This window comes from Phycodurus eques, chromosome 6 (genome assembly GCF_024500275.1).
Source record: "Phycodurus eques isolate BA_2022a chromosome 6, UOR_Pequ_1.1, whole genome shotgun sequence".
In the NCBI taxonomy this organism is placed as follows: Eukaryota; Metazoa; Chordata; class Actinopteri; order Syngnathiformes; family Syngnathidae; genus Phycodurus; species Phycodurus eques.
Genome location: NC_084530.1, coordinates 28,483,317 through 28,554,542, shown reverse-complemented (window position 1 = coordinate 28,554,542; position 71,226 = coordinate 28,483,317). Strand labels below are relative to the sequence as shown.

Sequence of the window (71,226 nt, the reverse complement as noted above, 5' to 3'; positions counted from 1 at the left end):
ATCTATTATGCTGTTTCAGATTTATTGCTTTAGGAGGCAGACTGCGCGGCGCGCCACGCGCCAATACGCGACACGACGCTGTGATCTCTCCGCGTCTGCCCCTCTTTATGCCTGTCTGCTTTCATCCTTTCAAAATTAAACGAGCAAACACCACTCGCTCCTCTTGCCACTTTTTTCTCCCCCCAAAGTTGATTTTCTTTTATTGAGATCTGACTTGAGATCTTCATCCTCGTTTATTTAGCGTGCCGTATGACAGCAGATAGGAGGAAGAGAGCGCCATCGTTTTTCTGGCAGCGTGCTCGACACTTGCATCCATCTGTCCTTGAGTTTTGCACACCTCCTTGTTGTACCTTTTCCAGTATATCAACATCCTATTTAAAGACAAAAGTATTATTAACCCAATACGAGGCGCTTGTGTGGAAGCGATTGCTGATTGATGCCGTCTAAAGTATTTGCCGTCAATTCAAGTCAACTATCACGCCCTATCACAAATTAGCGACCTTATTCTGCTCATTGTAACATTGGCATGGCATTCAGGACATTCACGTAGACACTAATATATATTTTTAAATAATGGATTATTATGGATGGATGGTGATTATTTTCCCCCCATTAGTCAATTTAGTCAAAATCGCACTTGGAAACTCACAAGTTCAGCCCAATTCCTTACAATACTTTTACTTTTCATTTGACCAAATAAGCTCAGCCGTCATGAAATTTTGTATTTTTATTTTATTTTTTTCCATTAGATGCATGTTATTTTGGGACGTCCCACACCCTGCTCTACAAACTACAGCCTGTGTAATAAGCAGTTATCGTAAATGACACCAAAACCACTCTAAAATGGTTTTTGGATAAAATATGTCATTTTGATCATGTATATTCTGTTTTCACGATTATGTTGAACATTTTGCATGTATCCCTGAAATTGCTGTCCCCCCTTTCATTATGGAGTAACTGCAAGCTTAAGAAACTTTCAGTGGCATGGTTGCCAGGATTGGCTGAAACGGTGTAAAAATATTTGCACTTATGTTTCATCATTTTCATCATGTGTGTGTAGTTGGATGTCGACAAGCTTAACACGTCCACTTTGTCATTGTGAAATATCAATAGATATAAAAAAAAAAATACAAAATAAAGCGAACCCCAGCATATCCGTGATTCAGTTCAAATAAATGCCAGTTTAATAAGTCTTAATAAAGTCGTAAGAAACGTATAAATGATCAACCTTTGAAGCCATAAGGATTCCCTTACTGTGAGTGATGGTTGGACTCGCATGTCGCTAAACAGCCAACCACCTCCGCAATAATAAACATGAATAAACGAAGACCTCGGAGCATTTTCGTCTTGGGAAAGGCACAGGCCGGTTGGTGCATGTTAATCGGCTTGTCATTTTTACAGCATCTTAGTAACTGTGGCCCACTGTTTATAATATCATTATCATTCATTATTTGGGAGCTGTTGGCGATGCTTGAGGCCAGTTTGAGTCCTCAGCGCCGCATTTCAAACCGTTCTTTTCGTCATTATTAGGAAACATTGCTCGCGTACGCCAAACGCCGCTCCCAAAATGGCGGCGCACCATGCCCGGCCTCCATTTTGTTCCATCGCCGGAATGGAGTTTGGATCCGGCGTCGGACTTTTTGGACCGGCGTCTGCATTTGAAAATACCCCACTCTACGTGCCCCCGCTGTTACCATGCTTCCCTCGCCGTCTTATTGGTCGCCCAGATTGTCGGCCGCCAATTGGTGGGCGCCCCGTCACTTTGGGACCCCTCCCTCTTTGTTTTGCTTCTGGGGGGGCGGCACCCTGTGACCAGGAAATGGGGAGCAGGAGGAGGGGGTGTAGGATGGGGGTATATTGCATGGGCGCTGGCGATATCACCTCCACCAAATCCAGCACCAAACCAGAGACAAACATTGAGATTAACACTTTGCTCACAACCTCCAACTGCTTGCCCAATGATTAAAACCAAAAAAACAAACAAAAAAGATATTATGCGTAATGGGAAGGGGGGGAAAAAACAAAAAAAAACAAAAAAAGACTGAAACAAAATGGCCCAAATGAATATTCATGACTTGTCCCCTCCCTTCCTGCCCCCGCCTTCTCCTCCTGCTGCTCCTCACTTCCTCGCCCCTCCATTGGGTGGCAACACTTGGTCGGGCACATGGTGAGACAGCTGTTGCAGGGCAACGCGGGCATCTGCGGTGCTAAGCGGAGGAGACGACATCATGTGGGCGCACGAGTGTGTGTTGGGGGAGGGGCTTCAGACTGCATCGAGGATGGCTTTGCTACCTTCTACCTCATCCGACCTCTGTGTGCATCTGCATGCATAAACTCGAAAGGGTCCTAAACAGTTCCAGAGTTGGATCTGTGAACTGAGGAGTTTCAATTTTTTGCACCCGTGCCCCAGTTTACCAAATCCAATCCGATACGTCATATAAACATGTATAAAAGTTTTAACATAGTATGCAGATTCTCTTTTTTTTTGTTGCTAAATTTAATGTATAATGACTCGAAGCAACTGCGCAGCGTGAATGCTCGCCTCTGCTCATCTACAAACGACATTATTGAGGGTAATGTTTTTTTTTTGTTTTTTTTTTGTTTTTTAAATGTGTCATAATTGTTAACCTGTCACTTTTCCAACTCTTTGACGATGCCATTTCATTGAGCTATTCAGCCATATTGTATATTTTATGAGGCTTTGCAGACTTACTGTAGTTAGTAGTAACTTTCGGTTTGGCGTAACCGTCGGCCGTGTAAGCAAAATGTTTCCACATCTCACTCGGTGCCTTATTTTTCTTAAGCAGCTGCGGTCGAGGACGAAAGCTTGTGGCAATTTTTTTTCTCCCTCTGATCTTGACGCTTTTTTGGGAAGAGCACCGCGGCTGTCTGCAAACGCGCAGACTGCTGCTTTGCCTGAAGCCGGCTCTGTGACTGTCACTCTTAAAATACCGGTACGAAATAAAATCTGAAACGTTACATCATGTAATGAAAAAAAAATGAAGCTATTGATGTTCCATTTGGAAATAACTTTGCACCCCAGAATTATTTTCTCGCTTGGTGAAAGAAAAATGATCGTTTCCAGCTGATACCGATGAGCTGAAAATCAGATGATCAGATCAGGACAATTCTACATAGAAAAGAGTCAAATGTAGCAAACACCTTTAAGTGCCTTTGCCTATAATTTTTATATTGCCATTATTACTATATTCTTCTGTCTTATCAGTTACCAAACAATGGGGGGAGGGAGGGTTGGAGAACACACCCACCAAAAAAAAAAAAAAAAAAAAAAAAAAAAAAAAAAAAAAAAAAAAAAAAAGTATTTTGCAGCTGTCTTTGTTTGGATTCGAGAATTTTTTTTTTTGTACTTTAAAATGACTTCTTTTCCCCCGTTAGAAACTGAGGTCAATTACCAAATAGTTAAACTGTGTAAAATTGTAACTCTTTACTATTGGAGCAGTAGCAGGCCCGTTGGTTCTGTACATTTAGAGAGGAGATCCGAAAAGTTTTTAATTGGTTAAGTGGCCTTTTTCTGTTCAAGAAACACTGCTAGAGGCTTTAGAGTGAATTTCTTCAATATTCACCCATGAGTAAAAATCAGCCCCCCGCCCCGCCAGGCTATGACGCCATAACGACAACATAAGGATGGCGTGTCCCAATCGGTCGGCGCCTTCAACACCCAAACGCTTTCTCACACACCTTAATTCATTCACACACTCCTCCACCCTCTGCATTTGCGGGCATTTTCCCAGGCTTATTATCCCGCGCCAGGTGACCCAGCCCCCCGCTCCCATCCATCTCCTCCCCTCCATCCCGTGCCATTTCTGTCCCCCCTCAAAGCGCCAGCACAGCCCCACCTCGTGGTGCCAAGGTGGGCAGCCTCTGCCTTGGCTTTGCCGAGGCCTTCTGGTGCCCCAGATAGCTGTGACAGCGTGTGTACGTGTACGCGCGTGTGTTTGCGAAGGCCGGTCCAGCTCGTAGCAGACCGAGCCAGCCCTTTAAACTGTGTCGAGGCTCCAGATGCTCGCCGAGACTTGGATTAACACGGGCGTTTGTATGCAGACACACACGCGCAAACACACACGCTTCATCCGTATATTGTGTCACGGCTCGTGTTGTCCTGCCGTGTTCCGTCTGAAAGTGTGAAAGCGAGGGTGAAGAAACGCATGGAGGAGTGAGAAGAAGCTTCCATTTACCATTCATGTTATGACATTATCACAATTCTGGATCAGAAATGTAAGGGATGGAACAAAGGTTTGCACAGAATCAACGGCAGTGATGCCAGTGGGCTGCCTCAGAGGACGAATTTGGACTACAACTACAAGGAAGAGGACCTAGGAGACACACACACACACACACACAAAATGGACGTGCACAAGGCTTTAGCATCATGCCACCACCCTGAGGGCATGAGGGGCATGAATATCCAGCAAGACACACACACTGCTGGTGACATCACTGTGATTGGCTGCACGCAATGACAAAAGCACTCAAAATGCAAAGACCTCACTCGACCGAGGCCAAACTATTGTAAAAAAGTTTTAGCATTGCGTCATTTATCTATCGACCTCTTGTGTTTGTTGACTTGCAGGATTACAAAACAAAACGCTTGAGCACAAACCTTCACCTAGGCCAAATTGTCAACAAAAGTAGGAAGCACCAATTAAGGTATGCGGCTAGGCCCGTGCCTCACCCGCTCCACAATGTTTAGAGCGAGTACTTTTTTGCAATCCAGCAAAACAAAAAAAGAAGCAAAAAAACCAAACGGTTCTGTCTCTTTAACAAGCACTTCAGTGCAGATTGTTGCCAAGACAATTGTTAGCAAAAGAAGAAGAAAAAAAAAATAATCTGGACTCCGGATCTTATCTGGCTCAGCACCAAAACGGAATTGAATTGAAGTTCATCCTTGTCAACAAAAAGGTGAGTGTAAAGTTTTTGTTTTTCAATCAGGTTAACAAACGTACAGATGCACCACAACACAGACCTCCGCTAAACAGTTAAAATATTTTAGGTTTTTTTGGGGGGGGGATAAATCTCAGTTTATTTAATTGTATATCTTTTGGTTTGCATGCATGATCCCGTTAAAAAAAATAAAACATAAAATATTTACAATTCGAGCTTGATCGAGGTTGCTGGAGGTCTGAGCTCGAGTGACTTGAGCTCAAACCTCCCCCAAAGCCAAACTGTTCAGATGAAATACTGCAGCTGCACACAAATCCAGATCCACATTTAAAACGTATTTTTCTTCAGTTAGTAGCGAGCAAGTCGTTTTTGCATAATCCTGTGCACAAACAAACAGATAAACAATCGCACTCAGTAGAACGCAAACCTCCCCCAAGGCCAAACACCTGTGTGGTGTCGGGCAGGGGTTCGCAGTCACCGGGCCGCGGTGCATTTGGTACCATGCCGCGCACAATGATGGACTTTTTCCGCCATTTATATCATTTTGAAAAATGACTGCTTGTGTCCACATGTCCACTTTTTTCCACCCATTGAATTGCAAATGGGTTGAATCCGTGATTATTCAATCAAACAAACCGCATAAACAAGAGCACTGAGCAGACCGTCGACCTCTGCCGAGGCCAAACACCTGTGTCCGGCAGGTGGCGTTTCTGCACAGATAAATGATACATTAAAAATTCCTGGATCTGATTTCTGGATCCGCATGAAATCCCTCTACGCCACAGGTGTCAAACTCAAGGCCCGGGGGCCAGATCCGGCCCGTCACATGATTTCATTTCGTAAATAACTGAGCTATTGCAAGCATTTGTGTGTTACCAAATATGAACAATAGTTGAAAAACTCATTACCCTTGATTTCTGATTCCAAAACTAGTTTATAAATTCCGGGTGTAATAATATGATGAGGTGATTTGGCTGGAAGGCAGTTACAGCCGAACAGGACAAAAAGGTGGTGATTAAAGATTTTGATGCTTTCCCAGTCATAACGGCCCTTTGAGGGAAACCGTAACTACAATGTGGTCCGCGACAAAAATGAGTTTGACACCCCTGCTCTACACCGTGTTGTGGTGTTACACATGGCTTTGCAGTTCGGCTTGTAAGAAACCAAACATGCAGTCAGGCGGGCGGGCGAGCGAGCAGATAGAAGAGTTGGCGGAGAGAATAAATAACTAAAACCACATTGATAAAAACATTTATTCCTTCCTGGGGGCTTGGCGGAGGTAATAGGACGTGAATGATAACGCTGGGAGTCCCCCTGCAAACTAGCAAAGGCAACAGACTGCTAATTACAAGCATGCAAGCATGTGTCCAAGTGTGTGAAAGAGAGAATGAAAGTCTTCTCATGCTCTCTCTGCCTCGCTTTCTTGCTGGGAGTACTTGCGGTGCCAGTTATGGAGTGTTTGCCATAGCAGGGAGCTAGCTTGGCACGGTGCCCTTATATAGGCGAATTAAAAAGCACTAGACGGGCCCTTTTGTGGCACAGTGCGCCCGCTTTAATCTCCCCACGCCTCGGTAGGCACCCACAACACCAGGAGTGGGCACGGTGCCCACATGACCCCAGGCAATATGGAAATTGCCACCAAAAATCCCAACTAAGCGCCGAGGCCTGTCCCAGGCCCACAGTGTACACGGGCACGAGGGCGCCACCTCAGGATGAGACCAAGTACAGCGCCCCAATCTCTCTGTATGATGAGCTCTCTATCTTTAAGAACATAATACATGATCAAGTTATCGGAAACATGAAAGCAACTACTCCTCCCGGTGCCCGCGTTTGAGCAGGTGCATCTCGATAAATCAGAATGTCATGGAAAAGTTCATTTATTTCAGTAGTTCAATTCAAAACGTGAAAGTCATTATAGAGATTCATGAAACGCACGGGAGAAGTGTTCAAAAGGCCAAATACGAACTAATTTCCATACAAAATAATTTTGGATCGTTTCTTTTGCAATATTCTAATTTCTTGAGATCAAGAATTTTGGGCTGTTAGATGTAAACTATAATCCCCATAATTATAAATACTTTGTGTGGTCAAGCTATATAATCTGTGAGTGTCACTTTTTGAATTAAACTACTGAAATCAATTCTGTTTTCCTTGACATTCTAATTTATTGAGATGCCCCTGTAAAAGTGGACTATAATTAAGTAAACGTTGGCATACCGACATTAGCCATAGTTGCTACGTTGATAGCGTGACTTATTTGTAATAGAACGTCACAATAACATTTGAAGTTTTATTTTTTGGAATATACAATCAATTAAAAATCAAAAAGAGGTGATATACGTGCGTGTCGAGTAGAAATGCTAATTGTGTGATGCTCTGAATCCCCTCAGTTGCCTGAGGTCCCATTCGCTCTGCATCTGTTTGCTGTTCCGCTGTGGTTTCAGAAAAGCTCCTGAAGACCAAGGTAACGGGTCAGCGCAAGGCTACGAGGGGGTGGATAGGTGTGGGGGGGGGGGGGCATCATTAGCAACCTTTCTGCTCAACATGTATGTTTGATGTTTTCATTGAGTGTACAGTCCATCAAATAAAACTTCAAACAGATACATGTAGTGTTATAGTAACACTATTTCAAATAGGTTGCTGCTACCAACGTAACAGCTGTGGCTAGCTAACGCTGGTTTGTTGACAGTGCTAATGCTAGCTTAGTATTGCTCGCGCTGCCATTTCGTTGAAGCTGGACAGCGTTCTCGGTGACCGTTTATCACAACTGCGCAGGAAAAACTGCAAACTCCGACTTTAGAAGTTCTGTTTTTAAAACCGGTACGGTTTCCAATCCATCAATCCACCCGTCTCTTATGCCGCTTGTCCTTTTTGGGTCGCGGATACGCTGGAGCCTCTCATCGCAGGATTATAGCATTGCTAATGGCATCGTCTAACTGCAGCTGAAGACTTTTGTACGTTACTGCGAGTCTGTGATCACTATAGAAGATTTTAACTGAAAGCCGTGCATGATTTTGGCAGGCAATCGAGCTCGTCCGAAGTTGCTGTGTTGCTCTCTTTGAAGTGGAGGTGAGCGGAATGGCTGTCATGAGGTCATCCATCAGCGCTAATGAAACTGGCAGAGCCTGACACTGTCTCACTGGGCAGCACCACTGGCGCCGCAAGCTAACTGAAGCAGAAATGGAGTCATTTCATGACGTGGCGAGTTGAAACCCGCAGGTAGCGTACACCGTCTATATTAGTGAGGGGCATTTGACTTGTGTGCAGGCTTGCGCGAGCTGCCCGAGAAGCGAAGAGATGTTGGCACGTCACTTTCAGATGCACAGTGCTAAGCGCAATGTGTTTGGGGGAACTTTTTTGTTGTTGTTTCTTTTTTTTTTTTTTAAATTCACTGAAGGCACCATTAGCAAGCTGGTTCCCAATGTTCCTTCCTTCAAACAAAGACGCAATTTCGGCGGCGAGACAGGACGCACTCCCAATCGCTCTGCCTTTCCCCAGTTTCCCTCCCCTTTCTCTCTCCTTGTCCACTTGTCTCCCCATCGGTTTCACTTAATAAGCTTCAAAGGTTTCTGGGCAACTTAAAAAAAAAAAAAAAAAAAAAAAAGTTACCATGGCATTTTTTTTGGCACGGGACATCTTCCGCCTTTCTGAGGATGTGGGGTTGCCATGACATCAGCGGGCATCCTATAAAGCATACAATGTGTGTGTGTGTGGGTGGGCATCTTGTGCCAACCTCAGCTAAACGCTTAGACAGTGGTAGCACACCCACCCACAAGTAGCAACACCAGTGAGGAGTTCCATGTTGTTGTCCAACCAACAACACACTCAGCAGGATTTGGTTGCTGTCAATCTGATGTAATATTGGCAACTCTGACAAATATGTGAATTTTTACATTCCTGAAAACTCCTATGCTGCACGTTGGAGTCAGAGTATGTGACTGTAAAGTAAGAGCATTACGATTCAAGCAATTAAAAAGGATTATACCGCACTCTTCAAATAAACAGAATGGCAAACAAAAGGGTTTGTGCAATAACATTGTGTTTGCTTGACTTGAATCAAAGTGCTATAGCTTTAAATTTAAAACAATGTTTTCTCACTGGCATCTTTCTGTATATGCGTGTGCATGTCAGTCACTCAGCAGTACAAAGGTGAGGCGGAATAATTAAGCAGCAATTACTGTACTATAATAAGACTTTTAGGTAACTACAAAGGACAATGCTGTTTTGTTTTGTACAGAATGTGACAACTAACTGCACCATAGACTGCACACTTTTTTTTTTTTGGGTGGGGGGAATTTTTACATTTATTTTGTACACGTATACAATATTCTTATTTATTATCTTTTATATTTATTCCGTTCAAAGTTGCTTACTGGTCTGCAACACAAAATATATACAGCTGAGTGCAAGTTGAATTTCCCCTTCATTGATTATAATAATATGTATTATATGACAATTAATATTGTTTTATCATGCATGCGTCTTAACATTTTAATCGATTGAATTTATATACTAGACATCCTGCAGAAAAAAAAACAATGACTGTTAAACTTATTTATTTTAATTATTTATTTTTCTGTGATGTTGATCCTGCAAATCAGACTCATTTGTTCATGTTTCCCTGAAATTAACAAGTCAAACACCGACTTTTATACTGCCATTCAAATATCAAAAATTCTAATAACTATACATCACTTCATGACGTTAATAATGAGATAACCATGTTCAAATAATTTGAAGGGAGGAAAAAAAAGATAGATCCATCTTTTTGTGCTTTGCAATCAGCCAATGCAGTGGACACAGCGGCCTCTAGTGGCAATGGGTGATATTGGAAACATTCTCAGGGCACAGTGAGCTGAATGAATAAAGTTTGTATGCCCATTTTTTTTATATTGATATATTTATTTAACTGTTTAGTACGGAAGCGTATTGCATTCACTTGGATTGAATCCTGTTTTTCTGAGCAAATGTTTTGAGGGCTTTGTTTTTCTGAATATTTCTCTCAGTTTTTATGACTCCTAATTTTTCTCAGTTTTTCTGTCTAATTTTCCGCCCCTGTTTTATGACTATTTACCCTCCTGTTTTTCTGAGTAATTTCTTTCCTGTTTTTTTGAGTAATTCCCCCACCCCTGTTTTTCTGACAAAAACTTTTCTAAAGACTAATAACAATACCATTGATGTGACTCAAAGACAGGAGTATCTCCCAGTGTCTTAACCCCGTATCAAAATAAAACTTGATCAATCTAAATAAACCGGTTGCTTACTACGGAGATTAGTCAGAAAACCAGAAAAAAAATACTCAGAAAAACCAAAAACAATATTCAAAAAAATCAAAGCCCTCAAAAAAATGACTCAGAAAAACAGGTTTTTTGTTTTTTGTTTTGTTTTTTTAACCCAAATGAATGCAATACGCTTCCGTAAATTTAGGCTCAAAGTCATCCTTGTGTAAAACGAAAGAGAGGATATATGCTCATAATGCGCGTTTCAATATCACTAAAGCACATTATTTGTGATAGTAATTTACATTTCCATGAAATAATGAAGAAACGATCGTGTAGGTGTCACGGCGGCAGCGTTCACTGACCATCGAGTGGACTCTTTCTGAGGCCACGTGACCTTTCCGAGCTCGCAGGCAGGAATGCAGATCATCGTGGACTTTGCCAAAATGTGCCTCAGTGGCCAAAACACAAGCCGCCGTCCAGTGTGGCTTTACGGAATCAGCCAGCACGACACACACACACACACAAAATCATCTCCCTCGTATTAGTCACCCAGGGATGCAAATGAGTTAACCAGCGTGCCAAATTTTGGACAAACTTTTTGAGCATTATTTCCTCAACAATGGGAAGTGTTATGCTTTAAGTGATCGGCCCCAAAGTGTCAGAGATAATGTGTATTTCTCAATTCGTATATAAACTGAGCCCATATCATTTGCCTCCTTGGGCTTGAGAGCACATACAGTAAGTTTAATGGTTCTTATTATTACCCAATCTGACTGCTGGGAGCCTGCACAATAAAGATTGCTGCTTTTGTGTTCATTTGTTGATACTTGCCCGAGGAACTTTACCACTACACGAGCCAAGAGCACAAGGGGGGGGGGGGGGGGGGGGGGGGGACAACAACAACTTTCCTTTCTAGCCCCTTCACAGCCATGAAAGTAGACTTATTATGTTAATGATGGCAGCATTCCCAATGTGGAATTAGGATTTGGAGCTCCAATAACGTTCCTGAATCCCAAAGATGGCAACATTGCTTTTAGCGGACGCCGGTCACACACTTGTGTGTTCTCACTTGAGCAACCCAAGCCAAGGAATTTGTCATTATTAAGAAAGGGGGTGGGAGTGTCACTGTTTTTGTGAGGAAAGTCATGTTTACAATAGAAAAGCAAGGTGGTAGAATTTATATGTAGTCTAGCTCGTACTAACCCTAAACTAATGCTGTAGTAAAATCATACAGTAAATATCTGGATTAAAACAACGTTTCACAATACAGTCAGGTCTCAATCATAAGATCAGCAACAGCGTCCAATACTTAAAATAGTTGTCGGATTAATTGATTTGCTACAACATTTCACTGTTGCACGTACTGTAGTTGTAAGTGTTTACAAAGACTTCTGAAATGTGTTTATTATTAGTTTGGATTTACACGCTTTTTAGGGATGGGCATAGTAATTGATTAATCAACTGGTAAGAATTATGTGGATTCTGTGGAATGGGTTGTTCATTTATCACCTCTTAAACCGGTGGAGGCGGAAACGAGTGCAGTGCTCTGTTCCAACCAGCAGAGGCACTGTTGAACGAGTTTGCTGTCTAAAGAAGGAAAATAAGGACAAGACGAAGGATTTCCCAATCATATTTTTTTTTGCACCAGAGTCTGAAGCACTTGTTTTAAAGTATCTGCCAATACCGAGTCCCGATCCGATGCCTTGGCAATCCATGAAGATCAACAAAAGAGCACACGTCCAAATTTAGACGACAGCACATTCCAACTTGTGAACCAAATTTGTGTTAACTGTACGTCGCCACCCTAGAACGCGACTAAGTCCTAAGATGAAGACCCACTGTATTTTGAATGACAATAAATATTTGACATAAAATGCCATAACTTAATCTAATATTAATAAAGAAATCCAATTTTTGGAGCATGTTGAAATCTCAAGTCCTGCTAGTACCACTTACAACCCCAATTCCAATTAAGTTGGGATGTTGTGTTATCCATCCATCCATTTTCTGAGCTGCTTCTCGTCACTAGGGTCGCGGGGGTGCTGGAGCCTATCCCAGCTATCATCGGGCAGGAGGCGGGGTACATCCTGAACTGGTTGCCAGCCAATCGCGGGGCACATACAAACAAACAACCAGTCGCACTCACATTCACACCTGCGGGCAATTTAGAGTCGTCAATTAACCTACTATGCACGGTTCTTTGGGACGTGGGCGGAAACCCGAGAAAACCCACGCAGGCACGGGGAGAACATGCAAACTCCACACAGGCGAGGGCGGGGATTGAATCCCTGTCCTCAGAACTGTGAGGCAGACGCTCTAACCAGTCATCCACCATGCCGCACATTTCAAATTGTTTTTGGAAATTGTGGATGTTGTGTGCTCCGGGCCAAAGAGGAAAAGAAACATCCGGACTGTTATGGACGCAAAGTTCAAAAGCAGGCATCTGTGATGCTATGGGGCTGTGTTAGTGCCAATGGCATGGGTAACTTACACATCTGTGAAGGCACCATTAATGCTTACAGGTTTTGGAGAAACAAATGCTGCCATCCAAGCAACATCTTTTTCATGGCCGCCACTGCTTATTTCAGCAAGACAATGCCAAACCACATTCTGCACGTGTTAAAACAGCGTGGCTTCGTAGTAAAAGAGTGCGGGTACTAGACTGGCCTGCCTGCAGTCCAGACCTGTCTCCCATTGAAATTGTGTGCCGCATTATGTATGAAGTGTAAAATACGACAACGGAGACTCCGGACTGTTGAACAGCTGAAGCTGTACATCGAGCAAGAATGGGAAAGAATTCCACCGACAAAGCTTCAACAAGTAGTGCCCTCAGTTCCCAAACGTTTATTGAATGTTGTTAAAAGAAAAGGTGATGGAACTATTGGAACGTGTTAATGATTATTTGCTAAAAAAATGTTTTATTAGTTTGAACATTAAATATCTTGTCTTGGTAGTGTATTTCAATTAAATATAGGTCAAACATAATTTGCAAATCATTGTATTCTGTTTTTATTTATGTTTAACACAACGTCTCAACTTCATTGGAATTGGGGTTCTATAATTTGGATGTGAACCAATTAAAAGTGTGTTCTGCTCACAAAAAAACAACAAAAAAAAACAAACAAACAAAAAAAACAATGGATGGACATCTTGCAGGGTTTCGGGTTTGAGATTTCTTAACAGCCACGATCTTGAGAATCGTCACATCCATACCTGAGCTGTTGAGCTCCCACTAGGTTATCTATTTAACCCATCGCAACCCTCCCCTTTGTACATTGTGTTCGTCACTATTAGCAGCGTGGCCTCTGTGCCCCTCGTGTTGTCTTAGTGAAACAATGGAGTGCAAATCTCCCAATCTCCTTAATGTTCTCTAATCTAATGAGAGCAGCGGGGATATTAAGCAGATTGCGGAGCATTTACGGTCTAGCAGTGGAGACGCAGCCACGAGCTACTTCAGCACTTCTGGGCTCTCCTAAACCACCCCCCGTTCCATTAAAAAAAGAAAAATCTAATTTTACCATTATTCTTTTCCCCCACTCTGATCCTATCGGCCTGCTTGCGTAGATTATGATTTGGCATGAGGAGGAGAAGTAATTAAATCATGCTGCTGCTGCAAGGATGCTCGCTGCTGAGATTGGGAGGAGGACGCGCATGTGTGTGGTTGTATTAGATTGTGAAAGAGAAGAAAATGGCGCGGTAACAAGCCAAGTTAATAAAGGGAAACAATTAGGACATAAAAACCTTGATTTGGCCCAAAGATTTTAATGCTCGTCGATGTTAATGGAATCCCATTGACTATCTGTTTCAAACACGCACACACACACACACACACACACACTATCGTGGCCTCCCTCAGGCTCTCCTGACAGGTGTGGCTCCCACACACAGACACACATAGATAAACATTCAAAACACACACACACACAAACTAGGCCCTACGGGGTATTCTCGCTATCCTGTGACTGCACAATGAACACTTTGTACGCCTCTCCAGTCGCGGCCCTTTACCATCAACCCCCCCCCCTCCAGCTTCCAGCACATCCCCGCCTTTAAATGGGAGATTATGCAAATGAGCTCGCAACCACCGCTGTTCCCCCAGCACACACACACACACACACACACACACACACACACGGATATGCGCATTGAGCAAAATCTATAGTCTGTCTATGGTAGTCAACGCATGAATGTACGTGTTCACACAGACGGAAGTGGCCTTAATAGGCGGTCGACACACCAGGTGTCTCCCATCAGTAAATTCATTTAGGTCTTTCATTCAGTTTCATTCTCAATAAGCACTTTTGTAAAGTAAAGCAAATGGGGTCATATGCACCAATAACTATTGCTCCATTTTCCCCCACTTTAAGTATTCAAGTAAAGGCGTAGCCATGGAAAGTTTCCAAGCTAGACAAATATTCTGAACCATGGTTGTAAAATCATTTGACATTTCACACATTTCAATTCTTAAGATCATTTTAGTGATGATATGCAGTGGAGCCCGAAGAGCTCAAAGAGCATTACACGTCAACTCGCTGATAAAATATAACGCAAATGTCATGCAAGAATCCAGAACAAAAACACACAAACAGTGGCATAGCTTCGTGGGTCGAAAGCACCTGTGCCAAATAATGCTGGCCACTAACCAGTTCACTTGGAGCAACAGTCTCTTCAACTGGACCAGTACATACATACATACATACATATATATATATATATATATATATATATATAAAAATAAAACCGAGCATCGTCTTCATGTTTTTGACAAGTTACTCTAAAAAAGGGTTATATCTGAGTGAAACTCAACAAGTGGGGAGAAAAAAAAAAAAAAGAATTTTTGAACATTGATTAAAAAAAACATATCCGTCACAACTGCGACGTAATGGAGTTATCAAGTATCTGTACTTTGTATCGGCGAGTACGCAAAAGTAAGTACTTGTATTCGTACTCGGTCTGAAAAAAAAAAAAAAAGCGGCATCGGTGCATCCCTAATAATAATGAACAATTTATTACTAACCAACAAACTGTTGGGGAAAAACAACGGCAAATGTGTTGGCCTATGGTGACATGGATGGTTCTCGGCAAGCACGACCAAACCTCAACTCCAGTGTCACCTCTATCAAATAGGAAAGTTTTACGCCGCCTCTTTAGAGAGGATGAAATGTCTTCTGTCTTTTGGACTTAAAACAGATGATAGTCCCAAGGGAGAGCGGCCTGATAGCAAAATGTTCTATCTGCTTCCTATTCCACGAGTGAGTGGAGACTCTGGAAACAAAAATAAACCTGAAGTCTTTGGTGCACACTGTTCGACTGTTCTAATGAGATACTACTACTGTAGATACTAAGCGATATGGTAGTGCCGAAGCGTGTTTGTAGTTTGTGCAGTATCTGAATGCGGTGCAACCCTGATGAAAACGTTCATTCCTTTAGAGTTTGTCACTGACAGAAATATCTATGTAAAAGGATCAATCAACTGAATAAACTGTCTGGTAACTCATCTATGTAAATGTGACGCAATGTACATCAGTTAACGCTTTACACTTTTGTAAACGGTATTAAAAAGCGACTGCCCTATCAAGTTTTCCTCCCCACTTCCCTATACACTACCTGTCCATCACGTATCATCAAAAAGTGTTCTTTTTTTAATTTGTGTGTGTTCTTTTTTTAATTTCAGTTTCATTATACATTTTTATGACATTGAGGAGGTGATGACGCATTTTTACTAACGCTAACGTTCACGGCTCGCCGCGAGCACCCAACGACCAGCTGGCTAGCTCCTATCGTGATTGCCACTTGTCGTTTGATTGATTTTACATTTTACAGCGGTTACTTTTTAGTCAAGCTTCTTAGACGTGCGACCATTAATGTTAAAACAAAACTTGAAGTGCGGCACATCAGCATCAACTTTTGTGACACTCTCGTATTGTATTGAATTGCCAAGCACAAATAAACAACATCACAATGCTTTACTGTTAAGGAATGCAAGTGAATAAATATAATTTGACATCTTAATCATCTCAATCAACATTCTTTTCCCCATTCAAACTGTTTTTGTTGTGAACATTCAAAAATAATATTTTCGCATCACAAACATCATCTGGGATAACGAGCATCGTCATACCTGTGTATTACTCATTACAGAAACATAAACAATGATTTTGGTTGCTGTTCATTTAGGTGGCGTAAACTTTACATTGGGTGGCGGTCTAATGTATTAACTCTTTCACTGCCAGCCTTCCCAGTTAACATGGATATTTGACTTCTAAAGTCGTCAATGGCAGTGAGTGTGTGAAGCACTCTTTATGACACCCTATTAAAAAGTGGTTTATTGAATCATGCATTCTGTGCAAGTGCTGCAATGAAAATGATGAGGACTGCTTTATTCAATTAAAGGGCACAATTTACAAGGTAGCTAGCTGGACAGCGAGGCACGCACGGACACACTCGGGCACACGGTGCAGTACACGAGTACAAACAGCAGTCGGGGTTGCGGGTCAGGCCAGGACACAGGTTAGCACGGGGTTAAAGCCTCGCGCACATGAGGAAAACCAGCAGAAACAGATTTAAGAGAGCGCCGCATGCCAAGAGTGCCATCTGTTTGTGTTCGCCCTCGCTCGCCACTTCCATCCCTGGCCACACCGCATCACATCTTTGTCTTCCCGTCCCAAATCCCCCCTTGAAAAAAAAACCACACTCATTATGATTTGTTTTCCAAATAAATGAAGATGGTACAGATAGTGGGAGTGGGGGGGGGGGGCGAACAGGATAAGATAAAGTCCAAATCTGGCAAGCGTCTCAAGTGTAATGACACCTCCCGTCTCTATGGAAAAGCGTCCCCTTTTGTCTTCACTTGCATGGGAGAGCTTTCTCTTTACTGTTTTGTTCCCAGAAAAAGCCATGGAACATTTGCCAACATTTTTAAGAGCTGCAAAAAGCAGGATTTTTCTCTCACTCTCTCTCTCAACTTTTTTTTTTTTTTTTTTTTTTTTTTTTTTTTATATAAAGTCTTCCACCTCGCAGGTGTTTCTTTTTAAGGCGTGCTCTACAATGCCAAGCTCGTCTTGAATGCTATGGGCCTCTTGGGGTGGGGGGGGGGGGGGGGGGGGGAGAAAAAGAAGAGGTTGGAGAAATCTTATTGATTAGCAGTTGTCGCTTGCCTTTGCTTCATCTCACTCGCTCGCTCTCAACGACACACTTTGTTTAAGTGTTGATAGGCCCATGAGAGCGATGCCAAGAGTGAAGAAAATTTAAAAAAAAAAAAAAAAAAAAAAAAAGAAAACACTTTTTCTTTTTTAAATCACTTGTTTTCAAAAGGGACTGGAATCAAAAGTGCGAAAGAAAAGCTGCATTCGCATTGTTTGAAGACTCTTTCTTGGCTAAAAGAAGGTTATGTGTCAAAAACTCATTAAGTGCCGTCTAATTTCTCTAAACTGATTCATGAAGCAGTCAGACCGCAAATGAAAAAGGAATAATCCATCTTGTCTCATTCGGTGCTGCTCTGATTAGTATTCTGTGGGTAATTGACACAATTGCAGCCAAGGCTCTGCTTCATTAATGTGCAGACAGATTGCTGCTCGTTAGAGCCACCATGTGTTTGCAAACACAAACAGCAGTCACGTTGCCGAGAGTGGAGTCCTGTCGAGCACGTGATGGATGAATCAAAAGTCATGGAAATGCGATATCATGTAAATATTGGATAAATGGCTTTGTTTTGAATTGCTTTTCTTTTGTGTGCAGATCAATGATGTCTTCAAGTCTTGATCGCACATTAAGGCAGCCATCCAGCAATTTTCTGCACTTGTCAACATAAAGGTCAGAGGTGAGATGGATCCTTTCGCAGCTGACTTCGGACAAGAGGCAGACGACACCTTGGACTGGTCTCGAGCACCTACGGACAATTGATCATCTTCAATGCACCTTCCTCCATGCGTGTTTTTGCAAAGTGCCTGGAGAAAATGGGGAGCTCATGCAAACTCCACACAGCAGGAGGGCCTGAGTCAAGATTCAAACCAAGGACGTCGCAACTGCGAGGCAGATGTGCCAACCACCGCGTCACTGTGCCGGCATGTTGAGGTAATGGAGTTAAAGCAGAGTGTAATACCTGGCTGCAACCAGCAGAGGTGCTGTTGATTCACTCAACTACAATCCCGTACCAAGAGTACTGGTAGCGCAGAAGCACATGCTGCCTTTCGTGCTCGGCTGCGTCGGGATCTGGACGAGCAGACAGTCGCGACGATTTTGCCGTCTGAAGAAAAACAAAACGACGTCAGTTGGATGTGGGTAGCACGTCTGCCTCACAGTTGGAGGTCCTGGCTTTTCTCGTGTGGCTTTTCTCTCCCCATGCTTGCGTGGGTTTTCTCCAGGTCCTCTGGCCTCCTCCCACATTCCAAAAACAAACATGTGAGGTTGATTGTAGACGCTAAATTGCCAATTTGTGCCCTGCGATTGACTGGAAACTCGTACAGGGTGTGGCCCCGCCTCTCACCCAAAGGTCACCTGGGATCAATTCCAAATCAATTTCCCTGACATCTTCGGTAGAAAGGTAAATGCCCATTCCTATAGTAAATGTAAATTTCATTTTGAATTTGTCTTACTATGCAAGTTTTCATGACTGTTACATCTATGGCTGCCTCTTTGCCATGGCGCCATTTTAGAAGCTTCTCAATTGGCTTAAGTGTCAAAAAAATATATCCTACTGCCCCACCTTCACTGTGAATAAGGGATGAGGATAATTACTGAATTGATTGTTAATTGATCATATCTTGAAGCGCTGTTGATACGCTCAACTGTTTGCCGTCTAAAGCAATTCATCATGATGGCTTCTGTGGAAAGTTGAGCAACAGCAATAAGAAAACTTTTATTCAGTATTTCTGCCATCTAAAATCCATTTCAATAAAATTTAAATAGTCAATCAAATTTACGTGAAAGCTCACCCCTACACTGTAGAAGACAATTGTTTTATGTAAACCAGTTAAATGGGGTGACATATTTTTTATCCATTTTTTTTAGTTTGTTTTATTATAACATGATTTTGCTTTTTAGGGAAGCATCTTCTTTAATGTAGTTTTTCATTTTATTTTTAAATTTACATATATATTTTTCTACTGTTACTAATGCTGCTGTTCTTTCTTTTGTTTAGTTGCCGACTGATTTTTTGCCTCTCTGTTTTTTTTAAATTTTGGTTTACAAATTGATGAATATATCCCCAAAATAAAAAAAAAATAAAAAAAATCATAATTTAAAGGTTGAAAGCCTGAGCGTTTAACCGAAGTGGAGTGATGGTGAAGAAACAAGGCATGAGGTGGAAGGAGGGTTTGAGGTTTGGAAGAGGGGGAGATTTCGGGCGGGGGGGGGGGGGGTCGCACAGAGATGAGGATGAAAAGAAGCGGGAAAGAAGTACCATCTGTTTTGTCGGAACAGGAAGATAAAAAAAAAAAAAAAAAAAAGTGAGAATGGCTCAGATGCGGAGGAGAGAGAGTGTGAGGAGCACGGGGGAGGAAAGGAGGGATGGCAGAGAGGTGAGTGACGGACGAGAGAGGGCAGAGAAGGAGGGGGGGACAGATGGGGCACGGGAAGATGTGAGGATGGGTGGGGGGGCTGGCAGTGGCATGAGCGCACTGGGCACCAGCTCTCATCAGGGGGGGACATGACTCGACATGCCGGCTCATCCCAGCTGGGTCAACGTGCCGCGCTGCCATGTTGTTCTGGCACACACACACGCGCACACACACACACACTCACGCAGGCGCACAAACCAACAAACAAATCTCCAGCTTGCGCTCTCATCCTCAGCCTGGTAGACACACACACACACACACACACACACAAAAGCTCACGCACCCGAAAAATGCCACGCTCTTGGCCGACGCCGAAGCAGGCGACGACGGCCGACTAATGGAAACGCCAAACTCGTTACTCTAACGCTGGGCGACAAGGGCACCTTGGGCTGCAGATGTTCCTGCCGATGACAGATGGAGGCTGGCACAGCCAGGGGACAGTGAGGCCGGGCCCACGCCAGCTCAGTGCCACCTGCACCCCCTCCTCTGTACCCCACAAACACACAAACACTTTCTCATTCAAGCCCATCTCATTTTAACACTGCAGCATCACTGCCCTCTTCCTCACAATCTTCCTCATTTACACACGCTGGCACGCTCCTCTTCCTCAGACCACGGTGAGGATGAGTGCTTGCCCACAGATACCCGACAGGCTGGCAAAGGGTGACACATTTATTGCTACGAATCTTTTATGTTGAGAGGCTACTACATTACTCTCCCTTACTGTCGGATGTGCTCTTATTAATTCCCGTCCGAGAAGACGACATTAAACTACTCGCCCAACATATTGTCCAGATGATGAAATTCAATTTTAGCTCGCAACCAGCTGCCCATAGTTTTTTTTTTTTTTTTTTTTTTTCCTGGGCACGTCGCACGTTCGCACGGCCACTTGTTGCTAGGCAGAATGTATGCAACATAATCATTTTTGCCGAACAATCGCTTTCACTTGGCCGGTTGACGGAAAAAACCACCGATGTTAGGAAACTACTCCAACAACAACACTAATCAAGATTACGAGACAACATACAGTAGTTTGTACTTTACTTCCACTTTATTTTTGCTATTAAATCACTGCTCTTCAAAAGCTAGAATAGCTTCCAATTTGTTTCACATTTGAAAATATTTTTTCCCCATAGGAAATAACAGAAATATAAATATTCTCTCGAGGGTCAAACTGCAGCCAACATAACCACTTTGTTAACCGTAAAGGAAATGTTTTAAGTTACATTTTAGTGCTATCAATAAGAAACAAAACTAACTTTACACCTCATGTTCTAACATTAATTGTCACACAAGTGTCAAATTTAATTGTCATTTCTTAGTCACGAAGATCGCACAATTCACTAACAATAAATGAACAACTAACTAATTAACATTTGCGCACCATTTCATTTGTGCAAGCCGGTAAAGGCATTGCTCTTTTTGTCATTCATTTTCATTTGACCAATGAGTTGAAGCTTTGCGCGACCCTAGGGAAAGTTATTTTTCCCTAAATATTGGGTCAAACCGGTCTTAACTGTACGACTTGAAGTGCGTTCGCCTTTCGAGGTTCCACTGTACAAAATTCATAGTGGCATCAAAAAAGATGTCATCAAGTGGCACAAGGAGGCAGGCCCAGTCACAGCCATTCTGTTTTTCAGTTGATTGTTTTATGTTTACGGCCGAGAATTTTTTTTCCTACAAATATTTACTATAATTATGTCTCTACTACTGCATTAGTGTCCGACTACGGTGATTTTGGACTTTAGTACAAATTTGGCTTGCCAGCTCTCCGCCACTGGAACGGAACTCTAAACTGTAAACTGAACCCCTTGTAGTTAGATTGACTACTAATAATTCCGCAGGGCAAATAAAGGGATATTTGGAGGGGAAAAGGGAAAACATCAGCATCTGGTGGTCTGGAGGGTCTGCTACCCCATCTGCCGTTAGTGGCTATACTCGTGTTATACGGTTTTATGTTATGATGCGTTATTGCAGTGCTAAATGAGCTAGCAATGGCGGTAGCTGTTACCCATTCATTCTAGGTTGCCTAGTAACATCAGACAAAATGACTGCAGATGAAAATTGGCCATTCGACTAACTGCGGTCCATTAACATTTGTATGACTGTCGATTAATGTTAAAATAAATAAATAGAGCGCGAGAGTGGTGTCAATTCCGGCTTCAACTCCTGATCATCGGCGCTTCCAGATCGGCTACGGCCTGATGGAGGCTGCGTAGCGACGCCATCTATCTTGCCGGGAGCGGTGACAGGCGTCTGGAGCGGAATCGTCACCCTGGCTCGCAAAGCACAGCCCACCCGCATAATTTGCTGCCAGATTACCAAAGTGTGCTCAGATGTCATTTTGGTGATGGCGTTTTCTTCTTCTTTTTTTCCCCCCCACCGCATGCAAGCAAGGTCACCAATGTTGTGTCTCTATTTTCCCCCCAACGTAATAAAATGTCATAGCCAAGTTGTCCTGTTTCATTATGGTCAAATATTTTGCAGATACATGAAGAAAATACAGGGTTCACGTCAAAGTCGTTTTCTCACACAAAATGTCCGACTCCACGAAGGTGTTTTTTTTTTTTTTTTTTTTTTTTTGCACTGACGGCGCGGCGCCCCTGTCAGATTCCGAGAAATAAAAGCAAACTTTCATACACTTTCATAAATGTGAGCAGATGTGGCAGTGTAAGTTACGTCCAGATGTGAGCCCTTCTCACTATCACAATTTATGGACAGAGAGAATAATCTATGAATGTTTATTTTGACAGTGAGGGTCTTTTGTGTGGAAGACGTGCATGTCTGATCAAGATGGATTTTTAAGCTGGGTGAGTTGCATTGTGGTTGCAGCTATTATTATTATTTTATTGTTTTTATGATCTCCATATGGCTGCCTTTTCTGTCCTGGACACTGAGGGGATATATCGATTTTTCCTCAGCGGATCGTAGTGACTTTCTGAAAAACATGATGTTATGTGGGTTAAATGTTTTGGAGGTTTGGAGGCTACTTTTGCTTAATGTATATAAATTATATACAGTCGCACCCATCTAGTCATGTGTCTGTGTTCCCCGTGCTTGCATGGGTTTTCCCACGTTCCGAAATAACAAAATAATTGAAGTCTCTACAACACACCTGCCAGTCAACATCTGGATGGCTTAAAATAAACAAAATGAAGGTTTTGGAGCGACCTAGTCAGAGTGTGGACTTGAATCCGATTGAAATGCTTAAAAAGGTTGTTCATGCTCGAGAAGTCTCCGGTGTTGCCGAATTCAAACAATTCTGCAGCGATGTGAAAGACTCATTGCCAGTTCTAGAAAAACATAAATTAGAGTTATTGCTGCTGACGGTGGCCCAACCAGCGCTGAGGTTCAGGGGGCTAATACTTTTTCACACAGGTAACTTTGAATATATATAATTTTAAATTCCTTAAAAAAAAAAAAAAAAGAAAAATCCGCATTTAAAAACAACTTGGGTTATCTATGTCTGATATTTAAATGTGTTTCTTAATCTTGAACATTAAAGTGAGGAAACGAATTTAAGAAGGGGGCAAATACTTTTTCACAGCACTGTACATAATGTGTATGTATACATGTATATATTTCTGATATTACGATTCTCGTGCGCTGCTACTTTCCACTTTTAAAGCCGGAATTGTCTCCACTGCTGTTTGAATAAAGACTTATTCTATCCTCCACCTTCGCATCAAGCCCACATCCCTCCGCCCCTCGCTTTTCACATCATCCAAAAACCATGTGCGGCATGTCATTTCAAACCCCGCAGCCCCTCCTGCCTAACAAAACAAAACAATTATCTCTCCCCTCATTAGGGCCTGACATCATCCCCCCTCACCCTCACCCTCTCGAAGTGCGCTCGTTCTCCTGCAGGCCTTCTCCTTTGCTCAGCGCTGTGACGAGAAGCGTCTCTTAAGTGCAAGTGAAGTGCGCGCTCATTTGAGCCTTCATGATTCTTTTAAAAGACTCACGGAATGCGATGCACCCACAGGAGGAAGATGGCGGCACAATAGAAGGGAGACAAAGTGTTGATGGCATGTAGCAGTGCAGGCTGCGCGTTGTTATGTTAAGGTTAGCGGGCAGGTGGAGAATGGATGGGTTGGCCAGTGTGTCTGTCTTAGTAGCATAGCATATCATCATCACCGTCGCCTGCTGCCACACACAGCAACAATCCATGCAAACGCGCACACACACACACACACAGAGAGAAGCACAAAAATCATTTCGCCGTCCTAATTAGAAGTAAATCACACAAGGTTTATTAGAACACGTTAAATGATCATAACGACAGCCTGAGTAGTATGTTTTTAGTATCCATAACTGCTCTGCAATTCGCCCTTTTATGGTCTTCCTGAAATGTCACAAGATGCGTCCAAAGCCCTGTCTAAATAGGGAAGTAATACAGTAATTCGTGTCAAGGTTGAAGTGATACGTCATGACTGAGGGGCCAGGTTTTTATGTCTGGGAGGAGCAACGTATAATTGCAACGAATTTAGGGATTTCATCAATCTACGGTCCACAAAATCATCAAACGAGGCACAGAATCTGGAGAAATCTCTGCACGTAAGCGGCGAGGCCGAGAATCAACGTTGAGTGCCCGTGAACTGCGATCCCTCAGGCGGCATTGCATTAACAATCTACGTCATTGCGTAAAGGATATTGCCACGTGGGTTCAGAAAACTATTGTCAGTTAGCATAGTTCGCCACTACATCGACAAAACCAAGCTCAAACTCCAGCATGCAAAGTGAAAGCCATAAAACGACAACAACCAGAAATGCTAACGGCCGGCTTCTCGGGGCCCGAGCTCTTCTGAGGTGGACTGACGCAAAGTGGAAAAGTGTGCTGTCGTCTGACGAGTCCGCATTTCAAATTGTTTTTGGAAATCATGGACATCTCTCTTCCGGGCCAAAGAGGAGAAAGACCATCCGGACTGTTATTTGTGCAAAGTTAAAAATAATTAAAACAATAAATATATATATATATTTTTTTTAAAACGCCGTCTGTGACGCCACCATTCACACTGAAAGGTGCATACGAGTTTAGGAACAACATATGCTGCCATCCAAGCAATGGCTTTTTCATGGACATCCTTGCTTATTTCAGCAAGACAATGCCAAGTCACTTTCATACTGTACATAGTGACGCTCAACAAATGAGTTATAATATTAGTTTCCAGTCAACAACTAATTCACTAATTCATTTCTTGTAACAAAACAAGCAAAAGAGGCTTTGACTGACACACACACTTACGCTGTGTGTGTGTGTGTGTGTATGAGAGAGAGAGCGAGCTATCGATCCTTCCAACAATTAATTGAATAATTAGAAAGAAATGTATTTAGCATCAACGTTTATTGGAAAATATTGTTCTTTTTAGGATTACTTCTTTTAAACTGGTTATTGTTGTTTATTTAGTCTTGTTTAATGACAAACAAGACCAAATAACAATTAAGCAATATCACACGGGAGGGAACGATGTTGTCCTCAGCAACCTTTTCGAAACTAAGAGCTACTTCTCGGGTACTGATTAATGCGAAGAACTACTAGTTTGATATACCCTTCGGAGGCTGCTTCAGATTCAGCTACATGTCAATTACAGCATATTGATACGACGGCTGTAAATAATATTTTGGAAATAGATTAAACTGGCTATTATGTTTTCCATAAATTGATTAAGATTCAGTTACTGCTTTGATCCGTAACATGTCAGAAAATAGCAAGACATTTTGATCATTGTTTTCCAAAGTAAAAGCAGATGTTTTCAAGTGTCTTATTTTGATTAAACACAAAGATAATCTTTAATGGAGGATGACACAAATCAAAGAATATTTACTGTTGTAAGGCTGAAAACTGAGGATTTGGACAATTTGAAGTTAAACAATGGCTCTAAATGATTAATTATCTAAATGGTTGTCGATTAATTTGATGATCGATTAGTTGTTGACGTGGATTAGCTTTAGAAGAGTTATAGGCGAAGAGTGCGAAATGCCGAGGAATAAAAATGCCTCTCGTCCCACAACAAAACGCCCTCAATTTGCATGACCCCCTTTTGCCTACGGTCAGGTCTAGTTGCATGCACTTATAGTACAAGTAGTTGTACGACGGCTGACAAGGTCTCTCATCCACATCCACAAAAAATTGACAATTTAAACGCCTCACCTAGCATCCCCGGCAATCACAGCCTGTCACGTTGGCCATACTGTCCCCCCCACATTGTCTCACGTCTATCCCCTTTTCGCCGTGGTGGCCTAAAACAGGGCAGCCACGGCCGCAGGGAACGTAGTCGAAAGCCTCACGCAAAGGGTATCAGTGGTTCATGGTAAAACGATGCTTAACACATTCACTGCCATTGACGGCTTTACAAGTCAAATATCCATGTTAACTGGGAGGGCTTGCAGTGAATGCGTTAAAACATTGCCTGTACAATTAAGAAAAGCTGGAGACAGTTTGACACAGGAACAGATTATTTCTATTTCCATAACTTCCTACAAAGAAAATGTTTTTTTTTTTTTAAATCAAACAAATCGACGGTTAACTGCCTTCAATCTTAAGCGTTAGGATTATGAACAAATAAAATGCACTGCGCACAGAAATAGGTATACAGTCCATTCTGGCCTTCAAACGTAGAATAGACACAAATATCCCACATAGGGCTAATTATTTTGATTATATATTAGTAAACATTTTCAATATTTTAAAAAATAAATAAATAAAAAGTGCACCAGCATGTTTGCAAACTGCAATATGGCCGACAGGTAGTACATTTAAAGGGCCTTGAAGGTTAAAGTGACATTTATTTGCCCAAAATATTTCAATGAGACCCTTCTTTCAACATTTACCTATCGTTAATGGTGTATATTACGAAATATGCAACATTTTTAGAAAAATGACATGATAGCATTCCCACCTGTTTAATGTGCTTTCTCTTTGACTACGTGGTCAACAGTCGACTTGATTTGCTTCTGTTACAATTGGATTCTTGAGGGGGAAAAAAAAATCATGTGTATCCATTTTCATAAGTGTTGTTTGTGTTTGTGTGTATGTGTGTGTGTGTGCGCGCGCTGTGTGTTTTTACACTTTTAAACTCACCTAATCTGTCCTGAAAGTGTAGTCAAGAATGGTGAAGAAATACATTCCATTATTTCCACGCAGAGCAAAATCCTCGACTTTCAAGCCTGGGTGAGAGTCTCGTCGACGTTTTGCTGATTTGCGTCGCCACCTGGTGGGAGAAGGAACCAGGAAGCTGGACGACGCTATAACGGATGTGACGTCATCAACGACCAATCAGAACTTCCACAGGTGACGCAGGTGAATAAATAAATAAAAGTTAATATTACTGACAAAAATATATCTACTTTTTATGCATTTTTTTAATGCATTTTTTTTGTCTTGTGACAAATATTTTTTTTGTTTGTTAACCATTTTTCCCATCTGTAAGGAAAAGAGAAAAAGTGAGCCTCTTTCTTTTTTACAGCATGCATTCCAAAACTAGAAACACACGTGATAAAATGCTATATTTGGGCAATTTAACTTTATTTTTTAAATATATTCTTTTCATAAAAGTGATTATGATGAATCAAATTATTACTATTTTGTAATATACTCGATGTATTTATTTTTTTAGATGAGGGAGATGATGGAGAGCCCATTGATGTCTTTTTTTTTCTTGTAAAAAAAATTTCATTTTGATATTTTTTTTATCATTGGCCCAAGTCCCTACCGTTATATGAGCTCAAATGAAAAGATCAAATGTGAGCAAAAATATCATTATAAAAAGAATGGATTTTAAAACTAGCAGCAAACGTAATAAAATGCTATGTTTTGACAATTGTTGAAGTACATTTTAAATATAGCGTTTTCGAGAATGTTATTATTTTATTAACTGTATTAATATATTTAATATGATTTACCAAATAGTTATTATTTTACGTGAATGTATTACTTTTGAGGGACTGAAGAGATGATTGATTTATTTTATTTTATTTTATTGGAACACAATTTATATATATATTGTTTGTGATCATTTGTCCCAACTCCACAACTTTAACTGATCTGCAATTAAAATGGAAAATGTGAGTAAACAAACAAAATAAAAAAAAGCATGTGTTTCAAAATAAGTCGCAAATGTAAGAAAATAATGCAATTTGGATTTTTGTTTTGTTTTTTGTAATTGTGTGGTTTAGACCTTGTTGGTTTGTTTATAGAATGTATTAATAAAACACAATGTATGGCTCATCAGTGGCTCAGTCTGTAATTATTATAATTCACATTATTTCTAATATTATGTTTTTCGGTGACATTATTTTAATTTCCGTTTTTCAAAATAACTATGAATGTATAAATACACCCCAAATCCATACAATTAACATATGAGAGCATGTTGCCTGATGCTTCAGTGATATCTTTGTTTCCCATGGGAGATGGCAAAAGAACCTCACACCCATGACAAGGTATTTTAAGCTGTTGTAAAAGCAAAGAAGGACATCATCAATGACAAACTTTGATGTGGTGGAGCTCACCAGGCCTCACCTATCCGCATCCCGCTCCGCCGCCAACAGGCAGCCTGGTGGGCTGGCTGGCGAGCTGGCGTCAGGACAGGAAGGCTGGCAGGCTTAGCCCCCGGGTATCTTCTCCAGCAAAGCCAACTTCGGCCAGCTGGTCCGGACTCGCAGCGAAACACTGGGCATGTAGCGCCGCATCGGTGGTGGGGAGGCAGAAGATAGCCGGGGTCCAGACACCCTCACGGCCAGGTCCTGACACCTCCGGCACTAAAGCACCACTGGGGGAATGTAGGTGACGAGATGGCGTCTGGCGAATGACTGAACAAGACATTAATATTATTGCTGCTCCGACCATAACAATTCCTTGACTGAGTGCAAGCTGGACTCCTGTTTACTTTCACTTTCTCATGCCAGATCCAAGGGTTAATCTTCAAAGAGTCTGGGCAAGAAACAGAGTCCCCAAGGGCTCCGTCAGCAACATACTCTTTCGTGTCATTTCCCAACCTTTATTGATCCAAGACTTGAGAAGAAAAAGAACAGAAAACAAAAATGTCACAAAAGGTGGAAGGACAGATGAGTGCACTTAATTGCTCATTTTTGTCACAGCCTCGTTATAGCTATGGTTTCCTATGCCCGTGTTTAATAAATAACCCTTGCCATTTCTGAAAGTAATTAAACGGGAAGACAATTTGAAATTTTGCTACAGAAGAACATGAGGCAGACGCACAAGATTTGCCTACACGGGCCACATGTAATGACGTGGCGGGCCAGATCGGGCCCCCGGGCCTTGAGTTTGACACCTGTGTAGTAGATGACATTGATTATTGTAAATAAATGATTTTCAAACCATCGAATTGCACTAAAGTCACTGAAGGTGTAGTGGTACTCTTGCCTGACTTTGGTGCGGGCAGCGTGGGTTCAGTTCCCACTCAGTGACGGTGCGAACGGTTGTCCGTGTCTTCTTTTACTTTTGTACCTGCAAATTTTCATTTTCAGATGTTTGCTTCAAAAAAATAAGTGACATGACATTGGACATCATTCTACATTCACTCTTATTTCTGTATTTCTACTTCTTACTGAATTTAAATCAATATCGAATGGAATGGAATGGAATCGTAACCTAAAGAATCGAAATGGAATCGAATCGTGAGGTTCTTCACCATACCCAGCCCTACTTGCCGATATTCTACGCGCTGGTTCAATAAGCTAAAGTCTGGCTAAATGTAATCAAGAAGGCCCTCAATATCGTCATCCTGGCGTGACCTTGCTCCACCTTGATGGTACCGATATGATGCCCCCCCCCCCCACACACACACACACACAATCACACACTCCTCCCTGCAAGTTGCATGTGTGACAGTTAAAAGGCGCTCACAGAGCAGGCAGCTAGCTTCATTGTGCTGTTTTAAAAAGCACTAACTAGGCCACTTAGCACCCCGTGACGCTGATCTGATCCCCGAGGCGGCGGACTTGGCACCGGGCCCTCCTAATTTTTTCGCTCCTTGCGTTCCCCTTCGCCATGGGAACCAGGCCATCCTTAATGACGCAGGGGCGCTCTGCGAAAAAAGGAGGCCTGACATCTGTCGCGTTAAGTGGTGCGCTCTCTTGTTTGCACCTTGTGTGTTCCACCAACAAGCACCCTCTTTTTTTTTTTTTTTAAATTGTTTTTGTGAGAAGAGCGACAAAAGGAAATGACGTGTCACACACACACACACACACACACACACACACACACACACATGATTTCTCGGTGTAAAGTTGACTGCGGGGAATAAAAATAAAATCGGGGATGGGATCAGGCAATGAGTACAAAACAATTGGCCCCTAATTCCTCCTCTTTAAGACCTGAGCAAATATTTGTCCCATCAATCTCGAAAAATATAGCCATCAACTGAAAATGCTAATCACATGCTAATGCAACCCAGGGTAACTCAACGCCCCCCCCCCCCCCCCTCCCTCCCCAACCCCCAAAAGCGCCTATGAACGCTTTCACTTTCGCCGAGAGCCCCGCGTGAATGTAAATGGCCGCCCTAAGCAGGCGCTGCGACGGCGTGCCAAGGCCACGTACAGAGGCCCCTTCTTTCGCCGCTCCTCTGGGAGTCCGTGTCGGCATGTGCGGGATGAGTTCACTTTACCAAGCCCAGGTGCCGGGCTATAAATGAATAATAGGTTTTATGGGAGCACATAATCAAGCGCACCCTCCGCTGTGGAGCGCATCTGTGGTGAATGATGCTCAAATTCCCACAACTCCACTGAAAGGAAGATTGGCCATGAGAAGAGGTGCTTCCTATACATAATTCAAGGGGAGCATGCTGAAACAATTATGTTTGCTTACTGCTAAGTACCCGAGCCCAATAGCTCGCTCACACTTGGAAGCGCGACGTGCTAAAAGTGTGCAGAACGAGGCTTTTTAATAAAACATAGGAGCTGAGAACTTGCATGGAGGAGAGGTTGATTAGAAGGGAGGGCGGAGGGAGGGGGGCGGACGGGGGCCGTGGCGGGGGGGCACTACAACAACAAACGCTCTTTATGTTCTCGCTAGAGCTTTGCATACAAACTAAATTGCATTTTTTAATTCAGCATTGGCGGGGAAATGATGAGAAGCAAAGAGCGGGGTTGAACAAACGTCTTGGTTTTAATGGAAGACAATATTTCCCTTTGGATAGGTCAAAGGTCGTCTTAAGGTAGACACACGCCCAGTGTGGACTGTCTGGAAGGTACACGACAAACATCGCGTTGTCAACGTTTAGCATCGGCAGCCTTCTGAACAAGGCGTTCAGACTTTTTACAGTCAAATAGAAAAACATACATGGCGCAAAATTAGGTACGCCTGCACATATGAAAAAAGGGATCCAATATGCCCGAAACCCGAATGGAAGGATGGATGTTTATATATATTTGTCATACCTAATTGTTACAATATTCATTTAAAATGACTGTGTGTTGTATATAGAGATATTATTGTGTTGTGTTTTTTTGCAATGGTTTTGAACTGCACTTCATTATTCGGACTCGGCAGAAATGACATCATCCATAGGTGGACTACAAGCTAAGTCGCCTCTTTGATTTGTTTCATATTTCTTTTCACCGTTTTCAGACATAATAGAATGCGTCACTCAAACCAACGCAAGTCTACACACGCTATCAGAAAAGACATTTTCTTTTTTACAGCATATAGCTAGGTTTGTTCTTGACCAGTTAGCCTTGCAGTCAACACAAGCGATATTTTTAAAATATCTTTTGTCAGGTGCCTGAGTATCGGTAACAGTTATGAGCAATAAAACATCTCATAAAAATAATTCTGTTGCTGGCTGAGCTGGACAAATCAAATTTGAATCCAAACTCTAGCATCTCGTCAATTCTGGCGACTGCCGTAAAGCGCTTCCAAGTGCGGCGACGCTTCCTCCGCGTTCTTGTCTTCGCGACCCGTCTCGCACTTGCACTCCTCCACCAGCATCACCCGTCGGCGACGGACCTCGGCGCCGCACCGCAGGGGCACGGTGACGGAGCGGGCCTCGGAGGGGGCGCATCGGGAGCAGGGGGCGCGCTTCCCGGTTGGCTCCACCTCGGCGGGGACGAACAGGGAGCTGCACTGGCCGAAACACAGCTTGTTGTGCACGGTCACTGTGCTGCACCCCTCTGCTGTCACACGCTGGGGGGGGGGGGGGGGGGGGGGGATGAAAAGTCAACCCTGTACATGAAAAGTCAATTCACGATCAATTCACATGAAGTACATCAACTAATCAACTAACTATTGTAACTAACTAACCGCTGTCAATCATGGGACAATCCACACAGATCTTTAGACCGCACTGGAATTATGACTTTAATTTGTTACTTTTTTCTAAAAAAATACTTTTATAAATGATAGGTTTAATCTATTTTAAATCTACTTTAATCTATCTATCTATCTATCGAACTTGCCCCTTTGGGGGTCGCCACAGCGTCCTTTTCCATGTAAGCCTATCTCCTGCATCCTCCTCTCGAACACCAACTGCCCTCATGTCTTCCCTCACGACATCCATCGACCTTCTCTTTGGTCTTCCTCTCGCTCTCTTGCCTGGCAGCTCCATCCTCATCATCCTTCTACCAATATACTCACTATTTCTCCTCTGGACGTGTCCAAACCATCGACGTCTGCTCTCTCTAACTTTGTCTCCAAAACATCGAACCTCGGCCGTCCCTCTGATGAGCTCATTTCTAATTTTATCCAACCCGGTCACTCCGAGAGCGAACCTCTACATCTTCATTTCCGCCACCTCCAGCTCTGCTTCCTGTTGTCTCTTCAGTGCCACTGTCTCTAATCCGTCCATCATGGCCGGCCTCACCACTGTTTTAGAAACTTTGCCCTTCATCCTAGCAGAGACTCTTCTGTCACATAACACACCTGACACCTTCCTCCACCCGTTCCAACCTGCTTGGACCCGTTTCATCTTACTATCTATCTAAGTTAATCACTTGTACATGTTTAATATTTTTCTCCATCCTTAAGATCGTAAATGTGTAACGTTGGCGTGGAGCGGAAACCTCGCATCTCCAAGACCACCACCTTTCAGGAAACCCCCAAATCGGAATGTACAGTATGTTGAACCATTAACATTGCATGGCCGTTTACAACACTTTATATTGGTCAATAATTTGTGCAAGTTACAGACGCACGAACTGAATTTGGACATAGGAGGTGTTGGCCTGACGCCGGCGGTGTATACAATATACCGTATACAAATATGTATATACTCCATATAGATATGTGTATGTATATATGTTGTTTTTGTTTTATCAACATACATGTTGTCACTGTTATGACGTTCTACCTAGACTGTCCTATGGGAATCGTGTGTAGTCCACGTTACCTGAAGGAAAGGAACGGCAGCGCACGTCTGTTTGGCGTCCTTCAGGTTGGCGGGCAAAGACACGACCATCTTGTTTCCTTTATCGACGGCCCTCTGCCACATGTGCAGGCCTTGTCTCTTCTTGTGCTCCGCATCAGCCGGTCTTTCAGCCTGCAGGCGGCGCAGCGGGCTCACGGGGGCCTTCGGGGCCGGGCCGGGCCGCCCCTGGGACAGGAAGGCGGGGAAGGCCGGCCTGGAGCTCCGAGCCTGGCTTCTCCCTCCGAAGAGCCCGGACCGGGCCAGAGAGCGAGGGTCCAGCTGCACCACTCTCACGAGGCCGCGGACGGAGTCGCCTGCAGGTCCGCCGCCGGAGGACTCCAATTCGTTTTTTGACACTTTACCGGTGTGCTCCAAAGTGTTGCGAGGGAACGGGAAAGACGCTGCCAAAGTAAAAAAAAAGACCAGGATGATGAGCTGCAACATCATGATGGAACACAAAAAATTACAACAATCACAAAAATATACAGGGTTTAAATCAAGCTAAAGATGGAACAAAGCTAATGCCTGTGGTTTGGTCCAAGGTACCCAAATGGTAACCTTGCTGTCAGTGCTGCGGGCAAAGTGATGGAAGGAAGATGCTTTTATGCACAATGGTGGCTCTCACCTGCACTTTCATGGAAGGAAGGTGTCACAATTCCCACGCAGCAGTAGACGTCACACCTCGCTTCAAAAGGATGTTGGCCAGACAGCAACTTTGTGATGACAAGCAATTACCCCCCCCCCCCCCCCCCCCCGCGCCCCCCAAAAAAAGATATAAAGCAAATAGCAAGAGAAACCAACCTACTTCAAAATAATAGTTGACTCTCGAAGTAGCACGACTTAAAAAAACAGAAGGCTACTCAGCGTAAGTGTTCATTAAAAGAAAAAGAAAAAAGATTCTTGATTTATTCCTGAAAAACATATGTAATAAAAAATGTAATAAAAACATATGTAAGCCACTTTCATAATATGCAGTCTGAACATTAACAACGCGTTTAAATATAGGAAAATAAAACACTGTGCTTAGATAATGATTTTTCAAAACATGATTTAAATAAAAATTGCAAATAAATTATTTTTGGAAAACAAACACTTCTGAAAGATTAACTGCAACTGTAGTGTACTTCAAACTTAAATACAACTAGGTATGCGTTTTTTGTTAAACATTTTAAGTTTTTTTCTTAAAAATTTTATTATTTATGACTTCTATTTATTATTTTACTTTGACTATTTTTCAGTATATATATTTTTTATTACTAACCTGTGATTCGCCCGCTGATGAGACTCACTGTAATATAGTTATCAATTAATACAAGGTAAACGTATAAGGTGAGCGCGAGAAGCCCGTTTTTGAAACAATCGGGGTCTTAAACGTGCGGCGTCATGGCCGGTGTTCTCACGCCCTGCGGGCTGTAAAACCATAATGACTTTATGTGGCGGTCCAGTCACCTCCTGCTCCTTGATTCCCACAACGAGTGCTGACATGAGGTCCCATCATTATTCCAGCGTTCCACTTGAGTGTGCTCCACCCGCCGTGACCTGATCACAGGCCGGACCACCAAAGTTTGAATAGTTGCACTGTTTGACTTTATCATGGAGGTCTACAGGTGTTAAGCGACAACGCAGGCCTACCAGAACCAGAAACTGACACATTTTAGTGTGATCCATTTGGACACAAGAAATTCACAGTGAGATTTTTTATTTATTTTTCCCCCAGACGCTTAACAACATTGTGTCCACTAGAGGGCACTGCAAAACAAATGCTCACAACCCCCATTTCCCGCATTTCTTTAGTCTTTGTGGTCTTCATGAATTTTACTTTTCTTATATTAGTACTCACCTTTTTTTTTTTTTTTTTTTTTTTTTTTAAAACAGAACATTTTGCTAATGTATATGATCAAGTTTATCTGGAATTGTATTTGTGTTTTCAGTATTATTAAACATTTAATTAAATGTTACTTGCCATCCTCAAACTTGTGGTAACCGCTTCCATCATATTTTATGTGTGGGGTCCATCCATCCATCCATCCATCCATCCATCCATTTTTCGTACCGCTTTATCCTAACAAGGGTTGCGGGCGTGCCGGAGCCTATCCAAGCTATCTTCGGGCAAGAGGCGGAGTACACCCTGAACTGGTCGCCAGCCAATCGCGGGGCCGTGTGGGGTCCACACAGTCAAATGTACACACATACATTTTTCACATCTTTTTAAAAAATGGAAAGAAAGCTCACACATGACAAGGTCGTGTGTTTATTGTTGTGTTTACTGCTCTTATAGGGTGTATCGTACTTGAGATGACAAAAACACATTTTATAACTATATGTGCCAGTTAATACTAATACTGACCTGTGAGAGGCAGCATGGTGCAAACAGGACCTCAAGACTGGCCCAAAAAAAAAAAAATGAAATACAAAGAAGACGAAAGAGGAGTAGTTGTCGTAGTTAACGCAAACCTGCACTATCGGAGGTGCGCATGCGCAACAGGTTGGCCATCTTTGCTAGCTAGCTACAGCAACAACTGTAGGACAAAAAGGACAGAATACAGAGGTACCGACGTCATATTTTACGTTAAAATGTCAGCTCGTAAAATGGGTTCGGCTTCAGATTCGGATTAGAATTAGCGAGACGTTTAAGGTTCGGGATAGGGCCTATTTACGTGTTTTGTCCTAGTGTAGTTGCCGTAGCTAGTTGCGCATGCGCACCGCACATCGTGCAGGCACTGCAAATAGTGTTTTAAGAGTTGCAGGGGGAACAAAGGAGCTAGGCTAACTGTTAGCTTAGCTTAGCATAACCCTTTAGACATGTCCAAAAATCATGCCATTGCTAACTTTGATCAGAAGGGAGCAGAGATGTTTGAATTTGGCCTGACCAATGCTATAACGACTACTGTATACAACTAAAATGTAATGCAGGAGAGCACAGACCTTCACCAAGGCCAAACTGTAACTCACAGTACTGGCTCAGTTCTACTCGCCATGGTTTGGGTTGGTCAGTTTTCCCATTTCAAAATAGTACCATCGGAAAGTGGGAAAACCACGCTGCAATGAACGCATCAGGCAGAACGAGACACAGCAACAAACAGAAACGAGAGGAGGACGAGGGTCACCTGTATTTACAGTAATTCTGTTGGCTATGACAAGGAGACACGTTTGGGAAATAAATGGACCACTGCAGCAAAGTGGAGACTGTGGAGTATAATACTGCAGTGTCCACAGCAACATGGCAAACTAATGTGTGTTTACTGTTGTCAGTTCCAGCTGACTATCTTCAAACGTTACAATAATGTGGCAATGGTATTCGAGAGTAGATGAAGGGAAGTAACCAAAATGCTTTGGAAATATGTTTTGGTTTTTTGTTTTTTTGGTCGAAGAAAAATAATAGCACACCAAATCGTGAACAAACGGGACGTTTTGTTCTTCGCGTGAGTTGAAATCTGTTGAAAGACGACGCTGCTACTAAATGTAACGACGATAATTAAACAAAACAAAAGAACCAGAGTCAATTTGTAAACTGAACATGAACGTTCACCTTTATTTCTCCAAGGGATTCAATATATAAAAAATAAACTCATCACGTTAGCAAGGGTGTGCTTTTTTTTTTTAAAGATTCTTTTTACATTACATGCTGAATGATTCCGCTTGTACAATGCCAGCTCCTGACAGGCATTGAAACATAAATAAATCACTGTCAATCACTGAGACAAGAGGACACACAAGCTCAATTTTGTTGCTGATTTTGAGAACGTACGGTAAACATGTCAAAACAAGCCTTTCATGTCAGTTTTGGCCAGACCACCTTTACTTATTGGGAACAGCTGACAAGCGAATTTATCATCTGTCTTTATTAAATAACAAAATACAAAAAACAGTGATTATCATGCTTTGCTGCCAATCTGCTTGTAGAGAACCATTGAAACCACCATGGCAGCAATCTGCAAACAAGAGCAACAATGGAGGTAATTGGACAGGTAAAAAAAAATATGTATGCTTACTGGAATTTCTCTTTAAATCTCCCATATATGTTTATACATACATATATATATATATATATATATATATATATACACACACACACCCCTACACACACCTTTTTTAAACAAGTGCTTGTGTCAGTTTGTATACAACATGGATTTTACTCATATTTTTATTTTATTTTACCCAATTATTTAATCGGGAAAAAAAAAATTCATAAGAGAAGAATGAATACATTTTAAATGGGCAATTTTAGTAAAACAGCAGCAAATTTTAGTAAAACAGCAACAAACTATAAGTATTTATAATGTAAATTAAAGGAATTAATTGCATATATGATTTAAATATCCTTTTTATTTTATTATTTACAACAAATGAATTCACCAAGTTAGAATTAGATACAGTCAATGAATTCAACATTTAAAAAAAAACTTAAAAAAAATAAATGCATTTGGATTAAGCATTTGTATGAAAAATGGTTAAATGAATGCTCCAAATATTATGGGGCTTGATAATATAATAGTAATCAAATAATAATCATAGAATGGAGTGGACCGAATGTGACCCACTGGCTGTCCTTTGCCCACCTGCGCGCTACTACAACAGAACAAGTAGTTTTTCAACTAGTGTTTTTTTTTGTTTTTTTTATATATATATACCTCAAGTGCGGCGATTCCGAGAGCCACGCCCGCAATGATCACAGCATTTTCCTCGATGAGCAGCAGCAGCTTGCCGAAGCAGCCGTCCACCAACTGGCGGAGAGACGACGCGTTCATGCAACCGGATGACACGAAACGCCACAAACCACCCCCGCCCCCCGAAACCTGGCCGAACGTACCTCCAGTTCTGCGGCGAGGCCCGCCGCCGATTGGCTGCACATTTTGCCGATGAGCGTCCCGTTGCAACACTGGGATGGATAAAAGAAGCCTCCGCTTTGGACTTGGAAGGGGGAGCCATTGAAATCGGTGTAGTTCCTGAAGCCACAGCACTGGAACTGTGAAGAGACAACATAAAATAGACAATATCAAGCTGCGGAATAGCAATCTTGTGATGTCATCGAGTACAAATACCGAATATAGTCGTCAGTGAGTATTCGGTTTTGAAGGTGAGACTACTGACGTGGTTTTAAAACGGGTAAGCTACTATCGTTTCCATCGTGTATATACTCTACTATCTCGAGTAGTGTTATTTGATTGACAGGTAATAATTGAGGAGGAATAGTGTCAGTGCAATCAGCGCAGACCTAATTTTTCATGATTTTGAAGCCTCATTATATATAGATTGCAATTTTTGTAATCATTCAAAATTGGATGGATTGTTAACAAGCCTTCTCCGTGTTGCGTCAAATTAGTACGACATTTCTTTTTGTTCACAGGGTCTTGAAGACTTTTACTCAAGTAATATTCTGCAAGGTTACTTTAACTTTGCCCAAGTTGTACTTTTACCCAAGTGACGCTCACGGGTACTTTATGCAAGACTTCAGAATAGCGACGTAAACAAGCCGGTGGCGGCTTCCGACACCTACCCCTTCCATCGTGGTGTTCCACAGCGACGTCAGGCTCTCGTCTCTTCCGTACTCGCCGGCGAGGTTTTTCTGGACTTCACCCTCGAGACTGTCAAAGACGTGCACCGCCTGGGAACCGCGGAAGAAGTTCTCCGAACATCTTCCCTGCGCCACAATGTTGCGAATGGGTCGTCTGTACTTACCACGTCCTTGAAAACGAGCAGCACCACGGCACCGGCAACCTCGATGAGGAATATAACCAGCACGATACTGAAGAACTGGAGGGGGACAATGGAAATGAAATTCAAATATACAGTTTCGCTGATTGAGCAACATTCCAGCAGATATGAAATTTGCAGCCAAGTGCTAAATTATTAACAGCCAACAGAAATATCTCACGTACATTTGAAGGATTCCTCAGAATTGGCCCTACCGCACTTTTACTTGTACATAGAACATTAATATATGTATAATTCCCTTCAACCCAGAAAAAAAAAATGGTACAGTCTCATCTGTTAATTTGTAATGTCTTAAATAAATCGAAAAACTCAAGAATCAGAAAGTAGCCTGCTAACAAATGAGGCAACAAAGATAAATGAGGTGCTCTAACATTACATGTTAGAGGTTTATTTCCTTTCTATCGTTCCCTTCAACCCAGAAATAAAACTGTTCATTTGTAATGTCTTATGTCCTCATCCGCCATGATTCAGGAACTAACCTGCTAACTCACAAACAGGACAACAAACAAACTGAATCATGGCATTCAATCATTGTTTTGCACTTTTGTTTGAGGATTTAAAAAAAATAAAAAATTTTTTTTATTGATTTATGATGGAACTGTTCCCTTTGACCCAGAATAAAAACCTTACAGTCCCATCTGTTAATTAGTAAATTCGCCATTGCAGCCACGTTGACGGAAACGGTTGTGGACGCTCACCGTCAGCAGCATGCACCTGCTCTCCTTGACGGCGCCGCAGCAGCCCAGGAAGCCGATGACCAGCAGCACGGCGCCCACGCCGATGAGCAGGTAGCCCACGTTGGCCACCTGGGACACCTCCGGCGGAAGGGCCTCCACGCCGTCAAGTATTCCCATGAAGGAATTGCTGTCCACCTTCACCCAAATGCCCACTCCCAGCACGGCAGCACCTGCTACCTGAAAAGGCCAGCCGGTCCCGCGTGAGTCCAAAGCAACAGGTCTCTCGTGTCGTCAGGCATTAGCGACACGTTAGCGTGTTGCTCAGCGTGAATTCAAAAACTGTAACGGTCATTTTGTTTTCGTTCAGCAGATTAACTCGCTTTTGAGCCATCGCCTAGCTTATCACCACTTAGCCTAGCTACTTTGTGGCGGGATGTTTTGCCAAACAGGCAAACTGTAGTCCACATTCATGAGAAATATTTCATAAATGAACATGATGATAAAAACATCATTATGAAATGTTGACTAAAACTCATTAGGTACACCTGTACAAGATGAGAACAAGAGCAGTATCCAAAGGTCTGCCTTTAGAACGTTATGAATCACTTCTTTGAAGCATTTCATTTCTAATATTGGGCGGTCTGAGCCAACGCACCAGTCGTCTACAAACGCTTCTCTGTCGTTTGGCCAAGGCAGGCCTACAAACATTGGAAAAGCTCTATAGTCAACTTACAAAAATGGTGCCATTGAAGATGAACATCATCAGTTTGAGAAAGCCTGCGCAACACATCTTGGCTGGTGTTTTCACACTGTTGGGTGGGGGAGGAAAAAAATAATTACGGCTGTGAGTAGTGACCCTTAAAATATGAACAATATCACCAGGGTACACGCATCCAGAAACTTTGGGCTGTTGTTTTCGAAGATACAAAATAGGTGACAGTAAGAAAAAAAACAAAAACACTGCAGTTTGTCTCAGGAAGTGAAGAAACTCAGTAAATAGTCGTATGGCGCCTGTGCCGACAGTAACATGAGCCAGCATCTGCAGTGCATTGCTCACATTTGCTTTAGTTAGACATTAACCATTAAAAGTTACTCTTACACTTTGCCAACTTCTACACGCTGACGTCATCTTAAGATTCAGTCAGTCGAAGTGGGGCTTCAAACATTTGCTGTGGGTGTTCATTTTGCCTGTCATACCGTACATACTGTACAGAAGCGAATGATAAAAAGACATGAGTTTATTAAAGCAAACACGGATCAAAACGTGAGCTTATTGTATATTTTAAAGCGACGATGGGTGACCAAAGAATAATAAAATGAAAAAAAAAAAGAACCCATTTTGTGCCTGAGCCCGGTTTGGGAAGCGCCGCTTTAAGAGCATCTCACTCCAACCTTGAACCTTTGTACGCATTGTTACAAAATCTATTTCTTATCCCGCAATTTGATTAATAATTAGGACGTCGGCAGGACAAAGTGTCTTTTTATCCACTGGAGCATTTGCGCAGATAAAAGATGCTCCCATCAAAGTTTCTAAAAACATGTTGCCACGTAAGCAGCCTTGTGATTATTTGGCTCCACTTATTCAAGCGGCCTCTGATAACGTGTCATTAATGACGACTTGATTGGCCACGGTGCAGGAAGCACAGCAATGTCATAAAACACACCTTGTTCCTGACCTGACACAACTTTGATAGCCTCTCGTCCCGGCATTTTTTTTCTTCTTTATTGCCGTTCTAACTGGCAATGAATTCGGCCACCTACTTGGCAAATTAGTTCCCGGAGACACATTTTATATATATATATATATATATATATATATATATATATTAATTTATATATTAATTTTATATTATATATATTATATATATTATTTTTTTCTTTTCTTTTCTTTGAGGGTAGCACAACTGGGAAAACAACAGCTCTGCTACGACAAGCTTTTTATTATATAATTGTTTTGGGTTTTTTTGCGGTTTTTTCTTTTCGCAAAGCAGGATCATTTCTCATGAAATATTTAAAATGAGTATGATGATGATGAAAAGTGGAGTTTGTACGGATACGGATAACATTTGACGACTCTGAAGAATGAAGACGGCGTATTACATGAATGAAGCTGAACTTTTTTTCAAGTCGGTTTCAAGACTAAAGTCGGAATTTTACAAGAATTAAAAAAAAAAAAAAAAAAAAAGCTTTTGAGAAGACAATCAGTGTTACAAGAACGGCCATAATGTTTCGAGAATAAAGTCGTAAAATTCAGAGAACTAAGTCATAATGTTACGAGAATAAAGTCGTAATATTAAAAACAAACAAACAAAAATTCAATATTTTTTTTAAGTCGTGATGTAATGAGAATAAAATGTCAATGATACTGTACAAGAAAAAGTGGTTTTCTCTTTTTCTAAACTTACTACTGCTCACAGCCGTTTAAGGACGATTACTTCAATGGGATCAAAGGATAGCAATGATATTCTGAGATGTATTAACTAGCATTTTTTATTCTCAATTCATTTCTTTCGAGTAAACTTTGGTGAAGCGACATTAACAGGTGCATCTCAAAACATTTGCATAAACAAAGTAGTTCAATTTAAAAAGTGAAACCTGCACACAGATTCAATAAACACACTTTCAGAGGGTTAATTTCTACCTGATTTCCATACTAAATATTTTATTTCTTATGAAATATTCAAATGACTTGAGCTGGTGAATTCGGGGTTTACGTTAGCTGTAAATAATGAACTATGAGCACTAGGAGTTGTACTTTCTGAATTGAACGACTAAAACAATGGCAATTTTCGGATCTTCACCTGTATATCGTCCAATAAAAAAAGGATAATTTGGAGTTTGTAATTGGACAGAATACATTTCTTCTTCAATGATAGTTGCTTTAACACAATTTGCCAGTGCAATACATTACTCATTTGGTTACTCACTGACTTTTTAAGAGAAGAGAGATTCTGACAACTTAACAATATATTAAGGTTGTCAGTGACAACTCCACAGCTCAGCGATGTCAAATGCGTGTCAAACCAATTCAACAGAGTTCATACCTGCGCTGCAGTGACTTGTGCGGATCAGTGCGGAGTGTGTGCACCGAAAGGCTTCCGCGTGTTCTTTTATCTTCTCTCCAGTTTCACACACATAATGCAAATAGGGGAGGAGAAGGGAGTTCATGCCCTGCACGTCACTGACTTCTTTTTTTTTTTTTTTTTTTTCCGGTCATGGCAGATAAGAAACATTTCCTGATGGTCAAAGTCCCTTCAGAGACGGCAACATTTATGACAATCACAAGCAGTTACAGCTGATGCACAATGAAAATAGAAATATTGACTTACCCATGAAAGATTTCTTATCTGGAACACATCTACTGGGTCACTTCAAATCGAAGGCCAATAAAATAAACACGTACTGTGTTTATTTTATTGGCCTACGTACAAGATACACCGCAATTTACTGCAATAACGTTAATATGTCTTTATAATTATTAAACAAGAAAGGATAGTTGGGAACCCAGTTGTGTAATCCCAAAAGCGGTTTGGTATTAAATACTACTATAATGTTGGAAAAAATAATAATACATTTTGCAATCAGATATTATTTTATTCCAAAATATAGCATCAGACATGCTGTGAAGCACCCTTTAAATTCCCCAATTTGGAAAAAAAAAAAAAAAACATGGCAAAAGAAAGTCTTGCCAAATGATTGTAGAAAAACAAAACATTTAAAACAATTACATCATCAGCAATGGCGCCCCAAGTACCTTAACGTCACAGTTATGCAACCTCCTAACGCAGCCACAAGGGGGAAGCATGACACAAGTACAGTACTGTGATTCTCACTGCTCAGGTTTGTTCCAAGTGTTTGCCTGCAACAGGTGCCTGCTCCCCACACACCACACACACACACACACAAAGGTGACAAATAATAAAGTAGCAAGGTCAAAGGCACATGTTCTCAGAGCAGGTCTTTGGCATTGCAGTGTAACAGTCACATTTAAATCAGGGCCGACTGAGGAAGGATGGGTCGACAAGCACACTATTGTGTGTGCGTGCGTGGTTGCCATCAGCATGCACAGCCGCCCCGGATGCCGCGGGGCGTGTCCTTCAGTCCGGCTCCCTTGTGATTGGCCGACGGGGAGGCGTCGGCGTTGACGCTCTCGTTCAGCTTGTCGCAAATGACGTCCACCAGCTTGTCAAAAACCTGCTTGACGTTGATGCATTCTTTGGCGCTGGCCTCGAAGAACTGGAAGCCTACGAAGGGCGGAAGAGCGTAAAAGAAAATACAAAATGATAGCGTGTTAACATTTTAGCCAGTCTCATGGGGATTTTGAAACAGTACTCGACGACTAGACATACTGTAACATACAATCCTGGTTTCTTTACACAACTTGCCCTCTTGTATCATCATCATCATCATCATCATCATGAATGTTAGCATACCAGCTGTTAGCATGTTAGCATTCTATCAGTCCAAGTTGGATTTTGAAAGAGTTCATGACTACGAGGCATGACGGATAAATCATATGCGTTTGACTTACCGCTTTCTTTGTTCAGGTGACTAGTACATCATGTATCATCCTTTTTGATCTGCTTTGTCATCTTTACTTAAGCTACTATCTTTCTAACGGCTAACATTTAGCATTTTATTAGTCTCCTGAGGCTTTTGAAATAGTACGCGCCGACTGGATATGATGTATATTACTTATAGGTGTGCCCTGGTGTTTTCTTCGCAGAAGTTGCCATCTTGGAATATATGTTAGCATACCATCTGTTAGCGTTTTATCAAGTCTTACTGGGGTTTCGAAATAGTACCTGGCCACTCAACATGATGCATAATGTTACTAGCATGCTAGCTGTTAACATAATAGCTGTTAGCATTTCGAAGAATTTCTGTTTTCACACATCTAGTTGATGGCTAGACAAAAAAAAAAAGCCTCTGTAACCATAAATTGGCTACAAAATGACACTGTTACTAAGCTGCAAAGGTCCTCAGACCGTTTGTGAGTCTGACTAGAAATTTTCTCACACAGTTTGCCCATTTCTTTTTCTGCACTGACCTAGCTCTGTAGCAAGTCTCTGAGCATCTTCAGTGGTGACCTGCCTGTCTTCCTCCAAATCCAACTTATTACCAACCAGCACCACCTGGGCGTTGTCCCACGAGTATGTCTTGATTTGCGTTCCCCTGGGAAACCAAAATAAACAGTTGGGTTCCTGCAGCAATGGCCTCGGCCCCATCTGAACTAGGAAATGATTACCAGTCTTGCACTGCCACGAAGGACTCCTGGCTTGTGATGTCATATATGAGGAGGAAGCCCATCGCTCCTCTGTAGTATGCTGTGGTAATGGTCCGGTAGCGCTCCTGACCCGCTGTGTCCTGGAAACACAAAGGCGCCTTATTGGAACAGTAGTAGAAATGGAAGAACATCCAAGTAACTTCCAGCCATCCATTTTCTATAGTGTTACCATCTACACTCTCATTCGCTGACTCCCGCATCACTCAACAGGGCAGCGGTGAACAATGTGAGGATGGCGACCTAAAGTGTACAAAAATAATACTTGCACATCATGTGCATTGTCTTGTATCGGTGTTATGCGAAATCCATTTTTATGCGATTCCGAAAACACGGGTTAGAAGCTTAAACTTCTACCAACTCAGTTTGTACAGGATATATTTTGCATCTTATAATACTCTAATACTATATAAAATGTCATCTGTACCATTGGCTCGAAAGCAAAGCGTGTAGAGTCTCTGATGCCGAAATACACAGGTGCAGTCAGTGAATGGGGCTTCTCAATATATCCATACTCTCCTTATTCTTGCTTAATTCCTCATCTTTGTGGTCATCTGCTTTGTCCTTAACAATCCCGCCATGTTTTTGTGGTTCAATAAAAAAATAATACCTGTAGTAAATTGTATGTGGAGCCTCAAAACCTGACATACCCGGTCGCAGTGTTTACGTTGCAGTGCATTGGTTGATGTGCGGTGCTCAGTCACTTTTAATGTATTTATTAAAACATTTTCCCGATGGTCCACTTCAGTCGCTGGGGAGAGGGAAGTCTGGGCGTCCCTGCTAAAGCTACTGCCCCCGCGACCCGACCTCGGATAAGCGGCAGAAAATGGATGGATGAATATTGCATATTGATAGGGACACAAACCCTGAGAATGCACTTAGGAGGCACCCACAAACTTGTGAAATGAATAGTAAAATCAATAGAGAAGTGAGGGCATCTAAGGACTTTAAAGTAGTAGTAAGTCATGATTGTATTTATGCATTTGCTCCAGGGATAGGTGGCTAACGTTGTGAAGTTGAATGTATATTTATACTCTAATGCTAGCACAAGAGGAAAGGTGCCGATATGACAGATCACAAAAGTATACAGTTAGGTGATTAGAGGACAAAGATGCTATTGTCTGTATGAAAATCCTTGATTTTGAGGCTTGTATTTTAAGGACGGCGGAGGAGGGGTTGCATCACAGTTCTGGGTTTGAATCTCAGGTCTGACCATCCTGTGTGGAGTACGAGTTCGCATGTTCGACCTGTTCGGGCTTGTGTGGGTTTTCAATGACTTTTGCCGCCGCATTCCAAACACATGAGAGTCAGGTTCATTGAAAACTAAATTGTCCGTAGTCATGAATACGGTGAGGGGGGATGTTATTTGTCAACGTGCCCTGGGTGTACCCCGCCTCTCGCCCAAAGTCGGCTAGGTTAGGCTACAGCTCACCCGCGACCTAACTGAAGATAAGTGCAAAATAAATGGATGGATAGATACTACATTATTGTTACATTAATACATTTATAATTGTGGTTTTAGTTTTCGGTACTGTACTACAAATATTTGAACCCCCCCCCCCCCCCCCCCCTCAAGTAGCTAAATTACAGCAGTTCACACAAGGATGTTGGCAGGCAAAGTAAAAACTGACATGGTAGACTGCGCGATCCCCACAAGGAAAAGTGAATGATTGACTTTGGACACAAGTAAATCCCTCCAAGCAGGAGCAAGTGTTGCACCACCCAAAACGCACCAGGATACGCAGTCTGCTTTTTTTTTTTTTTTTTTGTTCCGAGTCACAACAATAAGTCGTGAAGTCGTCCTGTTTGTCTTCTTTATGTGTCGTCTGTTGGGGAACTTGAATCATCATATAACACTTAATGTGGAGGCACAGATGAACTTAAACAGATGAATTTAATATGCGGTTCCATTATGAAACGTAATGCAAATGTTGCAGTGCAGAATGTAACAAAATATGAGTGGTTTCAGTGGTCCCGTGGAAGCCATTGTAACGGAATTTGATCATTGCTCCTGATGTGCTCAGAATGCTTACTAGAAGAATACATTCCAACAATGGGCGGGGGGGGGGGGAAGCAAGAGGATGTATTGCTTTCATCTCGCAGGAGTGCTGCGAGTGAGTCGAGTCTTGTCTTGGTGGGTGTCGCGTTGCATCGTAAGCACGGTCGGCCCCCGCCCGCTCAACGTCATGCATATTTCACGAAGTCTACTGTCTAGGGAGCGTGTTAAACATCAACCGGCGTTAACGCGCTGCCGCGTGAGAAATGACTCCGCGCTACACGCACAGCAGCCGGGCGGAGGCCGAACCAGGCTGAGGGGAGGGAAAGTGCGCGACAACGGTCTCCGAGCCTCCGGGCTGCACGCTAGAACCTTTTAACCTCAGTTTTTATTGGCTCAAGTCAATTTACAGCGATGACATTTAAGAGGCTATACTTTTTTCTTCCCCCCCCCTAACAATTTTGTTGATTTATTTTCTGTCAAAGCTGTTTTCCCTGTGGCGTTATTTATTTTATCTACTACACAGTAGAAACAAGATGAACTCGGCACCACATATTATTGGCTTGAATTGTCCCAAATCTTTTCAAAATGGCGCCTCTCCTGGAGGCTAATCATTCATCTTTCCCTTCATTCCCAAAACAAATCTCGAGGTCTTATTTTTGTTGGGAGACTTTTTGGAATTTTTTTCTTGAATGGCTGATGAGTGGCCACACTGAAGAGAAAGAAATACTACAAGCAATATTACCAGAAGAAAGTCATTAAAAGTCATAATACTTTAGCGTTTATTGAAATCTTTTTCAAACAAATGTGTCAAAGTTCAGTAAACTCTGCATTATGCATCTGCATGTTTTCCTTTTATCTTTGCTTTTATATCCTTAAACCCACCATAGTTTGTCTTTTGTAATATTGTATATTCATTGTGTTCCAGTGCCAACGGAGCGAAAAGTGCGTCTTCACGGTGCATCGGGGAGCTCTCGCGCGCCGTGAACACCCCAGTATGTTACTTCAGGCTTCTTTGAAATATTCATAGAGCGATCATAACTTCAGTAAAGCTCCAGGGGTGTGAACACAAAGATTAGCAAGTGTAAAGATCAGTAAACATTCATAAATAACACCTTAAGTGTTCTGTGCGCAGCCATTTGAGCAACCCGAGTCGCTTTCCCGGGCCACAAAAATAACAGCATTAAATTTACAAAACATAAAACAGAAGTGACTGTATTAACAGTACAGAGTGGTTGTTATAGTATCATTTATAACTTAATTTTATGTCGAAAATTGACGAATGTATGGATTGTCATCATGACTATCACGAGTTCCCAGTGTTTTTTACCTTGGTGGCCGCGTGTATTAATATCATTGGGTGTTTCTTTCGGGCTTTTTCTTTCTGGTTCGTACTGTTTGCTTCTATTGCCCTCTTTCTATATCGCTTGTTGGTGTTGAATTGCAAAGTCTTCCCTCGCTCTTTGTTTGCTGTTGGAGGTAGCACATTGGGTTTTCACACTCAGCACCTTTCTGAGTGCATTTATTAGACTGGAATGTGCAAGGAAACACTGTCTGCCAGCCTTTTGTTGTTGGCGCCTACGCACAGCAAACTTCTCTGCTCGTGTTGAGCATGTTAGCAATGGCAGTGATAAGACTTTTCAGGAATGGGCTTTTCTTCCTCGCTACTTTACAAGGCTTCTCAGAATCAGAACTCAAGCATGAACATAATTACAGTATATGCTGCTATGCCTCACCCAGATCTGTAGCTTGATGCGCTTGTCGTTCCTGTAGATGGTCTTGACTTTAAAGTCGATGCCCACCGTGCTGACAAAGGCCGAGGTGAACGAGTCGTCCGTGTAGCGGAACAGGAAGGACGTCTTCCCCACGCTGCTGTTGCCGATGATCAGCAGCTTGAACATGTAGTCGAAGTTCTGGTCGGCCGCGTCCCTCTCCTCTCGGCCCGGACCCGCATCTTTGGCTGACGCCATCTGTCAAATGAGGAGAGCGAGAGGAAAGGCGCTCGTCAGGCAAAGCAACAACCTTCATCAGGATACGGCTGAAGGATGTGTGGCGTGGCCTGTTGCAATAGGAAGTACAAACATGTTATCACAAGCTGTGTTTGCAAAGAAAGGAGTTACTTGTCCTCCTCCCGTTTGACTCAGAACTCTACTGGGTCATCATGTCCTTGGGAGACATTTGGCAAATGATCCTTTATCTCATGTTATTTGGTTATTATTAGACCATACACCGATTTTATCGGCATTTCAGGCCACCCCACCTGATTTTCAGTTGGATTTAGGTCTGGGTTCTGGCTGGATCTTGCCCCAAATTTGTACTTCTCTTCTGGCGAAGTCATTCATTTGCGGAGTTGGGCTCACTGCCATGCTGGGAGCTGACGTTTGCTTTTTGTAGAAAATTGCCTGTTTACAAATCACTCCACCGTGACCATTTCTGGTGCATGTGTTGATCGTTTCAGACATATCTAGTAAAGCAGTGGTCCTTAACTTGCTCCATATCAAAAGTGCCAATCTCGACACTGAATCTGTATGAATAATACGAATCCACAAATTCCTCCGGTTGATTCGTTATCTGTTGGAAAGAATGACCTAAACAGAACAACTATGATGTTTGATTTGAGTCACTTTGTGCTTGGGAACTGTGATCCCGGCCAGGGGGGAGCGTGAAAAGGCCCGGGATGTCACGGTAAAGGATCTCAGCCGCTCTGGAATTCAACTTAAGGCTTAGCCGTCAGAAATCCACCCCCCGGGTAATAGCTGAGTAAATGCTAAATGGGAGTGTTGCTTTAAAAGCACTCCACCTCGGCTCGTCACAGCACGGCCATGAATCACGGGCCGGCCCGTGCCCCGCCCACCCCCTTCGACCGCCATCCCTCTCTGCCCGTCACCCGAGACTCCCGTTGGTCATTTCTCAACGAACGCGGCCTCCAAACGTCTGGCGGCGGTCGATGCTGAGCCCTGCGCGTCGCATCCATCATCACCCACTCGGTCATCTTCGGCCGTTCACCGTCTCCCGGCATCGTCGGGATGCTGAAGCACGCATTCATCCTCACGTCCGCCCACCTTCCTCTCTGGGGACCTGATCAGCATTACCGCTCCCACCGACATAAAGACGGACTGGCTCAGCAAAACAAACACTCACGCTCGTTGCGACACACCTTTGAGTCGTACAAAGTGGTGGGTTGAAACAGAAAATGTCGAGGATTTAGATCAGGGGTGTGAAACCTGTTTTCATCGGAGGTCACGTCGTAGTTTTGCTTGCCCTCATGGAGCCGGTCACAATAGAGAAACCACGGAAATGTATCATCCTTAGGGGCGGAACGGAAGGCCAAACATCACAGTTCGGTGTGTACGTTGGTTTTAAGTTCACGCCGGGTTTGGTTTACATTGGGTACAGTCAGGAAACTAAATATGGGGGGGGGGGGGGAAACAAAAAAAAACCCTTCGCTCGTGTTTTGTGTAAACGGGAACAGATTTGATGACATTTAAAATAAAAGAGCAGCATCTTAAAATCCTTTATTTTAGGAAAGTACAACATCAATGGTTTGCCTTCCTTTTAGAGAATGATGGATACAGACAAGTGCAACAGGAATAGTTTTCAAAGTGTGAATGGTTATGCTATAAAAACATTTAATAGGGCAGTTTTTTATTGCTTTAACTCCACCAGAAGAGCCCGGTTTAAATTCCAATGGAAGTTACGTTTGTATCGTGCTAGATTTATTTTATTTTAATTTTTTTACTGCCAGCCTGTGTTTGTTTACAGACTGGCTGTTTGGCAGTTCCACTTCTTTACCTCTTATCTGTTCTGTGTGGAAACCCGAATTATCATCTTATCATACCACATAATTGCTCCTGGGTTTGGTTATTAGGACTACGATGGCTAGTTTTGAAAAGAAGTCAAGGAACATTTGTGGCAAAGTCTTCGCGGGCCACATATAATGATGTGGAGGGCCAGGTATGGCCCGCGGGCCTTGATTTTGCTAGACATAGTTAAGCTGATATGTTGACGTGTGTGTGTGTGTGTGTGTGTGTCTGTGCGCGCGCGTGCCTACTTGTGACAAGACTGCAGGTCACATGGGGACATGACACTTGTTGACGATTAATTCAATTATCCACAAGCGCATTGTGATATGAGTTAAGTACAAAGTCTTTGTCTTGCTTTGTTTTGTTTTGTTTGAATTGATAGCACGCCGTCGGTACCTTGGCTGCGCTGTCGCCCTGCGTCCCGCGTCGTCCTCCGCCTCCAGATGGCCGGGATGAGTGTGCGCCGCTCCCGGATCCGTGCATGTGCCCGCCGCCACGGGGACGTCCACTTTCCGACGCGGTCAAGTCCGCGCTCGTGGAGACGGAGCGCTTCCGGTCTGGTCTTTCGCAGTAAGATCGCCACTTAAAATGGGAAGAAATGGCTGTAAAACGCGAGAAATGTTTGCAAGCGTCATTTGAAACAATTATGGATTTGTAGAGTCACATCATTCTGTGTTTTAATGTGACGACTTCAAATCGAGAAGTGTTTTAATAGTTCTACCCACAAATGTCTAAAAGTAATCTTGCAGTGAGTAATGTGAAATGTTGCTTGCTGTCCTATTGTTTTTCTCGTTTTACACAATTTGATGGCGGTTTTATTTTTAGTCTGAATATAATGTGTATAAAAAAATCCTCGATTCCTCTATGAACAGATCTGCGCTGTTTCTGCCAACACGTCAAGTGCCCAGTCTTTATTGTGAAAGTGGACTCGCACATCTTTCCGGCCCCGTCCTCCACCCTTGCAGCACCCAACCCGCTTTATGCGCGAACTGCAGTTCACCCATCACTTTGCGCATTTAACCTCATGATCCGCTTGGTTCAGTCGGTCCCTGACGTAACGCGGCAGCTGATTCCTCATGTTTGACATTGTCATTTAGCACACATAACTCGAGCGAAGATGTCAAAAGACTGTGGAGCAAGTAGTCCCGAAGCAGATCATGTTCAACGCACTGTATTGATGAGTGCAGGTAACACTGCTTTGCAGGGTATTGCTGCTGTGAGACATTATTGGGAATCTAAATGGAGATGGAAAAGCTTTGGGGAGGGGAAACAAATAATAATAATAACAACTCGACAGCTGTGGAGCAGAGGATGTAGTTGACATGCTGAAAAACAATTTGGTTTTTAATTGGCACTGAGACTGCTCATAAAACACTAACATAAACACTCACCGTCTCAATAACGCGAGTCTAAATGATCCCAACAACAATTCTCTCAAAAAAGCAGCTGTTACAACACAAAAGACACCCAAGTTTTTTTGTTTTTTTTTTGTGACGAAGAACTAACACAAAAATAACTGCCAGTGAGCTCAAATGCACAAGAAAAACAAATCTTTGACTTGTAGTGCCTGAAACGGTATATATTCCCACAGAAATGGCTATTTTGTAAAAGAAAACAAGGAGCGAGGCTCTATCCGCCTATTTTTTTTATACCGCTCATCCTCCATCGCATCATGGAGGATTGAGGGCTTAGGAAACAGTATAAGAAAATACACTGACACAAAATACCTTGTTTCCCCCCAAAAAGTGAAGCTTTGACTTCACTTAATTCTCGTTGTTGTCATCCGCAAGTAATCACCAATGATTAATCTAACTTTACATACCATTAAAAATATATTTTTTAAAAGGTTTTGGGGGGTAATTTAAAGGTTATTAGGCTGACCTAAAAAAAAAAATATTAAAAGAAATGTATTAACCTATAGCATCAGAGGCGAGAATGTGAAGTGAAGCCAAAAGTTTCATTTTGTTGAGTGTCTAATGCTGGTCGACATCACAGCACATCGTAGCAAGTTGCCTATACCACGCAAATACGCCCCCCACGGGCTGTGAGTGAGCTGCAAGCTGTGCGGACGCGGTGCCGTGACGTCACTGCTCTCCTGCCAATCTCATGTGCCGCAAGCTGGAAACAAAACATGGGGAAAGTAGCATGTTATTAATACCACGGAGGAGAAATGAAACGAAAACGCTCGTCTCTGAACATTCACGCTAAATGTCAGTGTGCACTTGAACTACTTTAAAGTCTTTCAAAACTCAAAAGTGACAAGGAGGGCTTTGTATGCATATCGCACCATGGTAATCAGTTGCGGGCCACATTTCGGTCGCACGAGGGTCCATTCTGACACGGGTCATTGTCCGCCCATAACCTCCGGAACTCCCCGACGAAGGGCCGGACCAGACGCGGCTCCTCGGTGACGAGGATGTTCTCGGCGTTGCACTGCACCGCCGCCAGCGTCCAGTTGAGCGAGCCTGTGATGAGGCGCCGGCCGTCCACCAGGGCGAACTTGTGATGCATGTGCACATAGCGGCCCACGTTGCGCACGCAGATCCCTGCGGAGGAGGAGGAAGAAGATCAGGGCGAGAGTGAGGGATGACGCCACTTCACTGCATTATGGATGAACCGGCCTGCTGTGGAAACAATCAGGGTGAACAAAGTTGAAATAGAAAGTGGAATGGAGATATTGATCCTTCCACACACACACACACACACACACACACAACTGACTTGGAGTACAATACTGCGTTCCAAATTATGGTGCAATTGATATTTTGCAGTTGGCACAATTTTGAAGTCAGAATTCAAATGTTTTCAAACAAAGCTCCAATGAAAACATTTTGTTGAAAAACAAACAAACAAAAAAAACAAAACTTCCAATACACTGTTGAAAAATATTACCCACAACAGTGTGTCACAACATCTGACATGTTTTAAAGAACTGAAAAGAGTCATTTAGTGAATTTGCAGCATTGGGAGGTCGTATTTGCTGAAATCAAAAGCTATTTCAATCAAGAACATTATTTACATTTTTGGCCTATAGGACCCCTGATTTGATAGCAGCTTCACAATTCTTAAATCCATATATATATTTCTGCTTGAATTTCTTTGAGACAGTGGATTGTCATGATGTTTTTGCTAATGAAAGTACGGTTTTTCTTTTGGTACCTTTCCTACCATCGGGGACCCTAAAGGGGCCGACAAACTCTAATATTATATATATATATATATATATATATATATATATAATATTGTACAACCCCAATTCCAATGAAGTTGGGACCTTGTGTTAAACATAAATAAAAACAGAATACAATTATTTGCAAATCATGTCCGACCTATATTTAATTGAATACAGTGCAAAGACAAGACATTTCAAGTTCAAACTGATAAACTTGATTGTTTTTAGCAAATAATCATTTACTTAGAATTTTATGGCTGCAACACGTTCCAAAAAAGCTGGGACAGGTGGCAAAAAAGACTGAGAAAGTTGAGGAATGCTCATCAAACACCTGTTTGGAACATCCCACAGGTGAACAGGCTCATTGGGAACAGGTGGGTGCCATGATTAGGTAGAAAAGGAGCTTCCCTGAATTGCTCAGTCATTCACAAGCAAAGATGGGGCGAGGTTCCTCGCTTTGTGAACAAGTGCGTGAGAAAATAGTCGAACAGTTTAAGGACAATGTTCCTCAACGTACAATTGCAAGGAATTTAGGGATTTCATCATCTACGGTCCATAATATCATCAAAAGGTTCAGAAAATCTGGAGAAATCACAGCATGTAACCAGCAAGGCCGAAAACCAACATTGAATGCCCGTGACCTTCGATCCCTCACTGCATCAAAAACCGACATCGATGTGTAAAGGATATCACCACATGGGCTCAGGAACACTTCAGAAAACCAATGTCAGTAAATACAGTTCGGCGCTACACCCGTGAGTGCAACTTGAAACTCTACTATGCAAAGCGAAAGCCATTTATCAACAACACCCAGAAACGCCGCCGGCTTCTCTGGGCCCGAGCTCATCTAAGATGGACTGCGCAAAGTGGAAAAGTGTTCTGTGGTCCAACGAGTCCACATTTCAAATTGTTTTTGAAACTTGTGGAAGTCGTGTCCTCCGGGCCAAAGAGGAAAAGAACCATCCGGACTCTTATGGGCACCATAAATGCTGAAAGGTACATACAGGTTTTGGAGAAACATATGCTGCCATCCAAGCAACGTCTTTTTCACATGACCCTGTCCCAGCTTTTTTGTTGCAGCCATAAAATTCTAAGTTATTGATTATTTGCTAAAAACAAAAGTTGATCAGTTTGAACATTAAATGTTTTCTTTGTAGTGTATTCAATTAAATACAGTTTGAACATGATTTGCAAATCATTGTATTCTGTTTTTATTTATGTTTAACGCAACGTCTCAACTTCATTGGAATTGGGGTTGTAATATAATGTAACAGTGTGTATTGTGTAAGACTCAATTTGTTTGATGCCTGAACAGGCTACCGTATAAATTACACACAAAGACTTCAGGACCATTTTGAACAAACGTGTATTTATAATATTTCAACAATATACAGTATATACATACTAGGGATGGGCACAATAGTTGATTCATTGAACATTTGGATGAGACATCTTGTCTTTGCTGTGTTTTGTATAACAAGCACGTTGATGAATACCAGATCTACTGTTAATGCTCAGACGCTGCGTTTTAGTGGGATCTCTTTGTATTAAAAAAAAAGAAAAAAAGAAAAATAGGACATTATCCCCTTTTGTGACTGAGTATCGCCTCTTGACGAATAAACTGGTATTACGGGACAGATCGACACAAACTTGTTCAGTCAGGGATTACACAGCTTGCATAGTGCTCAACATCTCCGAGAAAATGTTATAAAAAAAAAAAAAGAACCTTACGGCCTTATAAAAAGCATAAAATATCACCACAAGAGTGCACTGCGCGAAAAGCAATCAGGTAAAATGCTGTCTCGCAGGGCGTCTCCAGCGAGTCTGGCTGCATGTGTGTTGTGAGATGGTAAATGTGGCTGGCTCACTTGTCTGGACTAAGAGAGGCTGTAATACAACTATTTATGATGCTGGACGAAGGCCAACTGCAGCTCGGCTCGGCTCGGCTCAGGCCGATTCAGTAAAAGGCGAGTGAGTGCGTTCGCGAGGGATTTATGGCGCGCCATTGTGATTATACTGCATTTACTGCGGTGTATATCGGCAAGTGACTATTTCATATGGGCTGCTTGAATGATAGATGTTCATGTGTAGATTGATGCATGCGTATGAATGTTTCTGGTATACCTTGTTTTTTCCACTGTTCCTTTCTCCCACAAATGTTGAATGACGTTCAGGTGTGATTCATCCAAATTTAAGATAACATTGGAAATGCAGCAGGCTCTTGTCTCAACAAGCTGCTACTTAACCCTGAAGAGGTCCTTTAAATATCCCCTCTCAATTGTACCTTGAAACCAACTTTCACCTTCACAGAACCTGCTGTAAAAATATTATCCAATCATATTCCCCCCCCCCCCCCCCCCCCCCCTCCACACACACACACTTTAAATGTGTTAGTCGCTTAAAAGTACTTCAGCCTGAAACTGATGCCCAACCGGGCACGGTCCACTCGTGTGCCTTGAGAGATCATCAGGAGTGCCAGCGATAAATAGTGACAGGCATGACCATTAAATACTCTTCCATTAGATAAAGCACAATGAAGCCACGTATCCACATTCATACAACAGAATGAATGAGTCACGGCTTCCAGCAGGTATAGAAACTCGGTGGTCGAATTAAGCATGTCCAATTTTCACACCAAGTCAGTCAAATTGTGAGCATAGTGAGATGAGCACAAAACGTCCTTGTCATTCCGTTACTAACAAGCTAATGTAGTGTTATTAATGCTTGTTACAAAACCTCCAGGTCACGCAAACACAACCAATTAAATACTAAAATCAAATTGAGTCCTGTGGCCCTTTTTTCCCATTTTGTATTTTCGACATGACTCTAAAATTAAATGATTAAAGATCTGTCATCTTTTATTTTTGTGCCATTAAAAAGCAAATAAAATAATCAGTCCATTTTTCATTCTTTGAGTTTAGTTTGCCAATGAAAAATGGAAAGAAGGACTGATAACTTGATTCTGAAAGGTTAATGGGAGAGCAGAAACGTATTGACGCTTAGCAGCGCATGGGCTCGTGCCACTGATTCAGCTTTATAAGCAGCGTGCAGGACAAAGACAAGACACGACGGCTGGATTGAAGTGCTCAACATCCTCACAAACACACTCACTCACAAACACTTGGCCTAATGAAATGCGCCGTCCGCGTTGCCAATTTCCTACTTACTTCATCCTTACTTAACCATACTCTGCAGCGGCAATTTCGCAAATATGGAAGGCTGAAAGAGAAAGGGAGCTAGCGAGCGGGAGACGAGGCACACAAAGCCCTTCGCAGTTGCGAGAGTCCATTAGGTCAGACGGATGCCGTCATGCCTCCATTCACCACTGAGGAAACACCGAGGAGAGACTTCTTGGCATTGATGCCGCGAGTCCAAGAACGGGCTGTGCGCCTTCCATTGAGAAGGACCTGAGTCATATTTCCGGTAGACTCTGCCAATAGCTCTGCAAAATCACTCCGCCGAGTGCTTGATTTCATTTCATTTATTTAAAACAGTGGAACCTCCAAAATTGAACGGCCCAAAAATCCTACAGTTTGCACTTCAAACAATCATCACGAGCGAACTCATGTGAGACGCGAGACAGCTTAAGCTTAATACAACGGTTAACTGCATACACAAGCAGACGCCGGGTTGTCCGTACAATGACTTAAAGGAGACGTATTGACAATGAAGCATTTTACAGACATAGACAATGAAAGAATTGTGTGCCGTTATTCATTCTTAAATTCAGAAGCGTGTGGCTAGTTTGCCAATTCCTGCCCCATTTATTTACTCAAAAAAAATATATATACTGACAGTAAATATTCAGCAACGACAAGCTACATATTTCATTTCATTATACAGTTTGCACAAACGCTACAGGATAAACCATGATCGTCGGCGTCATCATCATCATCTTGTACTTACCGTGTTGTGAGCTGATCTGGATTCGTAATGCTTATTCCAAGAGCGCAATATTAATCCGAGTAACGTGCTTTGACTAGTGCTGGCACATACAATGTATATTTGCTTTAAAATAAACTGGGATTTAGTTCTTTAAATCATGGCGAGTAAATAAACTTCGTGTTCAACAGGCCCAGATTTCACACTAAGTAAGTTAATTTGTGAGTACATTGAGACGGGCTCATCATGATTTCAATATTCATAGTTTCTGTGACGGCGGCCGACTGGTTAGAGCGTCAGCCTCACAGGTCTGAGGACCCAGGTTCAATCCCCGGCCCCGCCTGGGTGGAGTTTGCATGTTCTCCCCGTGCCTGCGTGGGTTTTCTCCGGACACTCCGGTTTCCTCCCACATCCCAAAAACATGCATTAATTGGGGACTCTAAATTGCCCGTAGGCATGAGTGTGAGTGCGAATGGTTATTTGTTTCTATGTGTGCCCTGCGATTGGCTGGCAACCAGTTCAGGGTGTACCCCGCCTCCTGCCCGATGACAGCTGGGATAGGCTCCAGCACGCCCGCGACCCTAGTGAGGAGAAGTGGGTCAGAAAATGGATGGATGGATAGTTTCTGTGACATTTTTGCTTGGTGGCGAGCTGTGAGATGTTGGGTGTCTTGGCTCAATAGAGGTTCGGAAACGCATAGATACAACAACAACACAGATCCCCCCCCCCCACACACACCTTCACCGCTTATCTGTAATCTCTGCATCCAACAAAATTCAATGCAGCCTTGCTTACCTTGCATTAAGCCCCCAACTGGCTAAATTAAACATACCCCCGCACCCTTAAAGGAAGCGCCCATAGAGATTCTATTGCGTTATCACTTATAGAGATGGCAATTCATTCACTTTTTTTTTTTTTCCCCATGAGAAAATATGTTAAATTGTAAATTTATAAATTACAATAGAAATTATTAAAAGTAAATTTCAAACAACTTGGAAGGCAACCAAGGGTGTCAGAACAGACTGTGTTCTACTCTAGAGGTTCGACTGTACATAATGTATGGAGCTCAAAGTGTTTTTAATCGAAAATATATGAAATCTCAGGGGGTTCTTTTGTGTTTGTGACACACTGTCAATGTTTTGGTTGACTTACTCAAAATCATGTCTAATTTACAGTAGCGTACACAGTTGAAAAAGGATACAGATCTGATTATCAAATAATTTGTTTGCGACAACACTTGTAGAAGTCTTGGATGGGAGGAGTTGCTGTATGTTTAATACAACAGACTTTGAATGGGATTTGGTTCCTTCAGGTCACTTTGGTCCTTTTTATTGGACAAATAAACATTTTTCCATCCAGAGAGCAGTTCTGACGCAATAACTAAGTGATTTTGAAAATTCACAACGAGTAATTCCACGCAGGGTTCACTTACCCGCCTTGCGGAGCGCACCGACCTGGGAGCCTGAGATGACTGAGTATTGCTTGTCAACCAGGACTCTGACAGCTACCTTCTTTCTGTACAGGTGCAGAACAGCCCTGCTCAGGTCCATATTGGAGAAAGAAAACAAACACAAGTCCAGAGACGATGTAGCTGACAGGATGAAGCGCAGAAGACGAGTGAAGGACGTTTGTACACCGTGAGGCAATGGACAGCAACAGGGGCTGAAAGTAAACAAAAATAGAAACTGTTCCTTGTTATTATTTTTTTCCTACATGATCTTCAGCTCCTAGTCATTTTAGTTTGTTGGGATTTTATTTAAATGATATTCAGGTCCTCGTTTGGATCTACATGATTTTCAGTTACTAGTTCGTGGTTTCTGTAAGTCTTCAGCTGACATTCTCGGGTTCTTTTTTTTGTGTGACCTCATTAAGCATTCCGCGCTGTGCTCCTGCAGCCACCTTTACAGGACGGCCACTCCTTGGAAGACAAGCGACAGTGCGGAACCTTCTACATTTATAGACAATTTGTCTAAATGGACAGATGAACATCAAGACTTTTAGGGATACTTTTGTAACCTTTCCAGCTTTACACAAGTTTATATATAAAGTACTGACCTCAATCCTCAAGAGAGTTACCCACACCAGACATCAGTTTTGTCAAGAGGAAAGGTTTAAAATTCATCCTGATAGTTGTGCACATCTGATTTTCAACTACAGGAAACGTTTGGTTGAGGTTATTGCTGCCAAAGGAGGGTCAACAAGTTAAATCCAAGGGTTCCCTTACTTTTTCCTCCTTGCCCTGTGAATGTTCATGTTCTTTTCAATAAAAATATGAAAGCATATAATTGTTTGTGTGGCATTAGTTTCAGCAGTCTCTTTATTCTTGTTTTTATAACATTTTCTCTGAGGTTTTGTTTATTCTTTTCATTTGGATCATGGCAGAATCAAATGCTATCGCCGCACATACAGGACGAGGCCCACGGGTTGAAGGGTTCCCACTCTTGCTGTAGCTAATACTGCACAAAAGCTGTGACATTGCAATGTTAAGAATGCAGCAAACAAGGTTACATCCATGTAAGGTGCTGTCACGCGGAGCAGGCCAAACAGTTTCAAGACTCAGCGGATGACAGATTTCTTTCTAACATTTGCCAGTCGGCACTTCTACTCTTCAAGGACGTCGTGCCCGCTGAAAAGACATACTTGTGCCGCAAACGAGTTTATTCAAACGCAAAAGCACCACCGAACACAGAGCTCCTCTCTCACTGTTTTGCCGTTGAATCACAGCAGCTTCATGACGCTCAACACAATCAGGTACTCACTGGGGGGAAGTAGGAGAGAAGATGTGTTCCATGCAGGCCACGTTGGAGGGAAAGAAAAGGACCTCGTTCAGAACTGTCGGTGGTCTGAGGTGACGCAGGAGCCTCCACAGCAGCTCCACACTGAGGGAGAAAGCCACTGCTCCCAGGCCTACCACCTTCACTGTCCACATCACCGACATCCCTGCTGTGACAACACAATGCTCACATTACTGTACTTATGAAAATGGCCTCCACGCGGACAGGCAGCAAGCCAGCAATTAATCGGCAGGTGTGTTGTTCACTTGAATGAATACCGAATGTCTAAGCAGTCATCTCCCTTTTTTTTCCCTGCAGGAAAAAATGGTGCCACTCGGGGACTGTTTTTACCTTCACCATGATTAAAAACACCATGTGTCGCAGTAGTGGTGTTTACCACCACGCACAGCACCAGCATAGCAGACGTGGCATCTGTAAAGCTCACGTGTGTGGTGGCGTTCAAGGCAGAGGTGGGAAAAGTATGGTTCTTTAAACTGGTCCACCAAGCATTTACAAGATCAAGAGTCCCGTTAGAATTACGGCATTAATTTTTACCAACATTGGTTCACTAAACTGTATTTGTTATTTTGGTATCATTTGTCTAATTAATTGGTTAATTCATTATTTATTGTAATCACAAAAATATTGCTCTAAAACAAGTTTATAATTTATTTAATTTTATTAAATCATTTACTTAAATATATTAAAATGTAATAAAGTAAAAATAACATTTGAAAATAAGGGTTATTATTTTTTTATTAAAATGAATCCGCCGCACATTTTTTAGGTTTGTGTGTGTGTGTGTGTGTGTGTGTGTGTGTGTGTTTTTCTCCAGGCATCAACACTTGTGGGCAAAATTACTATTAAAAAAATAAATAATGCAATGGTTTTGTATTTTCCAGTAGGCCTACAACCTTATGTCTCAGTATACCGTGAAGAGATGTTTCTATAAGCTTTGGCCACGTTTCACAGACTTCATAAATAAATTAAAGGAATTATTGACGATTAATTCTTACAGATTCGAGTTTCTTCACAACTACTGGCTCTCAAGCTAGGATCACATTGAGCACATAATACAATTCGAGAATTTCCCAGTGAGTTAATTGGCCATTAGCGCTTGCTTTAACCTGTTTTAGCTAAGTGTGTCAACTTGAACCACTCGTGAGGTTCGGCTCACCTTTGTTCGTGACTTGAGCGAGCGTATTATAAAAGTAATAAATAATATTTATTTTTCAACACGTAAATTATGTCGATAAAGCGTCAGGGTCCGCTTATAAACAACGATATCGTTTAAACCTCAGCGTTAGTGTAATTTGGCAAACCTGTAGCTGCTGACGTCAGCACGCGGCAACACCATCGCGTCACTGCTAGTTGCGTGACTGACATGTGTACGAGCCAATGAATGGCCCGAAGCGACTCGACCTCGTCCAATCATTTAACCGCAAACGCTGCCAATGCCGGGTCTTGCGGAAGTTAGTTTCCGCCGTAACGCAACGTGTGTCGCTAGCAAAGGTAAACAAGAGCAAACTTTAATCTCCGTATGTTGTTTAAAATCGCTGTGCTATACACAGATGTGACTTTTGGAATCCTAATCGACGTTTAGGTCGCAATCGTAACTTGTGTGCCATTTATTAGCCATAATTGTTCTACGGGGAATGAGTAACAAGCATGCTAATGTTAGCTTGTTGACTTAGCAGAGAGTTTGGAGGCATCGATAGCGCAACGGCAACGTATTTTGTTCCAGTCCCTCATTGTTCCGATTGATCCTGTGTGTTTTATAACAGCCACAGAAATTTTTTTTGGAGGGATGGGTCGCCGCAAGTCCAAACGGAAACCCCCACCTAAGAAGAAGATGACCGGGGATCTGGCCACTCAGTTTACCTGCCCCTTCTGCAACCACGAGAAGTCATGTGACGTCAAAATGTAAATGTATTTTTAAATTTTTTTTTTAACGTTCCTTTCATTTACTAGTTGATGCTAACGTTTCTTTCTACCCATTTCAAGGGAGAGAACGAGAAATACTGGAATAATATCTTGTACAGTCTGTTTGGAGGAGTTCCAGACGCCTATTACGTGTATCCTTCTTCATGCTATGTGATTTAGTCTCTCACAAAGACCTATGCTTGCGTATTAATCAACGGCTTCCGATCGTGATCGATATTTGTTTGTAGGCCATGTTGGAGGTATAAATCGTGAGGGTAAGCTCGGCTTGAAACGGAAACACTCGTGCACCTATGTCAAGCTCAGGCCCGGGGGCCAAATTTGGCCCACGATGTAATTATATTTGGCGGCAAGACCATATCAAAAGTAATGTAATTACAGTAAGTTAGCACCCATTATTTCTGTCACGTTGTAATGTTGGTTTGACCTGACCGATTAGAATACACGATCTGACGAGAGCAGTGATTTCCAGCCTTTATGGAGCCAAGGCACATATTTTACAATTTAAAAATCTCACGGCACACCAACAAACAAAAATGTCACAAAACGTGGATACATTAAGTACTGTATTTACTTCCTGCCATCTAATAGAAGACCATTCATTTGTTCTGTCTGTCACTATGCCTCACTGGCATAAATAGATGAAAAAAGAATATATATTTTTTGAGCAATTAAGTACACAAGTATATACAGTAAATGAACAGGTCGTTTAAATAGACACACTCTTCCATCTTGTAATCGGATCGGTTATGTTTTTTTTTTTTCAACTCGTTGATCGGTGATCGGCCCCAAAAATCCTAATCGTGTAAAGCCTATTAAATATTAAGTTTGGCCGGCAACGTTGTCCCACTTTTTAATTTTGTCCCACCGTGAATTTGAGTTTGACACCCCTGCACTAAGGAAATAGCTGCATTAAAGTTGGGGTTCGTGAGGCCATAAATATTAGTAGCTAACTAGCCAAATAGCTCAGCGAGATGATTGTCCCGCTTCGTCAAAAATTGAATTAACCACAATGTGCTTCCTTTTTAGATGCGCTGTCATGCCGCCGTGAAAGGCAAGTTCAGTCTCGCAGGTTTTGCATTTTATTCTTCTTTAGTATTGTTGGTGAAATGCTTCAACTTTCGGACTCCGTTGCTAAAGCCGGTTAGCCGTAGCCCTCCCGATTACGTCGCGGCTGACCTGATTATTTAATTAATTGACGATTTTGATCGAAAATAGAATATACATTAAATATTAGGTGGACATTTTAGGAATAAAACCGGCCTCGGTTTTAATTACATTATTTTAATGTCGGTCAGTATAGTGGCGCTTGTTTGTTGGCGAACGTGTATACGGCTGTGTTTGAAGTTGTGCTGGAGTTCATCTGCAGGCCACGCACACGTTCCCAATATGTATATGATTTGTGACACCGGTCCTAGAAGTGCTCTGACTCACTTCCAAACGGAACGCCGTCGTGAACCGAGAATGGCTGGCGAAGAGGCGAGTCACTGTAACGCACGGTGACAAATTGTCACACAGCAGTTTTACGCTAACGGGAAGCAGCGTTGGAAGGACCGTGAAACATTTCGTCGAGGACTGTGTCCATAAGAATACGCACGCGTGGTCTTTCCTGTTATGTTTCTTAACGATAAGCTTGAGACACTTCCATTAGCTTTACCACAGTGTCCATTTACTGGAAGCTTTCAGCATAATCGTCTTGCCCCGGCCGTTTAACCGCTGATTTATTGGCACATCATGACTCCGTGCGCTTTTTGGTCTTTGTACCAATCCTAATTGAGGATTTGGCGCCTGCCTCCTACGTGCTCAGACAGCCGATGTAGCGTCGGAGGTTATCGGCGTGGTCGGCGGCGGGCGAGTTACGCGAAGTGTCGCGGCTGACAGAAGGCTGGAGGAAGGCATTTGTGTGCGGAATTCTTGCGCAGAATGCCAACAAAGGTCTTAAAACACAGAAGTTATTAATGAGTGTTTTCATGAGAACAGAAAGACATTTATTGTTGGGAAAAAGCCAAAGTGGGCCCTGTGATGAGCTCATGTCAGCGCTTTTGTGAGCATTACATTAACCGCTCTCAAAAATTATGACTTCATTCATTCACTGCTTTAATTTATAAAATGTTCATTTTTTTGCACCTGTACACTGAGAATTATTCTCGTAAAAATGCAATGTTTCTTGTAATGTTATGACTTTCTGATGTGACCTTTTTATTTTGATGTGACCTTTTTATTTGAAATTACACCTTTTTTTTCCTGCTCATTATCACATTATCTTAATTACATTTAAAACTTTCCATTTTAAATATTTTGTCTGACATTAAGCCTCAAATTTTAAGGTTTGATTTTTATACTACTTTTATAAACCAAAAGAAGACGTCTGTCGTAGCTTTGCAGCTATTCACAAAACATGACAACTTTTGTCAAATTTTATTATTACATTTTATAACATTTTATTCGTATGTTTCACCATATTCTCATAACATGCAATATAAGACTTCCTCATAAAATTACAAGTACATTTATTCTATTACGGTTTCCTGAAAATTGCAACTTGGTTTTAGAAAATGACTTTGTTTGAAATGATGCTTTCAAACTTCTAATATTCTGAATTTGCTCTCATAACTCACTACTTCGACTACTTTATTCTTGTAAAAGTGTTAAGATTTTGTTTTATAGCATATGACCATTCTCGTAAAATTATCATCTTAGTCTCATATCTTAATTTAGTTCTCATAAAATCCCCAAACAAATCCTTATGCGATTATGATGTAATGCTTGGAATATTATAATTTGTTCCCTCATAAAATGATGACTATTCATAATTTTTTCAATATAAAAAAAAAAACATGAAATGTTTTCATAATAATACATGTCTTTGTAATATTACGACTTTAACCTTTGTTGGTTTGTCCAAAAGAATAACACCTTTTGGTCGAACCCTTTGATGAGTAGTTGATCTTTCCGATCTATATCCACTTTGTGATAATTGATAATCCTCTTAAAAACAGCCCGATGCGCTTTGTCACGTTGTACTTATTGATTTCCGAAGTTCATCTCATTTCTGACACAAAATGATGTCACGCAACAAAGTCTCCTTAACCCTTCCCTCTCCAGATCTGTCGGAGCCAGTGGACGTGTACAGTGATTGGATAGACGCTTGTGAATCGGCCAATCAGTAGCCCCGGAGGTGGAGCGAGACTATAAATAATGGCTGGCATTTTCCACTTGTGTGTGTGTGTGTGCGTGCGCGTGCGTGCGCGCGCCCATCGTGAGCGCGACTGCCAGTCAAACTTTCAAATGTATATTTTACTTTTCCCCTCCCCCTCCTGCTTCTATTTTAAAATGTTTTTGGCTTTACTTCAACGGTGCAAATTTATTAAAAATGCCTGCAAGAATCCCATGCTGAAAGATCTGGCTGTGTGTTCACTTGAGAATCCAGACCGAAGCTACAGTCGCTGGCCACTTGCGCCATCTGACATGCAATCGGAAATTCCAATTTCGTCACATCACGTGGGTGACAATATTAAGCAGCACGGTGATTTAGTGGTTAGCACGGTGATTTAGTGGTCGGGTGGGGGTGGGGGGTTCAGATCTCACATGCTCCCCTCCGGCTTCCTCCCGCGTTCTTAAAGTCGCATTCAAGTTGGATTCATGCGACACGCTCAATTGTGCATGGGGGCACTTCCACACAACTGAAAACTACAGTCAGAAACATTAAAAAAAAGAACAGAAAATAATGACTACTTTTATGACTTAATTACCACCCCCCCCCCAAAAAAGGGGGGGGGGTGGCACAATTTAAGGCACAGGTGTCAAACTCAAGGCCCGGGGGCCAGATGCAGCCCACCACATCATTTTATGTGGCCTGCGAAAGCAAAACGTGTTTACTTAGTAATTTTGGTAAAATACCAAAATTGCAAATTGTCTTCAATTTTAATAATATTGAGATAATGCAGTCATTTTTTTGTGACCAAGCAACCTTTTAGAATGAATTGAATAACTGTTGAACTGTTGTTGTTTTTTTTAACTGGCTTCTCATTTCAAAACTAGTTATCTTATCAATTTGGTGTGTACCGGTATATGTTATATCATGAGACAATCATACATTTATTTGGTTCACAGTCATAGCGGCACTCAGTGGAATAATAACTATAATGTGGCCCATGACAAAAATGAGTTTGACACCCCTGTTTTAAGTGTTTTGTTTGTTTTTTACAGTACTGGATCTTATTATGCAGGCAGACCTAATGCAGTGGCCAACGAGTGTATACCAAACGGAAAAACATAATATATTGTTAAAGATTTTTTTAATTTACTTAAAAACTCATTCACTGCCAGTACTCCCAGTTAACGTCAAAACTCATCAATGGCAGTGAAGGAGTTTGAAATTCTGCAGTCTGTGCTTATGATGTCACAAAATGTCGTCATTCCAATATTTTACTGTGGTCAAGCATCATGTCCAGTAAATAATAATGAGCCGCTGCTCTCGTCGTCTTCGTAATGGTGACACAGCATCTGGTCATCTCACTGCGAAATCAAATCATTCAGGTTCTTTTGGTTGCTAAAAAGGTTACACATAATCACTAAATATGTACAATACACTGTGATTTTATTTAATGTGTGTGTGTGTGTGTTGGTTTTCTATGCAACTGAACACATGGTGTGCAAAAAAAAAAAAAACTTGACTGTAGTTGCTGTGACCTGGATGATTGTCAAAATGGAAGCAATAAGAATAAACGTTACAAACAGGTGGTGGATGTTTTCTCTCTGGTTTTGTTGTATTTTAAATTGAAATGTAGTAAATACTGCAGTTTTGGTCCAGAGCTTAGGATGGGAAAATATAAAAGGAACATTGAACAGCTATCAACAGGCAATATGCAAATATTTATAAAGCATTTAAATAATTTCAGGTGTTAAAATTTGAAATGAATAGGTTATTCCTCAGGCTGTTATTATGAAAAGCCCAAAGAAGAAAACCCTGAAATATTTTTTCATAGTACAGGACTTTTTTTTTTTTTTTTTTTTTTTTTTTTTTTTACTTTGAAAAAAATAACATTAAAGGAGACATGGCAGTTTAGTTTTTTAAACAGGTCTTGGGTGTCTTATTATTTATATTAATAATGTAAAGCACATTGCGTTACCTTATGTATGAAATGTTCTATACATTTTGCTTTGCTTATTAAAAGGTCTCTGGTACATGACGGACAAAGAACTGCAGCACACTGAACATTCACATCTCACAGTCTGGTTCAAATCACTTTGTTGTGGGGGGGGGGGGGTTCTGTCTCATCCCAATACCAAGTGCGGCTTTTGTTCCCATGACGACTGGGACGGAGCTAGGACGTGGTTACTCAATGTTGCCAACTTAGTAACGGAGTTATTTTTTTTTTGCTCTATATGGGGACTTTCCGAACCCTGCAGTGACTTTGAAAAAAAATAAACAATTAATATAAAAAGGCAACTATCAACTCATCTAGCAACTGTTGTGATGTTATTGGAGACTGAGACTCACTCCTCCGTATCCAGACTGCAAATGAATAGCGCTTGCGTCGTGCGAATCGAACCATATCCACCACGAGAGCCGAAACCCATTCAGATTCCGATGCACTTTTTTCAGTGAATTGGGCATTCACTAAATATACAAAAAAAAAAGCAAATACTGAAAATACAGCACGATGTTAGCGGAGCAGATATGCTTAATCAGCATTGTTTCATCTCCTCTAGTAGTGGCTTGGCTGAAAAGGACAAAACAATTGTTACATACTCCACGTTTAAGTCACTATGCTTCTTTTGCCCTATGAAGGAGCTGCTTCACCAACAGAAGAAATAGAAATGTGTACAAATGAAAGTAGTAGCCTACTGAAGAATTGCACAGATGATCTTTGTTTTTTTCACGCCAAACTGCTGATTTAATGCAGAAAACAGACAACCCGGTCACCGAGCCCAGAACATATTGTAATTAACGGCGCTACAAATTCAAAATCCAAAACCGTCGTCTACTCCCTTCACGTTTTCCCATTCATGACCGCAGTACACATATGGTAACACAAGTAGCCTGTGACAATAAATGAGACATGGAGTGGTCGTGTGTGTGTGGTGTTGTGTTTGATGACAGAGCCCAGCTGGAGCGCTATTGACGACACCTTATGAAACATGCTGGAGGACAATTACAATGGAGAGTGATTATCACTTGGCCTCTCCCATGTGTGTGTGTTTGTGTGTGCGCAAGCGCGCCTGCCCTTGCCCCTCCCTCTATTGCTCTTTATCCTCTTTTATTCAGCACGTGGGGTCAGGGGTCAGTCCGTGTACGTTGTCAAGTCTGCCAATCACCCACACAGTGACTGCGAGGCAACTGTTGCCAAGGAAACAGCGACGTGGTTGCTAGGCACCTGGAGCTGTGCTCACAATAGTCATTTTGTTGCTTAGCGCGCGCGCACACACACACACACACACACACACACACACACATAGACAAATCCAAACAAAAGTGCGCCCACAGCTCTGCCCAATCAACAAGTTTACACAACACCAGTGTGGAGATTCTCATTAAAATCCTTAATTGCATTCTGCTGCGACGAAATGCTCGTCGTGCTCACGCGGTGGTTAAAACTCATGCGACATTAAGTGATATGAGCGTCATTTATCACGCGCACAGATGCTAATATATTGCTGATAGCGCAGCGCAAAAACAAGAACAAAACAAAACTGCCGCTCGTTTATATCTCTTAGCAAAAATGCTAATGGCGCTCAAATGTCTTCTTCCAATAGGGTGGCGGCCTCCCGATTAATCAGCATACCCGCCGACCCGCACCTCGGCTTGATCAATAAAAGACATAAACATCCATCATTCCGGCTAAAAATAGTAACAGAGACGCAAAATCGATAGCTTATTTCCCTATTGGCATGTGGAGCTCTCGGACTTTGCTAACGTGGGGACTCTTACATGGGCTCCATCCACTCGCACAACAACCTCGCTTTACGAGGTAAGTACGTGTAGAAAAATGGAACAATGTTTCAATTCCATCGAACCGTTTTCTGTAGTGCTGATCCTTATTAGGGTGAGCTGGAGCCTTTCCCGGCAGTCACACCTTTGGGCAATCGAGCAGCTTTAATGAACCTCACATCAGAGATGGGTTGAGGGGCCACAAATTGGACTCAAGTGAGAGTACTGCTACTTTAGAATAATGTCACTCAAGTAAAAAAGTAGTCCAAAAAACAAAACTATCAAGTGGGAATGTGCAAAATCAGCGTGCGGTCATGTGATCGCCCGCCGCCGCTTGATTGGTCAGATGGAGTCAAACGTCGCCAGTAGTGCCACTGGATTGCTGAAACACAGTCATGTGACGCAAGCCTCGCTGACAAACCAAAACATAGACCGCACAAGCAATAGATTCATCTAAATAATAGAAGGTAGCTCCGTGTAATAGAGTAAAAGTACTGCTTCTCCTTAACAAATCTACTCGAGTAAAAGTAAAACTACTCTTCAAGTTCATCCGGAAGAAGATACTTAAGTCGCCCATTATTACCCACCTGAGCCTAATTTGCATGTTTTTTGGAATGTGGGAGGAGCCCGGAGCACCCAGAGAAAAGCCACGGACATGAGAAGAACACGCAAACGCCCCGCGGGTGGGCCTCCGGATTCCAAGTGAGAATCTCGGATCTGTGCGGCAGACGTGCTGACAAACAACAAACCCATCTCATCGTCAACAAATCTTTCTGTTATGATAGGAATTCAGTAGGAAAATGAAAACATATTTATACAGTGGAACTTCTAAAGTTAAGCAGTGCGTTTGGGAACGCTGGTCAACCAATTTATTGGGATTTATAAACACTTTTCCCTCCAGGAAATAATGGAAAGAAGCCAGGATCAAACTGTTGCTATCATAAAATCTTTATGAACTGTGCAGTGGGAATGGTTAAGGTTGTTTTTAAAATATTCATAATGTTTCAAGTAACCTTAAAAAATAATTCTAATTTTCCACTAATTGCAATGTTGTTTTGTACAAACTCCTACTAAATTCATTCGAGAGCTGCTCGAGAATAATAAGATTATAGCCTCTCTCGCTTGCTTTCTCTCTCTCAGCGTCTGATTTATTTGCATCCATAAACATTTTTTATTTTGTTTTGTACCTGTGGGAAATCATAAAGATTGAATAATTCGGGATCAAACTGTCGCCGTGATAAAAACCTTTATCAACCGTGTAGACAATTTGAAGAAACATTTTAACATTATTAACTCCCATACAAGTAAAAAAAAAAAAAAAAAAAAAGTTAATAACTGTAGAGTAGAAGTCAAGGGAAATGTAACAAGATGACTCACCCTTGTGTAGCATGTAAGGGAAACCTAGAGGGAGGCTAAATCTTGTCCACTTCATGCGACACACTTTTTACCTTTTTTTTTTTTTAACTTCACTGCCTTATACTAAAAGGCAAAAACAGTTAGATTTAAGTAGACTTAACACAGCTGACTTTGTGATGTCCATTCCATTCTCCTCCTTTTATGATTGCTGCGGCTTTACCATGCCATGCACTCTTTTGCAGTGGCATCACAAAAAAAAAAAAAAAGAACGAACGAAAGAAAAGAAAAGAAAAGAAAAAGCAAACTGCATTTGGGAAGTCAAACCTTTCGAGTTGACATTTCACGTGTGTGATGTCCAAACTGTTTTCAGGAATTTTTTTCCCCCCTCAAATTCCATATTGCACATTAGGTAGGCATTGGACTTCAGTGCACGCTCCACACAGATGGCAGACGGGGGCCCCGTGAAATCTTTTATACTGTATTCTGCCAAGACAAATAAACATTAAATACTTGCTTTTCATGTTTTTTAATCAAGTAGAAATGTATACAGAAAAAAAAAATATGAACTGTCTTTTTTTTTTTTAAATACCGCAGTGAAACCCTGTCTGTTCACCACTATTCCCTCATTCCAAATTATTTGTCTTTTT

General features: G+C 42.0%; 5 protein-coding genes across 5 annotated transcripts; 1 reads left to right on the top strand and 4 right to left on the bottom strand.

Moving 5' to 3' along the window:
• Window positions 1-31,529: 31,529 nt before the first annotated feature.
• Window positions 31,530-35,539, bottom strand: dand5 (DAN domain family, member 5). The gene is made up of 4 exons (XM_061678947.1): window positions 35,500-35,539; window positions 33,671-33,730; window positions 33,028-33,446; window positions 31,530-31,826 (listed from the first exon to the last, which is right to left on the bottom strand). Exons 1-4 carry the CDS (start codon window positions 35,537-35,539, stop codon window positions 31,530-31,532), a joined length of 816 nt encoding a protein of 271 aa, XP_061534931.1.
• A 1,005-nt stretch (window positions 35,540-36,544) lies between these two features.
• On the bottom strand, window positions 36,545-42,581 carry LOC133404294 (tetraspanin-1-like). The gene is made up of 8 exons (XM_061680046.1): window positions 42,482-42,581; window positions 40,171-40,246; window positions 39,459-39,674; window positions 38,725-38,799; window positions 38,543-38,650; window positions 37,856-38,011; window positions 37,677-37,769; window positions 36,545-36,977 (listed from the first exon to the last, which is right to left on the bottom strand). Exons 2-8 carry the CDS (start codon window positions 40,225-40,227, stop codon window positions 36,921-36,923), a joined length of 762 nt encoding a protein of 253 aa, XP_061536030.1. The 5' UTR covers window positions 40,228-40,246; window positions 42,482-42,581; the 3' UTR covers window positions 36,545-36,920.
• Window positions 42,582-42,698: 117 nt separating this feature from the next.
• rab3da (RAB3D, member RAS oncogene family, a) lies at window positions 42,699-51,058 on the bottom strand. Its single transcript, XM_061680047.1, has 5 exons — window positions 50,917-51,058; window positions 48,454-48,687; window positions 44,686-44,804; window positions 44,488-44,612; window positions 42,699-43,681 (listed from the first exon to the last, which is right to left on the bottom strand). The coding sequence occupies exons 1-5, from the start codon at window positions 51,001-51,003 to the stop codon at window positions 43,494-43,496; spliced, it is 753 nt and encodes a 250-aa protein (XP_061536031.1). The 5' UTR covers window positions 51,004-51,058; the 3' UTR covers window positions 42,699-43,493.
• A 1,406-nt stretch (window positions 51,059-52,464) lies between these two features.
• Window positions 52,465-60,512, bottom strand: pld6 (phospholipase D family, member 6). The gene is made up of 4 exons (XM_061680048.1): window positions 60,334-60,512; window positions 59,007-59,236; window positions 52,808-53,066; window positions 52,465-52,638 (listed from the first exon to the last, which is right to left on the bottom strand). The coding sequence occupies exons 1-3, from the start codon at window positions 60,510-60,512 to the stop codon at window positions 52,816-52,818; spliced, it is 660 nt and encodes a 219-aa protein (XP_061536032.1). The 3' UTR covers window positions 52,465-52,638; window positions 52,808-52,815.
• A 1,302-nt stretch (window positions 60,513-61,814) lies between these two features.
• On the top strand, window positions 61,815-66,971 carry LOC133404109 (transcription elongation factor 1 homolog). Its single transcript, XM_061679730.1, has 4 exons — window positions 61,815-61,860; window positions 62,133-62,271; window positions 62,353-62,423; window positions 65,395-66,971. Exons 2-4 carry the CDS (start codon window positions 62,156-62,158, stop codon window positions 65,457-65,459), a joined length of 252 nt encoding a protein of 83 aa, XP_061535714.1. The 5' UTR covers window positions 61,815-61,860; window positions 62,133-62,155; the 3' UTR covers window positions 65,460-66,971.
• The last annotated feature ends 4,255 nt before the right edge of the window (window positions 66,972-71,226 follow it).

Bases quoted from the DNA above. Each gene is read 5' to 3' on its own strand.
- dand5 (XM_061678947.1), bottom strand. From the start codon at position 35,539: ATGGCCAACCTGTTGCGCATGCGCACCTCCGATAGTGCAG. The intron at 33,447-33,670 runs GTGAGAGCCACC...TTACTTTGGCAG, and splicing joins TTCCTTCCATGAAAGTGCAG to CGTCTTTCCCGTTCCCTCGC. The intron at 31,827-33,027 runs GTAACGTGGACT...CCCCCCCCCCAG, and splicing joins CTGCCGTTCCTTTCCTTCAG to CGTGTGACAGCAGAGGGGTG.
- LOC133404294 (XM_061680046.1), bottom strand. From the start codon at position 40,227: ATGTGTTGCGCAGGCTTTCTCAAACTGATGATGTTCATCTTCAATGGC. The intron at 37,770-37,855 runs GTACGTTCGGCC...TCTCTCCGCCAG, and splicing joins GCCTCGCCGCAGAACTGGAG to TTGGTGGACGGCTGCTTCGG. The intron at 36,978-37,676 runs GTATATATATAT...TCTTGTTTGCAG, and splicing joins TCGGAATCGCCGCACTTGAG to ATTGCTGCCATGGTGGTTTC.
- rab3da (XM_061680047.1), bottom strand. From the start codon at position 51,003: ATGCACGGATCCGGGAGCGGCGCACACTCATCCCGGCCATCTGGAGGC. The intron at 44,613-44,685 runs GTAATCATTTCC...TTGGTTTCCCAG, and splicing joins TTCGTGGCAGTGCAAGACTG to GGGAACGCAAATCAAGACAT. The intron at 43,682-44,487 runs GTCAGTGCAGAA...CGCCCTTCGTAG, and splicing joins GAGACTTGCTACAGAGCTAG to GCTTCCAGTTCTTCGAGGCC.
- pld6 (XM_061680048.1), bottom strand. From the start codon at position 60,512: ATGTCGGTGATGTGGACAGTGAAGGTGGTAGGCCTGGGAGCAGTGGCT. The intron at 59,237-60,333 runs GTGAGTACCTGA...GTTTACTTTCAG, and splicing joins TTCTCTCCTACTTCCCCCCA to CCCCTGTTGCTGTCCATTGC. The intron at 53,067-59,006 runs GTAAGTGAACCC...CCTCCTCCGCAG, and splicing joins CGGTGCGCTCCGCAAGGCGG to GGATCTGCGTGCGCAACGTG.
- LOC133404109 (XM_061679730.1), top strand. From the start codon at position 62,156: ATGGGTCGCCGCAAGTCCAAACGGAAACCCCCACCTAAGAAGAAGATG. The intron at 62,272-62,352 runs GTAAATGTATTT...ACCCATTTCAAG, and splicing joins AAGTCATGTGACGTCAAAAT to GGAGAGAACGAGAAATACTG. The intron at 62,424-65,394 runs GTATCCTTCTTC...TTCCCTCTCCAG, and splicing joins GTTCCAGACGCCTATTACGT to ATCTGTCGGAGCCAGTGGAC.